The 72,089-nt window shown below is 36.0% G+C and overlaps 1 long non-coding RNA gene across 1 annotated transcript; it reads left to right on the forward strand.

Annotated features, from left to right (window-relative positions):
- The first annotated feature begins 6,776 nt into the window (after nt 1-6,776).
- LOC123526317 (uncharacterized) lies at nt 6,777-49,017 on the forward strand. The gene is made up of 4 exons (XR_006681560.2): nt 6,777-6,844; nt 20,187-20,845; nt 35,653-35,821; nt 43,051-49,017. It is a non-coding gene; the product is annotated as an uncharacterized LOC123526317 (long non-coding RNA).
- Nucleotides 49,018-72,089: the final 23,072 nt, after the last annotated feature.

Below are 72,089 nucleotides of genomic sequence, written 5' to 3' on the forward strand. Positions count from 1 at the left end.
AGCCAGTGTAGTTCTTTCAGAAGTTCGGCACTCGGTTGTTCATAGGAAGCATTCTTGACTACTCTAGCGGCATGATTTTGGACTCGCTGTAGTTTATTGATTTGGTAGGCTGGAATTTCTGTAAATACACTGTTGCAGAAGTCAGTGTGAGAATGAGCCAATCCATGCACTAATGATTCAGTTGACTTTTGTGTGAGATGTTTCCGTATAGCCCAAAGGTTTCGTAACTGCACATGAGATATCTGACATTTTTTCTGAATGGGATGGTCAAAGTTGAGTGTATTGGTCATAGTTACACATAGGTCTCTGACATTATCGACGCATTTTACGTCACACCCACCAACGTTTACACTTGTGAAGTTCCATTTCGCTAACTGTTGTCTGATTCCATACATAATTATTTCAGTTTTAGACTGATTCATTTTCAGTTTAAAGGTTGTCATCCATTTTATGATTTCATTGAGACAACTGTCGGGTTGTTGAAGAACAGTTGTCTCATTTTGAGAATTTCCCGCTTGATTTTTAACGCAATCTTGTGGTCGTCCGCGTATCCATAGAGATCAGCTGGATATTTCTACACCACTCGGTTGAGAGTCGATATATACAGGGTAAAGATCACAGATCCGGCACAAGAACCCTGCGGGACACCAAACGTCAGTCACTCCGTGTCAGATGCTGCCTGTTCGACTAAAACTTTCATTGTTCTTTTCGTGAGATAAGATTCTATTCATTTCAAGGGAGTGCTATGTATACCAAATTCATCTTGAAGGATTTGAATCAGTATCGGGATATCGATGGTTTCGAACGCTGCACTCAAGTCGATCATGACCACGGTTGTTATTTGATTTTCATCTATGGTTTCCAAAAGATCATTATACATTTTGACCATTGCTGTTTCAACGCCAAAATGTTTTTTCTGTAGGCACTTTGGTAAGCTAGGAGGAGACCTAACCTAAACATACAGCTCATTTACTCCGAGACTTACTCTAAGCTCTCTTTACACAGTGGAAACAATCTATTTATAGAGTGAAATTGTTGAGTGATCACCGTCCAGTCCATGTTACACCAGTGCAATAGAAAAGTAAGCTATCTATGTTGCCTTCTATACATGATAATACAGTCATGCACCTAACAGTCCTGATACTGTTTTCTTTGATTTTCTCATATTTCTAGATATTTCCCCATACTTTGACGCTTATATACGGGTAGAAGAGAACGTTCTCTTTCAAGCAATAGCTTTCTCAACAAATTTTACCCTGTGAAATTCTTTGGGTTTTAACATTTTAAAAAATCGTTGGCAAATTTCACCACAAAGATGTCACACATTCCCCCAGAGCAGTAAATGATTTGATCTTTACACATTTTCCTTTTCAAAGGTCTGACCTTTGCAGTAATTGCTGCTAATTATGTATAAAGTTTTCGCGCCTAGAGGTAAAAATGCATGTTTTGCATGAGATACTATGTATATAGCTACCGAAGCCTACAACAAAGTTTTAGCGGAGTTGTCTCCATTTTTCCAGATATTTTACCTACTATAGGATCTTTTTTTTTCAGATTACGTGCACCATAAACAGAATAAGGCTCCCCAGTGGTGGTTTTACCACTAACCATTACAAGACGGTTCCCAACTGTGTTCCTTTATTTGTTCATGTGTTTCCTTGTGTGTTTGCTTTGTGTGAGTGTGTGTGTGTTGGCCATTTGCGCGTCTCCGTGTTGGGTTTACGTTTGGGGAGGCTGCGTTTTCGAAACGTGGCTTTCTCTGCTGGAAATTCATCCTTGGTTTTCTTGGATTATTTCGCTTGTTCTCTAATCTCAACCCTATAAGGGACTAAGGATAATATATTCAACAGCGGACTCATTTGTCGAGAGGGCTAAGACGCTTTCCTACGGAAGTGAAGTTCCATGGTTCGAATCCTGTCCTTGGAAAAGGCACTGTATCGCGATTCTGTCAGTTGACCCAGCTGTCAAGGGTAAGGTTTATGAACAGGCTCATTCAAACCGAACCGGCAACATTTTCGTTTTTGTCGTCTTGAGCGACATGTGGTGTTTCCAATTTTTCTATTTTAGTTGGTTTAAATGATTTAAAATGAGGTCGCTGAAAGATTCTACAGAGGTTATGTTCATCGTTTCATAAAGCGACGGTAATATCGTTTAATAAAGCGACGGTAAATAAAGTTTACATTTACCTTTTACCTTTAAAAGTCTTTTTTTAAAGAAGCTAATCCTACTAAGTGTGATATGCAAAACTGTTTCAACGAACAGATAATTACGACCAGGTGTCCAGGAAAAAATATTAATATTAATAAAGTATTTCACATTGACTTGATTAACATATTTTTCTTAGAGTAATACAGTTCTCACTCTTTGAATGAAAAGTTAGAAGTACAGATAATGAAAATCAACTTTATGAACTAAAATATAACGACAGTTTATACAAACTCTGGCAATAATATTGTCAACAAATTAACACTTTAGAACAGAAGTGCAAGGCATAGAGATATTAACGGTAAGCGTAAAAGGTAAAGGTAACTTTTATTTACCGTCGTTTTGTAAAACAATTAACATATGTTCTGTAGAGCTTTTGAGCGACCCTATTGTAAGAACAGTAAAACCAATTGTACCAGCAATTTGCTGATATCCATTTACTGCTGGGTCGATTGGGGCAATCGTGATAATCTTGCCCAAGGACACACCGCCACGGGAGTAACCAGGATTCGAACCATGGGCAGGGGCCTTCACCTCCGTAGGAAAGCGTCTTAGCCCTCTCGACCAATGCGTCCACTATTCATATTTCACGTTGAAAGCTAATAGCACATATTTATATGTCAGAGTGATTCCAAGAAAGGTAAGTAGACTTTTATTTACATCAATGTATCATTATAAACTAGAAAGCATAAAGTGATAGAATATAACAGAGTCGTCTTATTCGGTTCAAATCTGATACTAAGTATTATTACTGAAACGAAGCTTTGGACTTGTTGAAAAAATGTGTAGGGAAACCCGCAAGAGTCAATAAGACTTTTAAAAAGCAGATTGAATAAAATGATAATGTTCACAATATGATATATTAGTCAAAACAAGCGATACAATGTTTTTTGTGACATTTTGAATATTTGGCAGGTGTATGACTGAATGCATAACTTCTAAATTGTTACTTTAAAACAAAATATGTAAGTGGACATTTGACCTCTATGCCATTCAACAATTGAGTGTGAAAAGAAATTTTTAAAAAATATGGATCAATTCAGCCTTTATAGAATTTCTATCATTTTGTTTCTGACATCAAAATATCTCGGTGTCGATAATGGGCCAATTCGTTTCACTTTTGCGGCGTACGCCGTTTCGCCGCGTGCATACGGCTAGACGTTCGTTTGGCTTGCCGGTACTACCCGGGTCTATCCGGCGTACGCCGATGTGCGCCGGTCTTGCGAGATAGGCAAAGCGGCGAATCATATATTTTCGCGATATAAAATCGGGTAAACATTTGGAAATTTGGGTTAACTACCAGTAAATGTAGAAACATACTGCAAGCACTATTTGCTGAGTTATTCAGAACAGGCTACAAGAAGAAATCATAATAAATTGGAAATTTATTTATTTGTATTCGCAGCTCAAGTGCCGGCGTACGCCGAAACGTTCGTTTATTATTAAACCGGCGAGATGTTTTTTTCTAGCCGCCCACGTGACCGGCGTGCCTCGGGTTGAGTGAAACGAATTGGCCCATACAGTCTGACCTTTCATGTAAGAGCCACGTCGACAGAGTATCTAAAAAGGCAACGAACATGATTGGCTTCATTCGACGTAATCTACAGAAGACCAGTCGGGAAACAAAGACACAAGCCTATATCAGTCTCGTCTTTCCTTCCCCTCTATCAATATTTAGCATAAATTGATATGTACTTGTTGGATGTTTGAAACAACCCGTCTGAAATATTTTTGCATTGCAGCTTCTTTTTGTCGTGGGCCTACTATGAAATGTGTGTCTCTGGGGCTGTGTTTTGGTGCTCTGTGCTTCAGAGAAATCTACCCTTACCTATTATCTTTTGTCCGTTTCACTCTCGAATACTGCTCAACTGTCAGGAACCCACACCAGAAGGTTTTGACAAGGAAGATAGAAATGGTACAACGGAGGGCTGCTCTCTTTACACCAAACCGGTAACATAACACCAGTAGTGTGTCTAATATATTGGAAGAGCTCAAGTGGGAAACCCTGGCATCACGTCGCTGCAAATATCAAGTCACTATGTTCAACAAGATAGTTCACCACCTTGTAGCCATAGACCATAAAGATTATCTTATACCGGCGAAGATTCTACCCAGATCCTCACACAGGAACAGATATCTACCATATGTAACATTAACTGACAGCTACAAGTACAGCTTTTTTCCCAGGAGTATCCCTACATAGAACTCTCTGTCAGCAACAGTTGAGGCCCCCTCTTTGGCATCGTTTAAGAGAGAGCTATCAAACCTGACCTTCTAAGGGGGCTCTGTCCAAATTACAAAGTAGCTCCAAATGAGGGACTTGAGCTATGTCGGTGGGGCTCCGTGCCCTGATACCGCCACGGAAGTCGAAATGGTCATTTCCTGATGGTGTGAATGTAGCTTGTCAACAATTTTCTAAACTTGTTTCTATCTTTTTACTTAGAACCATACATCCTTAGACCGATCTGCTTCTTACTTTATCTGTCAAAAACAATTTAATGCAGGCGAACCCTGACGAGTTTCACGGGATTTATGTTGGTAAGCGGACAGCAGATTTATCAACGTCTTTCAAAATAAATGAAACAGAGATAATATGTGAAGAAAATGTAAAGTTATTAGGAGTTGAAATTGATTCCCTCTTAAATTCTGACTTGCATGTCTCAAACATGTATAGGAAAGCTGCAAGTCAAATAAATATCCTAACAAGATTAAGTAAATCTTTAGGGCCAAAGTTCTAAAGTTTGATTTATAAAACTTTTGTTCGTTCAAATTTTAACTACTGTCCACTAGTATGGCATTTTTGTAGCACACAGAACACTGATAATTACAATATAGAGCACTGAAAATTGTTTATTGAGACTACAACCTATCATATGAAACCCTGTTTAGCAAAGCAAACATGCCAACACTCTATATAAACAGATTACAGCAATTAGCGATCGAGGTTTTAAAAGGTTTACAAAAAAAATCACCAATATATGTACAGGAACTTGTATCTATAAACTCGTCTTATTATTCTTACAGGAATGTAAATACGATAGAAGTACCAAGGGTTATAATTGAAACATACGGTAAGAAAAGCTTTCGGTTTGAAGCCGCCCAGGTCTGGAATAGTGTACCGAACGAACTGAGGACAACAACTGAATTCGGTGAGTTAAGACGACTGATTCAGACCAGGAGTGGCTTCGAATGCAAATGTTCAATGTGTTTCTAGTTATTTGCACTTTCATTCTACTTGTTTATGTAGTGTTTTTCAAATGTTTCAGTTTCTTTTCCGTTTTGTGATGCCGCTGCATGTTTTTGCAGCGTTTTGTTTTTCGTTCTCTTTACATACTCCTAGTCTTTGCTGATTAGAAGTTAATAGCTCTGCAGTTTATCCTTTTATTTTCTTATGCATATTTCCTTTCTCCTAGAAAGATCGATGTTATTAGTTCTTTTCGTTAATTTACTATGTGTATATGCTTGCATCTGATTAGCTGCTGCTGAAACAGACATGTACCTTACTGTTAGTCAGTAGTCAGTTAGTAAATAGGGTGTCATAACTATAATTTATCTGTATATGAAAACTTTCATTTTATGTATATGCTTAGCTTTCCAATTATTTTATTTTGACTTAACCATTGATTATGAATAATAATACAATATGTTTTTATCCCATTTTAATTTATTAACATGTCAGTAAATTTAGCATTAACATTTTAATAAATCTGCTTATAGTATACAGTAGCTTTGAATTTTTATGTTTTTTTACTTTTTTTTTTAATCTGCTCTTTTCAGTATGTGCTTTAAAGTGCCTACTGTTTAAACATTAATTTTATTTTGTATCTTAGCCTTAACCATGTACTTTTCTTACCCTTTTAGATTGTTTGTTTGTATTGTTTTAGGAAAATCATGTTATGTCGGAAACTAGCATATATTAGTTAATGTTTACATGTTTGTGAAAACCGACGCTAAATAAAGATTATCTTATCCAAAGAGCTATAAAAATAAATGTATTTTATACTTCTTTGTCTTATCTTATCTTATCTTATTTTATCTTATCTCATCTCATCTCATCTTATCAGCTCTTCTATATACTTTATCTTATAAAAGTAAAGGTAAAGGTAAGTTTTATTTACCATCGCTTGGTGAAACAATTAACATAAGCTCTATAGAGCTTTCCTGCGACCCTATATTAAGAGCAGTTAAACCCAATTATACCTCACCCCCAGCAATTTGCTGGTACCCATTTACAGCTGGGTTCACTGAGGCAATCGTGATAAAGTGTCTTGTCCAAGGACACACCGCAATGGGAGTAGCCAGGATTCGAACCAGAGGCCTTCATCTCCGTAGGAAAGCGTCTTAGCCCTCTCGACCACAATTGCGTCTTATCCTTGCGCATCGTCATAGAATCGTCAAGTCTGACAGTACTAATGTAAATGTGTAGATGTTATCTTATAAAAACAGTCACGTTTTAATTGTCATCATTTAATTGCATGGAAAAATCAATAGCAGTGCCTGTCCTTCAAGGCTAACTATAGTGGTAATTAACCTAACTTTTTACTGAAGTTGCTTCCCTTTGTTAAAAATCCGCCTTTTGCTGGGACGCTGGCGTGGTACCTGATGCTGGGAAAGAATTTACCCATTTTAAGTCTTTATGGTATAAAACTACAGTATTTGAAAATGTCTTATGATTGTAATATGTATATGCCCTGAATTGTTGATAAAATTTGCAAGTGTCATTCTTCATTTGTACTGTACAAGTTAGAAACTTTGATCATAAGGCCAAAAAAAAATAGTTGTGTTTCTGGTGGCATAGCCAAAAGATAGCTATTTCAATGACATTTTATAAAAAAATACATTTCCTATTTTTCAAAATGTTGTCAAAATTCTTAAGGCAATACCTTTCTAAAAATGTTAAGAAATTAATTGAATTTACAGCCCTTTTTTTATAGTTTTGGGGAAGGGTGGAGGGTCCTTTCAGAAGGGGAAATTTGCGTTGTAAAATACCAAATTGGGGAATTTTTTATATATATATATATATATATATATATAAAAAACAACACAGATTGAGTAAGATCAAGGCTCTTTCACACTTTAAGCCATGACTTGAGCCAATTGCAAAATCTTGGGACCATTTCATACCCTAAAGTGCCAGAATTAGAAGCCATTATTTTTTTTAAATCTCTATTTCATTTTATACTTTTACCAAGCAATTTGCCCTTGAACCATTTCATCCTAATATCACATTGAATCAAAAATAGTTTTTAATCTTCTCATTAAAATGTTAAATCATTTTTCAAGAACACTTTCATGTCAAAGCTAAAGTAATTGCTCAATGTATGAAATTATTCCTTTAATAGTTTGCAATTTTTGAATTATCTCCCTTTAATGGGCATTTTTCACTACTTAGATGTTTATAAAGCATTGATATTTAGTTCTTTATTTTTGGCCTTTGTATTTCAAACTTAATATAAGGTCATTTATCAAAAATAGAGTTGTCCTTTTTTATTTTATGACTTTTAAAAAGCTTTTTAAATGCTTTTAATTGCGTTATATATAAATCTCAATTTACAATCCATTTCATACATAGTACTGTATAGCGAAAATACCACCTAAAGGTATGATTAGCACTTTGTTTCTTCACTGAAATTTAACTAACGCGAGCGGAATTGGGCGGGCCGAAATGTTTACGCCTAGACTGAAATGAACGCGATTGAAATCTTCGCGTCGACTGAAATGAACGCGACTGAAATCATTTCACGATCGCGCAAATTGTTTGTAAGCCGTTCGACTTAACAATATTTCAGATTTTTTCGTTCATTGCTTCCGCGAATCGGCTTGTTATTAAATAAATATATCCGCGAATCGGATTGTTGTAGGTAAATATATCCGCGAATCAGAAATTCTGGAAAGTGAAATTCCCGATGACCGACACAAACGGTAATATCTGAGATGTTCGGATTGCGGCGTTTCTTGAAGCGGTGTTTTGAACGCATATACATTCAAACCTATTAATCCATCGGCGGTGGAAATTTTCGCTGATAAAAACGACTTGCATTTGGGGAATTTTTAGTGCAGTTGGGGATAAAAGTACATTATTTTGCCTGGGGAATGGGGCCGAATTTCGGCCCCAAAATCGGCGTAAAAAAAGGGCTGATTTATTGCAAAAAAGATTCTGCTCCATAAAATTGTTTCTCCTACTTTTTCTCTCTTGATGCAAGAAAAAATGTAAACAAAAGAGAGACCACTACTTCCAACAAAGGGATAAGTTCCAGAATGCATAATTAGTAATGTTTTAGTTACTTACCCTTTAGTGATGATAGACCATAAAAAATACAGGAAGTGAATAATTGCTTCTCCCTTATAATTTCATAACTTCCGGTGCGCATGCGCAGTGAACACTACGATTCGAAGTTTTGGAGGCAGATTGCTTGTGAGTTGATAATGATTTAATTTCTGCAGTAATAAAATAGTTGTGAGGTAAACCATCATCTGTAGGAATTTCTTTTTGTGTGCTGCTGTATTTATGAAAATTGAAAATCATTTCCAACTTTCTATGTTACAAAATAAAAGCAAAGATTCACCGCCGATTTTGTTCCTCAAGAACTTGTCTTTTCCATAAAAAAAATCACGAGTGTATTTACGAATTTTCAAGTGAGTTGCACTTTCTACTTTCAATCGATAGCCGCCATATTTGTTTACATTAAAGGTCAAGGTCATTGAAATACCTACAAAAGAAGTAAAGTCGGTACCGTAGGTCGGTATTTTTTTTTTTAGCATTATTATAAAGTAAATTTATGCAGCTAATATCGCAGTCCGAGGTGACATACCACCTAATGTATTAAACAAGCCTGTATTCAACATAGCCACTTGATTTTTGATAAGCTAAAATCAGTTACGTGTAGCATATTTTATCAATACTAGGATCATTGTCACTAGAATCTTATGAACGCAAGATTGCAGTGTATGCACATTCCATAACATCCATAACCTTGACAGTGTTCCCATTCACGTAAATATGTATGTTTTTCATGCACAGATTTCACATTCCACGTAAAGAAAAAGTCTCCCAAGGGTGAAATCACGCAAAGAAAAATAAAACAGACATCATTGTGTTTAATCAATATTCAGTAATATCGCCGTCGTGTACCTTCACTTTAATTAAAATATTTATTCAATTCCGATGCAGATTGACAGTTTACTTTCATTTTCGATTCATTTTGGTAACCCGGATGCCTGACGTAGTGGACTGGTACTAAAACTCGATAATGAGATATCGGTAATGTACGGAAATCATTCACTTTCGCGGTACACAGTCAACCACGCAATTTTACATCACATGTTTTGTCTGCAATGAAATGGCCAGGCAGCGAACAATTTCCCGACATGTTTGTAACTGCCGGTGGGAATATGCAACATTTATCAACACAGCCCAAACAGCATGAAACTGACAACAACCCCCAGACCCTGTTCCCATTTCCCAAAGGTGTAAAGCGTCCAGAAAACCACTGCTATATAAACATGCAACATGCTATGTCAGTTGAGATGGCATACCCTTGAAGATAGGAGATCTGATTCACGCCTCCTTATGTTCTTAAAGATAGTGAATGGTTTGGTTGCTGTGCCACTCCCTCCCTATGTCAGCCCACCATCCCGTCTGACAAGACATATGCATCCCCACTCCTATACTCAGATCCTCATTCCCAGTAATTACTATAAGTACTTTTTCTTTCCAGCCACCATAGTGCTTTGGAATTCCCTTCCAGTACAACTTGTGCAAGCCCCCACCCTGAATCAGTTTAAAGGGCCGACTTGGCTATAAATTAGCTTCCAGAGTCTTGTGGTTTCAGGGCCCTCAATCGACTGTTTTTACCGCCAAATTTCGGCTGCTTCCCCCACTGAAAAGGTATTATTTTTTCCCCCTTACAGGTTTAAAAATCCCCCCCTGAATGTCCTGGCCATGCTGAAAAAAATTTGATCAAAATCGGACAAGAAATAGCCAATTTATAGATAATTATCTGTATGTATATCACCAAATATTGCTTTTAAATTGTTTTTACCATAAGCTTAATATAAATATTAATGAAAATTTCTTAAGATATAGGTTGTCTGATAATTCCCCCGTTTGGCAAAATCAAAGCGAAATTCCCGCGCCTGAGGGCTGCGGACCCCTTCCCCCAAAGTTGAGTGAGGGCCCTGGGTTTTCCCTGACATTAATGCCCATTTTATCATAATGTTTATCGCATTTCAATGATCAGCCATTACCAGGTACACACTAAGGCAATAATGCTGGACATGGTTGCTCACTGACCATCTGGGTTCCTCTCAGAGAATATGTTCATGCTCCAGTGTGGAATTGCACTTGTGATACAGAAAAAATATTCAATCAAATGTCATGTGCAATGATATATATACCAGTAATTCGATAATTTACAGTTCAATCACAGTGAATCATTTGTAGTACAATCACTGGGTCTGGGAACTAAAACCCCCATTACTTAGTACTTGAGTTTCTGTTTTTCTGAAATATATCTTTCATCGTTTTCATCATTGGGGTTAGTTTTTTATAAAACACATACTAAGATCTATTGTATTTCAGAGTAATTAAATGTGATACATTTTGTGTATTAGTAATATTTTTACATAAATATGAGAAATTTATGGATTTAGAGTCAACTCGTCCCCTAGTCAACTCGTCTCCCAGTCAACTCGTCCACTATTTGGTCATTTCGTCCCCCTCGGTGATTTCAAATTGGTCATTTCGTCACCCTTTTGAGGTGACACCATACATTACTATCTATGTGCATGACTGAGATGAATGTGACGAAATTAATTTATTTAAATAAATATAAGACAACTAAGGAGAGCGTTGGTCTACGGATCACGGGGTCGACAGTCCGAAACCCGGGCAGGGCGTATATTCTCCGTGACGATTTGATAAAAGGCATTGTGTCTGAAATCATTCGTCCTCCACCTCTGATAATTCATCTGGAGAAGTTGGCAGTTACTTGCGGAGAACAGGTTTGTACCGGTACAGAATCCAGGAACACTTGCTAGGTTAACTGCCCGCCGTTACATGATTGAAATACTGTTGAAAAACGGCGTTAGACCCAAAACAAACTAACAAAATAACACAATTATGAATGTGATAATAGTCCGGGCTTTTCCCCCTATAAATCTACCCTCCCCCCTCACTCCCGGTTAAAAGGAGGTAATCCCAAAGCATAAAAAACAACTGTCTTTATTCCAGATTCCCAAAATTTAATGAGTGTTACCTTTTTTTCTTCTTTTAGTTTTGATGAAGTGTATGTATATTTTGGTTACCAAAGGAACAGTTATACTGTTTAACAATGACTGAAATGCTTTATTATGCAATCTATTAATATTTTACTCTCAGAGATATTTATACAGCATACATGCTTGGTGTGAAATTTCAACATGTAACAACACACACCTGATTCCGAAAACTGACCGAATTAATTGCTCTCTTGCAATTCATGCTGGGCGTAATGGCCATTAAATTTCCATGTTATAGCTGTAAGCAGATAACTGGTAAAAGTTGCCTGGAGAACCAAGTCGGCCCTTTAAGCAGGGTGTGACCAAACTTGTACACAATGCTTAACATGATAGACCTGTTTTTCAACTGCTTTTATCTGTACATACTTCTTGTTTTTAACACTATCAACTGTATTCGTGCTTGCAATACACAGGATTTTCCCGGACGCAGGTCTTCTGCGTCCCTGACGCGCTTTTACTGCTTTGAACTCGCATTTTTCAGTGCCTCTGCGTCCACTGGACCCGTAAAATCGGTCACGAAACTCCTTTGCACTGAAGCCTCCTTTGTGAGATACCCATGTATAATGCGCAGATTTTTTACCCCCGGGACCACCCCCGAATCGTGGGTGTGCATTTATACACAGGTATAGACGATTTTCCAACTTCAAAACAAATTTTGTTACCGATGTTCGCCATTTTTTTTAAGGGAAACTACTCTCCGCGTTAACTGTCACCGCTGAAATCTAAGATTGCCGTTACATTCTGTAAAAGATCGAATGGTTTATTTTTCTTTCAAACAAAATTAATTTCATATAAATTTAGAAGTATTTTGATAAAAGAAATATAATTAAATCACAAAAATTATGATACTAATTAAAGATCGAGTATTATCTTTAACCGAGATCAAACTGTGAACAACATAATTGGCAGGAGGTGACATGTTAATTGCCGGTAATTACTGGCTATTTGATCGTAACAGAGAATATCACACCTTTTGTTACCGGTCTTAATTGAGAAGCTCATGACATTTTGAAAGATACCATTCCGAAATATTGAATCATCTGCTATCTAACTTAAAAAGAAACAAGTTCGTTCGGTTTTAGGGTAAATTTTTATAGTAATAATGTCCATTTTCAAGATCAGTAATTTGATGACCCTTTAAAAATTATTAGGGACCCTTAAATTAGCAGCCATGGGAGTCCACGGACTCCCAGATAAAAAACCCGAGGAAAAACCCTGAATACACATCATGTATTACTTTTATCCTCCTATCCAATCTACTTTTAACTTCTTGTACAGGCGCACAGCTGCACATAATACTCGCAGAGAGGAGTGCTGCAGTATAAATAGATAGATATATAGACTAGAATGGGCAACAGAATTTTAGCGGCTGCACTATGTCACAAAGAATACTTAGAAAATTGTTTATTTCTTTTATTTGATCACTTTAATTTTGTCACCCCCACTTTTAATGTTTCACCCCCAGATTTGTTTGGCTGGAGGTGAAAACCCCCCCGGGCAAAAAATGTAGTGGGAACACTGCTTGAGAATATATCACCTTTGGCTGAGCTAGCAATTGCTATTATGTACTTGACCGTATGATAGTTATATAGTAAATTCTGGTAAAATTTCACTTGTACGTACAAGCTTTGGGACAACCTGGGGAATACGACAAATTGAATTTGCCACCCCTGCTAACCCACCCATTAGATGCATCCACATACTCAGTGTTTCAACCCAGCTTATATAGGAGACCTGAATATGTCTGACATTTCAACAGGTTTGAAATCCGCATACACTACACTATTAAGTGGTTATCAATATTGAGAAACATTTTCTCTTTGTGACAGCCACAGACAACCACCGAACATAGGTATTTGCAACCTTTTTCTAAATAATCCCTTAAAAGGATGTAATTCATGTGAAGTAAAGCATTTAAAAAAATCCACGTGAGGTATTTGAAGATGAGTTTCAACTGTTATATAATTTACATATATCTTTATTAAGAGCGATATCAAGGAAACAACCTCTAAGTCTTAAGGCATTCCCTTGTATATTTATCCTTGTTCAACTTTCCACTTCGTATTCCTTCCCCACCCCTGACCCCATTTTGCCCCTTACCATTTCCTTCCCCTTCATCAATATTTAGCTTATATTAATATGTACTTGTTGGATGTTTGAAGCAACCCATCTGAAATATTTTTCCATTACAGCTTCTTTTTGTTGTAGGCCTACTAATTAAATGCGTGGCTCTGGGGCTGTGTTTTTGGTGCTCTGTGCTTCCGAGAAGTCTACCCTTACCTATTATCTTTTAAGATTTTGTAGCAAAAATACAAAACTTTATAAACAATAATGTGGATGTATGATTTAATAATGCCTGAAAATGACCGTCTGTATCAGGGCTTCCATTAGGATTCAATTTCATGGAGTCAGGACTGCCTAACATTCAGATTTTGGAGTCCCTCTTAAATTTTCTTGGAGTCGTACGTAGTATCACTTTGTACAATGACCTTCAATATCATCATCATCATCATCATCATCATCATTACTATCATCATTATATCTAACTGGTTCAGAACAATGTGTAAAGTAATAGAATAAAAGGACCACTAAGAATGATTAGAAAACATTTTATTTAACAAAAAATATTTTATTGTTTTATTATACGTATAGCAAGTTAGCAACAGCCAGCATTTTATTAAAATCAACAGACTTACTGTTGTTCAGCTACATAACGAAAATCCACTTTAAAAAATCTAAAGTACATTTTACTTGGAGTAGAATTATGTCAAATTACATCATTCACCTGGCAATACTCAACCAGTTAACTTTCATCCCACATCAAAGAAAATAAAGGAAAATTTTGCCGACACCTCCCTTTGAAGCCACGTGCTGGTGTCATCAAAATGTGTCAAAGATATCAGTTCTTAATCGGAGAAAAATTGAATATTTTATTTTTTTCTCTAAAAAATACTGTAAAAATAGGATTTATCATTAACGAAAATCCAAAGTAAGTAGCAAATTTATTACCGATTGAAAAAAATGTTTTAATTTAAACTGGATGTGAAATGTCAATTGCTAGAAGAAAATACCGTATTTTGGTGTGTATGGGTCGCGGTAATGTATAGTCCGCATCTAATTTTTGCTCTGGAAATGGTCGGAAAATTTAACTTCTAGCGTATTAGTCGCAGTTAAATTTCGGATTTTTTCCCCAGCAATATTTAATATTTACTGGCAAAAAAGTTATGGCGGCGGCCATATTGATGCCGCGGACTGAATTATTATCAGAACCTGATTGGTGGAAATCGGACAGTGTTGTTTTCGTTCCCAACCGTTTCGTACCAACAGTAGTATCGGTAACAGATTATATCAAAGAAAAGCGGCTTTTTGACACTAATTGGCAGCAGACGGTTTGCGTTTACATTCTGTTATCATGCAAGTTTAAGTGTGAATTGTTTGCACAGCAATTATAACAACTTTCCGTGTCATGTAATTAACCGCGTTCTTTTGATTCTGAGTAAAAAGATTAACAAAATATCTCTTTTTGGATTTTTTTCTTTTATTTAAAAATCAAAAGTAAAAAATTATCTTTCAAGTTTTTTAATACGCTAAGAATTAGTATAAACAATGTTTGGAATGGAGGACGGATCTGTCCAGATTTTATCCAACCCGGAGTACATGTCAATGGCGTCCAGTAAAACGAAAGTAGAAACAAACGTAATTCAGTCTGCAAAAACATCTTTGAATTAAAGTCATTCGTAATTTGAATAGTCTGTATGGGTTATTTAAGATATATTTTATTGAAAGTAACCGCTATTGGTTGAAAAGCCGCCGATATTGATATTTTTTATCCATTTTGTTCGTTCGTAACAGATGCACGTAATTTTGCGAGAGCTATGGTCAGAAAATTGGCCCGAAAAAAAAAACTGCTGGCAATGTTCTGTCGTATAGGTCGCAGGAACTTTTTCAGGCAGCAGAATGGGTAGAAAAAGTGCGACCTATACACACTGAAATACGGTAGTTACTTGCTGAGGTTTTTTCTGATGAAATTTTCGATATATTTTCCACAATTAGTTACTTTGCCTTCCGACTTCGGAGCTTGTTTCACCAACTTTATCCGAGCCGAATGCATGTAATGTTTTATTGTCAGCAATTAGCGCCTTCTAAACATGTCAACTGATCTGGATAACGGTTTACATTTACAGACGGTCTCTATCAAACACGATGCTTTCACACTTGTCTCACACTTCAAATACTGCAGGCAGTTTTTACGAGGCTGACAAGAGTTGTTAAACCCCTTTGATTAGTTTCGGGGCGGAGCTTATCACGTCATTCACGTGAAGTTACATCATGGTGTATTGATTTTGTCGTCCTTTGAAAATATTGGAAGTCCTTGGTACGCCTCTGGCTTTGTGTATTTGCGTACAGATCATAATTTTTGGCGTATTTTACGCCGGGATGCCGCTTAATGGAAGCCCTGGCTCTGTAATTACAGACCATGACAGGTAAAGGTTTATTGCCAAGAATTTTGAAATCTTGCAGGGGTCCTGAAATAAGCTGTCCGAGTTGTCCGATTCGTGGATTCCTCGGTCCGGACAAGCAGTTTTTAGAAGTTGGCTTGTCCGGGGACAAGTAAAATTTCCGTGGAAAACATTTTATAAAAACGAAACTAATCGGCGTCATCTGTGATTTTCCCATGCCTAAAGGCAATATCTAATCTGTTTGTGATCATTTATGACCCTTAAATTATCAAAACAAAAATGTATGCAGCCATTTATAGACACATGGACTGGTTTACTACATTTAATGATCATTATTGGAAATTTAAACCGTGAAGTTGAAAATGAGTGCCAGTCTGGGGATTCCCGTTATCTACTTTCATTTTTGATTTTCAGAAAATCCATTAGCTAGGTTACGCCATGTAAAAAAGTTTAGTAGCCAAAATCTGTGGCTTAATTTTTCGAGTCGATTGTTTTGACATTTAACAACTCGAACAGCTTATTTCAGGACCCCTGAAAGACCAGTGCAGTATTCAGTGAGGGTAAAAGTTCTAGGCATACTGAGATTATTTTTGTCAATGGCATGTGTTCAAGTGTTCTTAATTATTCTCTACTCACTAAACTTGCTAGTCATAACATATTTTCAAGTGGATGTTCTAGTCACTAAGCTTGCTAGTTATAACATATTTTCAAAAGGATGGTTCTAGTCATAACATAAAAACTTTATATAAGTTAAAATAGAGGTCAACAGAAGTGTATGTTTGTATTATTTGTTTATTCAGTAATGATAATGCTGATCCTTTCCTTTTTAAACTAAAAGGTATGGACAAGTTCTTCTTTGGTACGGACAAGTGGATTTGTGGGCCCAACTTGTCCGTGGACAAGTAGACTCTGAAAATATTTCAGGACCCCTGTCTTGGTACATTTATTTTAGAAAATGCCTATGAAAAACTGCCAATAACAAGCATATATCATCAGTAAAAAATAACGTATACCATAAATATAGCCCTCTTCTGTTAATTGCTACGCTTTCCTATTTGATGATGCGATGACTAATAAAGTGTAGGACTTCATGTAGTCCTGGCTTCCAAAACTATATGCCGCTTTTTTATATATTTTTTTTTCATAGTTGCGGCTTTAGAGTTTTGGACCAGGCCTACTATGAAACCATACCAAAATAAAAAGTTGTCCAATTTTTCGTTGCACACATACCATATAACCCCGTTTAAACGCCCCCGGGAGCGATGCATTTTACGAAAAATTTGATCCAAACAATGTCAGTAACTCGTATAAACGCCCCCCTATTCATCCCAATTCACGCACTGACATAACCCGATACGTAATCGTACTGTTTAAAGTCGCGCGCTGAGTGACATCATCTGAGTTAAATTCGATCAATACTGTAGCGTTTATAGCGTGGCATATTCAGTACTTACACACACTGACACAGTAGATTTATTTGTGCCATGACTGTTGACGTGTTTAAAAGTTTGTGTTAATAAAGTGTTGTTTTTTTTTGAAATTCATTTGTATTGTTATGGAATTGTTATTATCTGGATATTATTGTGTTGGATCTAGGACCAATTTTTGAAGGTAAGATTTTTTTATTTTCCCCCAAAAACGGGGGGTGGGGGGGGGGCGTTAATTAGAGGGGGGCGTTAATACGGAGTTATATGGTAGTCAGCTGAAATTTTGAACGAAGACTACATCAGTTAACACAATTTATCAAATTCTGCAAGCAAATCTTAAAATAAAATCGCCGATTTTTACAAGTCACTGTTAGATCAGCATCATTTCGGCAGCCATTGTTGTGTAGCAACAACAAGATTCTTGCATGACGTAACTGCGCAAGCAGCTAAAAATATACATGTAGAGCACCTTGTAAACAAAAGAAATGATTTATACATACAAGTTCTCTTAAGGATTTATCTATGAAAGTAATAATTCAAACCAATTTCAATAAAAAATAATTGGGTCAACCAAACCGATTTTTTTATACGCCCATTTGAAAAACGGGACGTATTATGGGAACGCCCCTGGATTCGGCGTCCACAGACCTTGTCCTAAACCGGATGTAAACAAATGTTTTAGGTAGAGTTAGCATCGGTCCTATTTTTCGAACTAATAATAATATGGAATCTGTCAAAACAGTGAATAAACATTTATCATTTAAGTAATTAAATTCAATAAAAAGTTAGATACAAAATTTCTGTCCAACAAATAAAATTTTCTTATCAGAAAAAGCAGAACTGTTACTAAATATTGTGATATTAATGACCAACGTCATATCGTTCATCTGCAAGAATGGCCAAACATTACAGAAGTCCACCCGCGAAACCTGACTTTAATTAATGAGCAAAACATTAAACATAGGTCAAAACTATTAAACTGAGCACTATGAGAACTGCAAAGCTTAGATTCCATAAAGAAAACAGTACAAAAATAACAGGCTTGCATTTTTGTATCATAAGTTGTTGCTGGTGATCCGTGGTTCGATGTGTGAATCGTCAGCCCCGACTAGCGGATCTGATCGGATCGCCACTTATCTGACGATCCACAGCTCTAAGCATTTGAGCCTAGGACCCTCAAACTTAGTATGGAAATTGGCCCTGACTAGGTCAAAAGGGACTGTTACAAGAAAATGTTTATCCTGATTATATTTAATGTTTATGCCTATGTGCTCTATGTCAAAACTTGATTATATAATTTTGAGCAATGGTACTCCAGTGAGTGATACAGGGCCAACATGGCCTCTTGTTTAATACATTGAACTTGTTAGGAATATTTTCCGGATGAAGTGAAGCAAGCATATTAGATAATCACTTAAGTTGTAAACTTATGTTATTATACCCTGGTGTCATATTATTCTTCCAGTAATCAGAGAGTTATTAAATCAAAAGTAATCATAATTACAGGTAGAAAATTCACTGTAATTGATTAGATTAAATTACATGTAATCAGATTGAGGTGAGTAATCAAATACATTTACAGGTGATTACAATTGCTGTATTTGATTACCCCAAAGTCTGTCATGATATGACTCATTTATCATTTATGTCTGAACTGTATGTTTCAAACTGGACTATTTTCAAATGACCATTTATTTCTGACCGTCAGTCAAAACTAGGGCTGTCATCGATAGAAACGATATCGATGTATCAACGATTTTTTTTGGTCGATCGATTATTGATTCCCATTTTCAAAAATCGATGTATACAGGGAGAAAAAACTACCCAAATAAACACTCAGACCCTAAAAACAACTTAAGTTCACAAAGTTGTAAATTTGGATGAATGCAAAAAAGGAGTGAAGGCAAAATAAAAATGAAAGATGTTATTAATTTTTATGTATTTCTTTTATTTCATAAATACAAATACAACACAATCAAACAGAAATATGGAAAGTGGGCAATAAAACTTAAAATAGCATTTACAGGAAGGTATATAGTATTATATGAACAAATAGGTCGTTAATCTAACTTAATAATCAATATATCGATGTATCGTCGATATTTGTCTTCTGATATATCGGTATCGTCGATACGCCTAAGACCCAATCAATGACAGCCCTAGTCAAAACTGGATTTTAATCTTGATTCTCTAGTGAAATTTGCTATCAAAATTTCAATCTCGTACGCAGTGGGGATCGAAAAATATTTTGTGAACATAAGGTCATTTCATTTCTCTGTTTATTTAAACTTGGGTGTAAATGTTATCATACCTATTATTCAGTGTATCTTTTTGATACTGATGCATGGGTTGTTTTGCTTCAGTTAAATGTCAGCTTTAACTGATCTAAAACATGATAATACTTTTGACATCAAAATATTTAAAAAGGAGATTTGAGCTATGCCATAAGAAAACCAATGTAATGGCATTGTGACCAGCATGGATACAGACCAGCCTCTGCAGCCACGCAGTCTGGTCAGGATCCATGCTGCTCACTAGTATTTTCTCTAACTGCATTAGGCTTTGAAAGTGATAGCTTGGGTCCTGACCAGTCTGCTTGGATGCGCAGGCTGGTCTGGATCCATGCTGGTCTCACAGCCACTATGTTGGTTTTCTCATGGCGCGGCTCATTTATTTTTTTCCCTTGGATTTATTGTCATGGATTCACTCAAGCACTACAGCATTGAATAGGAGAAGCGTACCCTGTAAATAGTAAGGATATTTTAAAATTTGTGTTGGTTGTACTGGTACAAAATGCATCTTTTGTATACTTCAGCTGCTCAATAGAAGAAGTTCAGTGAAAGAAGTAACAAGAAAGTACAGAAGAAATGCAAGGAAAACTAGTTTAAGACATTTAGTTATAAAGGAAAATTGGACAGTGCGGAGACTAATGAAGCAAAAGGAGTCAAAAGTTGTTAAAAGGTGGAGCATTCTCTCTCAAGCCAAGGAGTTCTAAGCATTCTGAAAAAAAAAGAAGATGAAAGTGATGACATTGTGAATAACTGAATGACTGGATGGTAAATTAATCTTGCAAGTTCAGATCGGATAAAACCTTAGTATTGTTCAGATTCTGAAGACATCACTTACATTAATACAAATGAAATTTTTGATGTTATAACACTGCTCATATCATTGATAGGGAGTGAAACTTTTGATAATGATTGTCCAAAATGTTAAAATGATGTAAAGGGGCATTTAGATGGACTTTGTGCACTGGAATACGAAGACAGAGGAGATAGTAAAGTCTGCAAAAGTTCTAACCATTATGGGTTATATGCAGTGATAGTACATGGAGGAGTGTCAAGAAAGCAATCTAGGCTCTTAACATTCTTTTACATAAAACCAGTGAGAAGGCACCTGAGAATTGCAAGTTTGAGGAGAATTGTAAAATGGCATTTCACATCAAGGATAATGAAGGCAGGCATGAATACAAAGGTAAATATTGATTGAGCTGTCTGCCATATAGGTCAACAGTTTGAGGCCCCTTATGCCCCCTTTTACTGGCAAAGTTCTAAATAAGAGTCAAGCACTGATTTTAAGATTGTATTTTAGAAAACTACCTGGAAAAGCAAAAAGGGTATGACAGTATCAGAAGCAACTGGATTTATTATTAAGGTAATCTGATGCCTCAATATATATTAAAATGCCATCCAGCTAGCTTACGGAAGGTCGGTGGTTTTACCTGGGTGCCCGCTTGTGATGAAATAATGCACGGAGGGGCACCTGGGGTCTTCCTTAACCATTAAAGCTGGAAAGTTGCCATATGACCTATCGTGTCGGTGTGATGTTAAATCCAAAAAAAAAAATATATATATATATATTAAAATGGAGGGTACATATAAATGTATTGTTGTATTACATTTAAAAAGGGAGAAAAAAGTAAAATGCTCTTTGTATGTAATTTTTTTATGCCCCCAATGAGTGTTGGGGGCATTTAGATTTGGTCTTGTCAGTGCGTGTGTGTGCATCTGTCCAAAGTTCATGACGCGCCTAGCTCAAAAAGTATTTGATATAAATTAATGAAACCTTGCATGAGTCTTGATCATGATATGAACTTGTGCATTTTCTATTTTTTTTATGGCTCTGCCCTCTAATTTTTAGCTCATCTGATTTTTTGAAAAAAAATGATGAGTTATTGTCATCACTTGAGCGGTTGTCGGCGTCGGCGTCGGCGTCGGCGTTGCCTGGTTAAGTTTTATGTTTAGGTCAGCTTTTCTCCTAAACTATCAAAGCTATTGCTTTGAAACTTGGAATACTTGTTCACCATCATAAGCAGACCCTGTCATCAAGAAACATAACTCCATCTTGCTTTTTGCAAGATTTATTGCCCCTTTTGGACTTAGAAAATATCAGATTTCTTGGTTAAGTTTTATGTTTAGGTCAACTTTTTCTCTTAAACTATCAAAGCTATTGCTTTGAAACTTGCAACACTTGTTCACCATCATAAGCTGACCCTGTACAGCAAGCAACATAACTCCATCCTGCTTTTTGCAATAATTATTGCCCCTTTTGGACTTAGAAAATCATTTTCTTGGTTGAGTATTATGTTTAAGTCAACTTTTCTCATAAACTGTCAAAGCTATTGCTTTAAAACTTGCAACAGTTTTTCACCATCATAAGTGGACACTGTACATCAAGAAACATAACTCTATCCTGCTTTTTGCAAGAATGATGGCCCTTTTTAGACTTAGAAAATCATGGGTAGGACAATATTTCTATTACACAAAAAAAATCAGATGAGCGTCAGCACCCGCAAGGCGGTGCTCTTGTTAGAGTTATGGCCCCTGAAATAGTCAAAAATGCAAATTTTCACTTTGTGACTCGCCAAGCTCAAGAAGTATTTGATATAGATTCATGAAATCTTGCATGAGTCTTAATCATGATATGAACTTGCGCACTTCCTATTTTTAGCTCACCTGAGCAATGCTCAGGTGAGTTTTTGTGATCGCTCGATGTCCGGCGTCTGTCTGTCGTCTGTCGTCTGTCTGTCGTCTGTCAACATTTAGCTTGTGTATGCGATAGAGGCTGTATTTTTCAACTGATCTTCATGAAATTTGGTCAGAATGATTATCTTGATAAAATCTAGGCCAAGTTCGAAACTGGGTCATCTGGGGTCAAAAACTAGGTCATAAGGTCAAATCAAAGAAAAACCTTGTGTATGCGATATAGGCTGTATTTTTCAATTAATCTTCATGAATTTTGGTCAGAATGATTACCTTGATGAAATCTAGGCCGAGTTCGAAAATGGGTCATCTGGGGTCAAAAACTAGGTCACTAGGTCAAATCAAAGAAAAACCTTGTGTATGCAATAGAGGCTGTATTTTTCAATTAATCTTCATGAATTTTGGTCAGAATGATCACCTTGTTGAAATCTAGGCCGAGTTCAAATATGGGTCATCTGGGGTCAAAAACTAGGTCACTAGGTCAAATCAAAGAAAAACCTTGTGTATGCGATAGAGGCTGTATTTTTCAATTGATCTTCATGAATTTTGGTCAGAATGATTACCTTGATGAAATCTAGGCCGAGTTTGAAAATGGGTCATCGGGGGTCAAAAAGTAGGTCACTAGGTCAAATCAAAGTAAAACCTTGTGTATGCGATAGAGGCTGTATTTTTCAATTGATCTTCATGAATTTTGGTCAGAATGATTACCTTGATAAAACCTAGGCCAAGTTCGAAAATGGGTCATTTGGGGTCAAAAACTAGGTCACTAGGTCAAATCAAAGAAAAACCTTGTGTATGTGATAGAGGCTGCATTTTTCAATTAATCTTCATGAATTTTGGTCAGAATGATTGCCTTGATGAAATCAAGGTCAGATTTGAATATGGGTCATCTGGGGTCAAAAACTAGGTCACTAGGTAAAATCAAAGGAAAAGCTTGTATATGCGATAGAGGCTGTATTTTTCAATTGATCTTCCTGAAATTAGGTCAAAATGATTACCTTAATGAAATCTAGGCCAAATTTGAAAATGGGTCATCTTGGGTCAAAAAGTAGGTCACTAGGTCAAATCAAAGAAAAACCTTGTGTATGCGATAGAGGCTGTATTTTTCAATTGATCTTCATGAAATTTGGTCAGAATGATAGCCTTGATGAAATCTAGGTCAAGTTCGAATATGGGTCATCTGGAGTCAAAAACTAGGTCTTTAGGTCAAATCAAAGAAAATATGTACTTATACTCAATATTTTTGCTCCAATTTTAATGATAATTGGTCAGAATATTTTTTTCCATGAAATCACTAGGTCAAACATGTTTACTCTGTTTAATATGCTGTATTATAGCGTGTTTCTCAGGTGAGCGACCTAGGGCCATCTTGGCCCTCTTGTTATACGCCCGTTTGAAAAACGGCACGTATTATGGGAACGCTCCTGGCGGGCGGATGGGCGGGCAGGCGGTGTCCACAGACTTTGTCCGGAGGATATCTTCTACATGCATGAAGGGATTATGATGAAACTTGGCACAGTTGTTCACCATCATGAGACAGAGTGTCTTGCACAAGAACCAGGTCCCTAGGTCTAAGGTCAAGGTCACACTTAGAGGTCAAAGGTCAAATTCAAGAATTACTTGATCCGGAGCAATCTTCATGCATAGAGGGATTTTGATGGAAGTTGGCACAATTGTTCATTATCATGAGAAGGAGTGTCATGCGCAAGAACCAGGTCCCTAGGTCTAAGGTCAAGGTCATGCTTAGAGGTCAAAGGATACAAGAATGAAAACTTTGTCCGGAGCATTTCTTCTTCATGCTTTGAGGGATTTTGATACAACTTGGCACAAATGTTCACTACCATGATGCGGAGTGTCATGTGCAAGAACCAGGTCTCTAGGTCAAAGGTCAAGGTCACACTTAGAGGTCAAAGGATACAAGAATGAAAACCTTGTCCGGAGCATTTCTTCTTCATGCATAGAGGGATTTTGATATAACTTGGCACAAATGTTCACCACCACGAGACGTACTGCCGTGCGCAAGAACCAGGTCCCTAGGTCTAAGGTCAAGGTCACACTTAGAGTCCAAAGGTCAGATACAAGAATGACTTTGTCCGAAGCATTTGTTCTTCAAGCATGGAGGGATTTTGATGTAACTTGACACAATTATACACCATCATGAGACGAAGTGTCATGTGCAGTTCCCTTTCTTTAGAATTACTTCCCTTTGTTGTTACTATAAATAGCTAATATTGTGACTTTTTCATTACTAATCGTAGGGAAAAATTGAGACCACTTTTCTTTAGTACAGCATGCATGCTACATCCAATTTTGAGGTGTATTTTGACCAGTCTCTACCTGGTAAAGATTTTTGTGAGGACTTACAATTTTTTTAGCTCACCTGTGAGTTTTGCTGATCACTCATTGTCCGGCTTCTGTCTGTCTGTCGTCTGTCTGTCAACATTTAGCTTGTGTATGCGATAGAGGCTGTATTTTTCAACTGATCTTCATGAAATTTGGTCTGAATGATAATTTTGATGAAATCTAGGCCGAGTTCGAAAATGGGTCATCTGGGGTCAAAAACTAGGTCACTAGGTCAAATCAAAGAAAAACTTTGTGTATGCGATAGAGGCTGTATTTTTCAATTAATATTCATGAAGTTATGTCAGAATGATAACCTTGATGAAATCTAGGCTGAGTTTGAAAATGGGTCATCTGGGGTCAAAAACTAGGTCACTAGGTCAAATCAAAGAAAAACCTTGTGTATGCGATAGAGGCTGTATTTTTCAGTTAATCTTCATGAATTTTGGTCAGAATGATAGCCTTGATGAAATCTAGGCCCAGTACGAAAATGGGTCATCTGGGGTCAAAAACTAGGTCACTAGGTCAAATCAAAGAAAAACCTTGTGTATGCGATAGAGGCTGTATTTTTCAATTAATCTTCATGAATTTTGGTCAGAATGATAACCTTGATGAAATCTAAGTCAAGTTTGAATATGGGTCATCTGGGGTCAAAAAGTAGGTTGTTAGGTAAAATCAGAGAAAAAAATTATGTATGCGATAGAGGCTATATTTTTCAATAGATCTTTATGAAATTAAGTCAGAATGATTGCCTTGATGAAATCTAGATCATGTTTGAATATGGGTCATCTTGGGTCAAAAATTAGGTCAGATGAATGAAAAACCTTGTGTATGCAATAGAGGCTGTATTTTTCAATTGATCTTTATGAAATTTGGTCAGAATGTTTGCCTTGATAAAATCTAGGTTGATATGATTATTGGTCATCTTGGGTCAAAAAGTAAGTAACTAGGTCAAATCAAAGAAAAACCTTGTGTATGCAATAGAGGCTGTATTTTTCGATTGATCTTCATGAAGTTTGGTCAGAATGATTGCCTTGATGCAATCTAGGTCAAGTTCGAATATTGGTCATCTGGGGTCAAAAAGTAGGTCACTAGGTCAAATCAAAGGAAAACCTTGTGTATGCGACAGAGGCTGTTTTTTTTCCAATTGATCTTCCTGAAAGTAAGTCAGAAAGATTGCCTTGTTGAAATCTAGTTAGAATTTGAATATGGGTCATCTGTAGTCAAAAAGTAGGTCACTAGGTTAAACCAAAGAAAAACCTCGTGTATGTGATAAAGGCTGTATTTTTAGCTCGACTATTCGAAGAATAGTCTAGCTATTCTACTCACCCTGGCGTCGGCGTCGGCGTCGGCGTCGGCGTCACACCTTGGTTAAGTTTTTGCATGCAAGTACATACAGCTATCATTTAAAGGCATATAGCTTTGAAACTTATTTATTCTTTTTCTAGGACAATTACCAACCTCACTGGGTCAAGTTCCATAACTCTAACATGTATTTTGAGCAGATTATGCCCCCTTTTGGACTTAGAAAATTTTGGTTAAAGTTTTACATGCAAGTTACTATCTCCAAAACTAATGCAGATATTGAATTGAAACTTCACATGTGTCTTTGGGGTTATAAAACTATTTGATAGCACCAAGTCCCATAACTCTGACCTTCATTTTGGCCAAATTATGCCCCCTTTTGGACTTAGAAAATTCTGGTTAAAGTTTTGCGTGCAAGTACATACAGCTATTACTAAAAGGCATATAGATTTGAAACTTATTTTTTCTTTTTCTAGATCAATTACCTACCTCACTGGGTCAAGTCCCATAACTCTGACATGTATTTTGAGCAAATTATGCCCCCTTTTGGACTTAGAAAATCCTGGTTAAAGTTTTACATGCAAGTTACTATCTCCAAAACTAATGCAGATATTGAATTGAAACTTTACATGTGTCTTCGGGGTTATAAAACTAGTTGATAGCACCAAGTCCCATAACTCTGACCTTCATTTTGGCCAAATTATGCCCCCTTTTGGACTTAGAAAATTCTGGTTAAAGTTTTGCGTGCAAGTACATACAGCTATTACTAAAAGGCATATAGATTTGAAACTTATTTTTTCTTTTTCTAGATCAATTACCTACCTCACTGGGACAAGTCCCATAACTCTGACATGTATTTTGGGCAAATTATGCCCCTTTTGGACTTATAAAATCCTGGTTAAAGTTTTACATGCAAGTTACTATCTCCAAAACTAATATAGATATTAAATTGAAACTTCACATGTGTCTTCGGGGTTATAAAACTAGTTGATAGAATCAAGTCCCATAACTCTGACATGTATTTTGGGCAAATTATGCCCCTTTTGGACTTAGAAAATTCTGGTTAAAGTTTTGCGTGCAAGTACATACAGCTATTACCAAAAGGCATATAGCTTTGAATCTTATTTATTCCTTTTCTAGGTCAATTACCAGCCTCACTAGGTCAAGTTCCATAACTCTTAACATGTATTTTGAACAAACTATGCCCCCTTTTGGACTTAGAAAATTCTGGTTAAAGTTTACATGCAAGTTACTATCTCCAAAACTAATGCAGATATTGAATTTAAACCTAACATGTTTCTTCGGGGTTATAAAACTAGTTGATAGCATCAAGTCCCATAACTTTGATATGTATTTTGGTCAAATTATGTCCCCTTTCGAACTTAAACTCTTTTGACATTTAACATTTTGGGTAATAATTTCCTGCTTCTGTGACAATATTTCGAATAGTCGAGCTTGGCTGTCTTACGGACAGCTCTTGTTCAACTGATCTTCATGAAATATTGTCAGAATGATAGCCTTGATGAAATCTAGGTCAAGTTTGAATATGGGTCATCTGGGTTCAAAAACTAGGTCACTAGGTCAAATCAAAGAAAAACCTTGCGTATGCGATAGAGGCTTCATGGTTCGCACAGGTCCTTGAAAGTCCTTGAATTTTATTTTATAAATTAGTCACTTACCTGACATATGTACATATGGATTTTTCTTCTCTCAAGGGACGTAACTCGCTCTAATAGTAATTCCGGTACGGTCCGTTTTAAACGGATTTTAGCCTACCGGAAGTAGTCAAACATGTGCAAAATAAAAGTGAAAGCAGTGATGTTTGACATTCAGTTTTCTTCTCGGCGCCACACAAGGCGGACGTATTGTTTATACTTGCTCTATTGGATCTTATGGTGTCTTAGTATGGCTCAGGCTACGTTGAAAGACGCTTCTATGTCCGAATTAGAGGACGGAGAATTGTCTGGGAAAGATATCCCAGCTCCGAAAGTGACGCCTAAAAGACGGTCGCGTATAGGCGAGCTAGAACAGATAGTAAACACTAACTACACGGAATTAAATGCAAAATTTGATTCTATGATGGAATTATTGCAACAAAAGCTGACACAAAGTCAAGCTTGCACTCAAATGGGTTTGACAAATGACCCTTCACAGACGCAGGGGAATGGTAAAAGCCCTAGAAATGACGATACAATTTCTTTACATCCGCAAGACAGTGAAAAATTTTCGGATAATAATTTTTCGGATAATGAGTGTGATATTCAACCACAATCCGAGGAAACAAAACGTTGTTTATTGGAAATGTTTGGTGAAGATGCGTTAGTTAAAATGCCTCTGAACACTGCGAAAAATATGTGCATATACGGGAGTATACAGTCCCGTATATGTCTAATATACGAATATCATATAAAAGGTATCTTTCCTGAAAGTATGATCAAAACCTACGCCTTAAACATACTTTTGAACCTTGACAATCCCTAACTTTGAATACTGACATAAACTGTTGAAACGTTTATGCTAAGTATGAATGAACGGATCCATGTGAGAGAAACATGAATGTCCAGTTAAAGAATACGGGATTCCCGTATATGGAATGTTCCATATACGGGAAAAATGTTTCCGTATACGCCCGTATATTAGGAATATACGGAATGCGTACACTCCCGTATACGGAACCATTTTCCGCAGTGGAAAAAGGAGGGAATTAAAATTGAAGACTCTCAGAAGGAAATTCTGCAACAAAGCTATAGAGCTGAAAATCCAAACCTTGTGACAGCTTTTTCAGAGGAATACAAAGAGTTATTTCCTGTAGATGAAGATACAGAAAATTTTTTGAAAGTTCCGACTTTAGACGATATTGTCGAAAACTGTTTAGAAAGAAAGCATGGTCCAAAGGCTTCTTTCACAAAAAGGGGCAGATATCTTTTGACGCAGCCAAACAAGATGGTTGAAAAAACGGCTTTTCGAGGTCAACAGTCTGCATATATGGGAATTGTCATGAACATTTATATTCAGCAAGCTTTGGGCATGTTGTTAAATATGTTGGATGATGATAATTCTGAGGCTGTTACACAGAAAGTGAGAGACATTTTTGCCTTATGTACCAAGAGTTTGGATCAGTGGGGTCGTGCAGGTGCATTTTTTCACATTATCAGACGACAAGTGACAATAAATGATACATCTTTGTTTGAGTTAGACTCGGCTAGATCAATTTCAAGCATGCCTTTGACAAGTGATGGTGTACTAGGTAAGGAGCTTGAAAACATGCTCAGATCAAAGAAAGACAAAAAGAAAACTTTAGATGACTTGTTGCCAGAAAACAAATCTAAGGGAACAATGTTTTTGAAACGTAAAAGTTCAAGTGCAAGTGAGGCAGCTCCTGCTAAGAAGCCTTACGGTAGACAGTCAACATCAGAAAGTTCTTTTCGGATCCCCAAATTGCCAAACAGGGATACATACTCCAGATCTAGTTTCACAGCGCCAAGCAGAGATACATATTCCAGATCAGGTTTCACGACAAGAAAAGCTGGTGACAAACAATCCTTCAAAACAGCCGGTAAACCTGCAGGGGGTAGAGGGAAATCTACCAGGGCTGGTACACAATGACAAAATTCAGGTGAGTGTGTTGACTTTACGTCCGGAGATACCTGTTGGAGGTCGTTTATCACATTTCATAAACAAATGGAAAGAAATAACGAAAGATTCTTGGGTTCTGTCTGTAATAGAACACGGTTACAAACTGGAATTCGAACAAATTCCCCCTTTTCTAGGTGTCAAACAGACACGTACAAATACAAAAAATATGGTCATTTTGGAAAAAGAGGTAAATTCACTTTTAGAAAAAAAATGCTATAGAAAAAGTACTGAAACAGGATTGGAACAAAGGTTTCTACAGTACGCTATTTTTAGTAACAAAAAAGACAGGGGATTTACGTCCTGTCATAAATCTGAAACCCTTGAACAGGTATCTCCGGAAGAGGCATTTCAAGATGGATACACTAGCAAAAGTACTGAGTATTGTAAAAAAGGGGGATTGGGCGTTCTCTATAGACCTAAAGGATGCATATTTCCATATTCCAATTCACAAAAAACATCGCAAATTCCTTCGTTTTGCTCTAAACAACAAAGTTTACCAATTTCGAGCACTGTGTTTCGGCTCTACAGTCTCACCAAGGGTTTTTACAAAAATAGTGTCTGTTGTGGCAGCATATCTGAGATCAAAAGCAATTCGTCTTGCAGTTTACCTAGACGACTGGTTACAACTGAACCAGAGTCTTTTACAAATTCTGAAAGACAAGGAATTTACGCTCAATCTCCTGTTAGAACTAGGCTTTGTGATCAATACTCAGAAATCACAGTTAGGGCCTGTACAGAAAATAACCTACATAGGGGCCCTTTTCAATCTTGTACAAGGATTAGTATTTCCAACTCCAGAAAGGTTTCAGAAACTAAAGAGGAAAATTCTAGAACTGTGTCAGGGAAAATTATCAGCAAGACAATTTCTGATAGTTCTAGGGATCATAGCTTCAGTCATCGAGCTAGTACCAAATGCACGTCTCTTTCTAAGACCGATACAGTTACACTTGCTCAGTCACTGGAGACCAGTTTCTATGAATTTAGAGGTCCAAATTCCTTGTACTCCACAGCTAAAATATCATCTGAAATGGTGGTTACAACAGAAAAATTTCCTCAAAGGCAGGCCCTTAGACAATTTTCAGATGGACGTGGAACTGGTGACGGACTCGTCAAAAAATGGTTGGGGGGCTCATATGAAGAATCAGTTTGTACAGGGGACTTGGAATCAGAGTTATGCTATACTGCATATAAACTTCCTGGAGTTGGAATCAGTTTATCGGGCTATGAAACATTTTCTCCCAGCATTGAAGGGCAAACAAGTTTTGATTCGCTCGGACAACATGACAGTTGTTCACTACCTGAACAAGCAGGGAGGTACTCGTTCAGTGAGCCTGTGCAATCGCACAAGGGATATTTGGTTACTAGCTATTCAGAATCAAATAATCCTGAAAGCTGCACATCTGCAGGGAAAATTGAATATAATAGCAGATTCCCTGAGCAGAAAAACATTGCACTCAACAGAATGGTCAATGAATCCAGTGATATGTCAAAGACTTTTTCAGGTTTGGGGTCAGCCAGTAATAGACTTGTTTGCAACAGCAGAGAACCGTCAGTGTCTAGTGTTCTGTGCTTGGCAACCTCATCCAAAAGCATTTGCACAAGATGCCCTATCAATTCACTGGGAGAGAATGTTTGCTTATGCCTATCCACCATTTTGCATGATTCCAAGAGTTCTGAATCACATGAGCAGTTTTCCGTGCGAACTGATCTTAATTGCACCAATGTGGCCAAGACAACATTGGTACCCTTTACTTCTGCAAATGTTGATAGATTACCCGATATATCTGTCGGATCAATCGAACCTCCTATGTCAGAACGGAGTAATTCACCAGAACCCCCAGTTTCTAAAACTGGCTGCTTGGAGGTTATCAACCAACAGTACAAAGCAAAGGGTTTTTCAAAACTCACTAGAAAATTGCTCACGGCTTCTTGGAGAGCAGGCACACAAAAAGACTATTCTTCCAAGTTCAGAAAATTCAGTAGCTGGTGTAATTCACAAGAAATTGATCCTTTTCAGGCATCTTTAACAGATTGTGCAAATTTCTTAGCCATTTTGTATGATCAAGGACTTAAATACAGAACAATACTGGATACAGGTCTATGCTTTCGGCTGTTTTACCACCAGTCGAAAAATTCCCGGTAGGACAACATCCTAGTATTATTAGGTTGTTAAAAGGGGTTTTTAACTCAAGACCACCACTACATAAGTTGATACCTGAATGGGATTTGCCTCTAGTTTTAAAAATGTTACAACAGCCTCCTTTTGAGCCCATTGATAAAGCTAGTCTCAAATATCTTACTTGGAAGACTGTTTTTCTGATTGCCATTACAACTTTCAGGAGATGCAGTGATTTGCAAGCTTTGCGTATTGGTAACAGTTCTGTGAACATTCAAAAGAAAGGTATTACCTTTCTCAGACATGGTTTAGCTAAGCAAGATAGACAAAACCATCAGAGTAAAACTGTTTTTGTTCCTTTTTTCAGAGAAAACAAGCTTCTAGATCCAAAAAGGTCACTGACTTGGTATCTGAAAAGAACTGAAGAATTCAGGACAGAATCTGAAGAATTGAAACTTTTTCTCACAACTATCAAACCACATCGTCCTGCTTCAGCACAGACAATTTCAACATGGATCGTAAAAACAATCAAGAGAGCTTACAGAGTAAATCAATTAATGGACCCAAAAGTTAAAGGGCATTCTACTAGGTCAATTGCTCCATCTTGGGCTCTGTTTTAAAGGAGCTTCTATGAATGATGTACTCAACAGTGCGGATTGGAGTCGCTCAACAACTTTCACTAAATTTTACCTAAGAGATGTCAGTGTTGATGTTTTGAAATTCTTAGGTCATAAGTGATCTAAGTAATCTATAATAAATTGGTCAGTATGAGTTTTCACTTCCCGGCGAGTTTCAGTGAAGACAGTGTCCATTTTCTTGGTATCAGAAGCTACTGTAAATAGTGTACACAGTAATATGTTGGGGTTAAGTTACTGTCCGATTATATGTGTTCAAGATGGATCATCTAATTGTACTGTATATTAACTGTAAATAGTCTTGATTCAAGAAGATAGACTTAGTTCCTGGGAGGAGTTATGTGTATATACATGTATAAATTTCTGATTGTGTGGAAGACCCACCACCTGTAAAGATATTGCTATGGGAATCAGGAATAATCCATATGTACATATGTCAGGTAAGTGACTAATTTATAAAATAAAATTTGATAATTTGTATTCAAATTGTAATTTTATGAATAAATTATACTTACCTGACATATGTAACAACCCTCCCTCCTCCCCACTTTAAAAATTAGGTCACCTTGTATGGCACCTCTGAAAACTGAATGTCAAACATCACTGCTTTCACTTTTATTTTGCACATGTTTGACTACTTCCGGTAGGCTAAAATCCGTTTAAAACGGACCGTACCGGAATTACTATTAGAGCGAGTTACGTCCCTTGAGAGAAGAAAAATCCATATGTACATATGTCAGGTAAGTATAATTTATTCATAAAATTACAATTTGAATACAAATTATCAAATTTGATCCCAAGTCCTTGATTTTTTTCTTCCAAAAAATCCCCTGAAAAAGTACTTGAATTTTGAAAAAAAGTTGAAAAAGTCCTTAAATTTTGCTAAAAACTGGGGTGCAGTCGTATTGTAGGGGAAAAATACAAAAAATAAATAATAAATAAATCAAAACGAGCGAAAAAACGGTGTAAAATAAAGATACATGCACACCCACGGAGGGAACGCTAGTTGAACACCATTTCGGTACGGAAGTTAGGTACGGAATAGCGATTTTCACAACGTTAAAATATTATGCGCAAGGTCATTGTAGCGTGACTTATCAACAACAATGAGTGGCCCCAAAAATAAATGTAGTTTCGCCAGTAAATGGCTTACACAGGATGATTATTCATCATGGTTAAAGGAGTTTAAGTCTGACAAGCATAAGTGTGTACTTTGTGTGATAAGGCAAATGCTATGAGACGAGTGGCGAAAGAAAAACAAGAAGAAGTGAAGTCCCTTGAGGACAAATTGAAGACTAGTCTTGAGAGCTTGAAAGACTTTAAGAAACATGTACTAGTATGTATACAGGCAAATATAGCTCATGAAACGTAATCCCATTGAAGATCTCATAAAGGTTAAGATATGCTATTGTAGCTTATGGAAAATAAAACTGTTCTGTAACTTTTCTTCTATCATAATGCCTTATGAAGAGCCTAAATGGTTTTGTAATTTAAGATTTAAAGCAATTAAAATAGTCCTTGAAAATCGATAAAAAGTCCTTGAAAAGTCCTTGAATTTTTTTTTTGCCAAGTTCTGTATGAACCATGGGCTTTATTTTTCAGTTGATCTTCATGAAATATGGTCAGAATGATTGCCTTGATGAAATCTGGGTCAAGTTCGAGTATGGGTCATCTGGGGTCAAAAACTAGGTAAAATCAAAGAAAATACTTGTTTTTGCTGCAATTTTAATGATAATTGGTCAGAATATTAATTTTCCATGAAATCACTAGGTCAAACATGTTTACGCTGTTAAGGTGTATTGTGTTGTGTATCTCAGGTGAGTGGTGAGCGACCTAGGGCCATCTTGGCCCTCTTGTTTTTTTTTTTTAAAATTAACTTCAGTTAGTTGTTACTATAAATAACTTATATTGTAACTTTTTTATAAATGACCGTAGGGAAAAACCAAGACCACTTTTCTGTGGTACAACATAGATGTTACTTTCCAATTTTAGGTGTACTTTAAGGTATCTCTACCTGGGAAGGAGTATTTTTGTGGACTTAGAAAAACAAAACACTTACAGTTATTACTAAACAACCACGAAATTAAAATTCCATTTGCAAATACAGGTGCTAGAATAAAGAAATTTGCTGTGATGGGCGTATATTGTGACATTCTTGCACTCTTGTTCATTTTGGTCTGCCCCCTATTTTCAGAGTTATGGCCCCTGAAATAGGCAAAAATGCACATTTTTACCTTATGACGTGCCTAGCTCAAAAAGTATGTCATATAAATTGATTAAACCTTGTATGAGTCTTTATCATGATACGAACTTGTGCACCTCCTACCTTTTGTCTGGCTCTGCCCCCTATTTTAAGAGTTATGGCCCCTAAGATAGTCAAAAATGCACATTTTCACCTTTTGAATCACCTAGCTCAAAAAGTATTTGATATAAATCGTTGAAAACTTGCATCAGCTTTTATCAGACCTGAACCCGCTCTGCATGGGTTTTTCAAAAAAAAAATCTTACCTGCCTTTTTTTTTTTTTTTTTTTGGCAATGTTACCTGAACCACATATTTTGTGAATTTTGCTAATGTTTGCAGATTCTGTTGGGGAAATGCTGTAAGCTGTTTTCAAGGGCAGATAACTCTTTTTTCAGTACCCTTGACATATGATTTTAGTGCATATTTTTGTTTCTTAGATGATTGTCTTTCAATATCCAAAGTTTGAATAAATTATGTTACTGGGAAAAATTTTGCCCCATGTTCTTGCATAAGTCCTTAAGTTTTAATGAGATATGTTTACTTTCATAGAGGATATTTGTTTCAGTATATGATTGAAATATCTTCGGCAAAGTGAACAGCAGGTGCTTCAACTGGAAAAGCATATGAGCCGCGCCATGAGAAAACCAACATAGTGGCTTTGCGACCAGCATGGGTCCGCGCAGTCTGGTTAGGATCCAAACTGTTCGCTGACAGTTTCACTAATTGCAATAGACTTTGAAAGCGAACAGTATGGATCCTGACTAGACTCTGTAGATGCCCAGGCTGGTCTGGATCCATGCTGGTTGCAAAGCCACTATGTTGGTTTTCTCATGGCATGGCTCATATTTGTTTTAACAAATACAATGTTTAATTTGAAATATTTAGTTGATCTTCAATAGGTAACTGGTCATTTTGTTACAGCCTCATTTTACAGTCATATATCTTATGTCAAGTCATTGGCAAAAAATAATCTGAAATATGTTTTTCGAATGCTTTTATTACATCTGGTTGTTTTTATTTTCAGGACTGGACAGAAGATATCTTACATCTTCAAAATAACAGAGAAAACATGCGAGTACAACCATACCATGAATTTGATGGATTGTTTTTAAAGGATACAGCACTTACATGGAAAAAGTCACTGAAGGTATTTTGAGATGTGACCTTGAAGCAGTTTGACATCTTTGTGCATGGTGTGTATTTTCAAGTCAATAATGTGTAACATGGTATTAAATTGTTCATTACTGTGTTATTGCACAACACTAAATATTTGGTTATTCTTAAATATTTTCATATTGTTATTATACTTATTTTGCTGATTGAAAATGTATGTAATTAGATTTATGATTTTCACCTAAATTCAAAATTTATACTTTAAAATTACATTCAGCTTTATCCTATGGCTTCTGAATATTTTACTATGTGTCTGAAAATAAGACCTGAAGCCATAATGATCTATTGTTACTTTATTCACACTATCTATTCAAATAGAACCTTTGATAAAATACTTTCTTGGTCAATTAACATTTTTGTTTGATTGTTAGTCATCTTAATTGGATAGCTGCAAGCCAAAAAGTCAACGCTTACTGATTAAAGTATTTGCTGCCAGATTTTATCTAATTAGTGTCAAAATAGTAAAATCTCTCCTGTCAATTACATTTGCCATTTATGCAAATGAGTTGAAATCGGTTTTTATTCGTTGAAGACATTTTTTGATGCCCAACCTCTTTAAAATTTGAAATCTAACTTTGTTTTATACAAAGAGGAGTCTTCAAGTTGCTTGAGAAGGAATAAGATCTGAAATGACTTACCTAAGAAACAATTACCGTATAACCCCGTTTAAACGCCCCCGGGGGCGATGCATTTTACGAAAAATTTGATCCAAACAATGTCAGTAACTCGTATAAACGCCCCCCTATTCATCCCAATTCATGCACTGACATATTAACCCGATACGTCATCGTACTGGGAATCTGTGTAAAGTCGCACGCTGAGTGACGTGATCCGAGTTAAATTCGATCAATACTGTAGCGTTTATGAACCCAGATGTTTATGTGGATTTACCTGCACGTAGCATATTCAGTACTTACACACAGTAGATTTATTTGTGCCATGCCTGTTGACATGTTTAAAAGTTTGTGTTAATAAAATGTGGGGGTTTTTTTTGAAATTCATTTGTATTGTTATGGAATTGTTATTATCTGGATATTATTGTGTTGGATCTAGGACCAATTTTTGAAGGTAAGATTTTTTTATTTTCCCAGAAAAACGTGGGGGGGGGGGGGGGGGGCATTAATTAGGGGGGGGGCGTTAATACGGGGTTATACGGTAATACTTTACAACAGCAGCTTTATTTATGATTTGATATTTACCAAACTGGCACACAACTTGTATCAGCATAAGATCTTGGTTCCTTTCTGGAACTGGCAAGATTCCATTATGGTTTCTTGAGTTATGGCCCCTGAAGGGGTCAAAATTAGCTGTTTTGACCTTAAGCCCGCCCGCTTAGCTCAGTAGGTAAGAGCGTTGGTCTACGGATCGCGGGGTCGCGAGTTCGATCCTCGGGCGGGGCATATGTTCTCCGTGACTATTTGATAAACGACATTGTGTCTGAAATCATTAGTCCTCCACCTCTGATAATTCATGTGGGGAAGTTGGCAGTTACTTGCGGAGAACAGGTTTGTACTGGTACAGAACCCAGGAACACTGGTTAGGTTAACTGCCCACCGTTACATGACTGAAATACTGTTGAAAAACGGCGTTAAACCCAAAACAAACAAACATTGTCTGCACAATAGCAGCTTTATTTATGACTTGATTTTAACCAAACTTGCACAAAACTTGTATCACCATAAGATCTTGGTTCCTTTCTTGAACCGGCCAGATCCCATAATGGGTTCCAGAGTTATGGCCCCTGATAGGGCTGGAATTAGCTATTTTGACCTTGTCTGCACAATAGCAGCTTCATTTATGATTTGAATTTAATCAAACTTGCACAAAACTTGTGTCACCAGAAGATCTTGATTCCATTCTTGAACCGGCCAGATCCCAAAATGGGTTCCAGAGTTATGGCCCCTGAAAGGGCCAGACTTGGCTTTTGACCTTGTCTGCACAATATTAGCTTCATTATGCCCCGCTTTGAAAAAGGAGGGGTATATTGTTTTGCAGATGTCGGTCGGAATGTAGACCTATCCGTTTCCGGATGATAACTCAAGAACGCTTGGGCCTAGGATCATGAAAGTTGATAGGGAGGTTGGTCATCACCAGCAGATGATCCCTATTGATTTTGAGGTCTGTATGTCAAAGGTCAAGGTCACAGTGACCCTGAATAGTAAAACGGTTTCCGGATGATAACTCAAGAACACTTGGGCCTAGGATCATGAAAGTTAATAGGGAGGTTGGTAATGACCAGCAGATGACCCCTATTGATTTTGAGGTCAGTATGTTAAAGGTCAAGGTCACAGTGACCCTGAATAGTAAAACATTTTCCGGATGATAACTCAAGAACGCTTAGGCCTAGGGTCATGAAAGTTGATAGGGAGGTTGGTCATGACCAGCAGGTGACCCCTATTGATTTTGAGGTCAGTATGTCAAAGGTCAAGGTCACAGTGACCAGGAACAGTAAAATGGTTTCCAGGCAATAACTCAAGAACGCTTGGGCCTAGTGTCAGGAAAATTGATAGTTAGGTTGGCCATGACCAGCAGATGACCACTATTGATTTTGAGGTCATTAGGTCAAAGGTCAAGGTCACATTGGCCAGGAACAGTTAAACGGTTTCTGATCTTCTTGTCCAAAACCATAGGGCCTAGGGCTTTGATATTTGATATGTAGCAAAATCTAGTGGTCCTCTAGCAAGATTGTTCAGATTATTTCCCTGGGGTCAAATATGGCCCCACCCCTAGGGTCACATGGTTTATATAGACTTATATAGGAAAAAACTTTGAAAAACCTCTTGTCCAAAACCACAGGGCCTAGCGCTTTGATATTTTGTATATGACATTATCTTGTGATCCTCTACTAAGATTATTCAAATTATTCCCCTAGGGTCAAATATGGCTCCGCCCTGGGGGTCACATGGTTTACATTTACTTATATAGGGAAAATCTTCTTGTCAAAACCACAAAGTCTATGGCTTTGGTATTTTGTAATGTAGCATCATTTAGTGGTTCTCTACCAAGTTTGTTCAAGTTATCTCTTTCGGGTCAAATATGGCCCTGCCTCAGAGGTCAAATGGTTCATATAGACTTATATAGGGAAAAACTTAGAATCTTCATGTTCATAACTTACATCATTCAGATTTGGACCACATGTATAGTTTTGAGTGGCAAGATGAACCTTGACATGAGTTGACCTTGATCTTGACCTAGTGACCTACTTTCACATTTCTGTACCTACACCCTTCAAATTTGGACCACATGCATAGGTTTGTGTACTGAAAAGAACTTTGACCTTGTTATTGACCTAGTGACCTACTTTCACATTAATAATTTCTGTTCCTTGTGCAATTACTGAATGCATCAAGGGGGCATTTCGTGTTCGACGAGCTCTTGTTTATGATTTGATTTTAACCAATCTTGCACACAACTTGTATCACCATGAGATCTCGATTCTTTTTTAGCTCACATGTCACAAAGTGTGATCGGGCAGCGTCCGTCGTCCGTGCGTGCGTGCGTGCGTCCGTCCGTCCGTGCGTAAACTTTTGCTTGTGACCTCTCTAGAGGTCACATTTTTCATGGGATCTTTATGAAAGTTGGTCAGAATGTTCACCTTGATGATATCTAGGTCAAGTTTGAAACTGGGTCACGTCGGTCAAAAACTAGGTCAGTAGGTCTAAAAATAGAAAAACCTTGTGACCTCTCTAGAGGCCATATTTTTCACAAGATCTTCATGAAAATTGGTCAGAATGTTCACCTTGATGATATCTCGGTCAAGTTCGAAACTGGATCACGTGCCATCAAAAACTAGGTCAGTAGGTCAAATAATAGAAAAACCTTGTGACCTCTCTAGAGGCCATATTTTTTCATGGGATCTGTATGAAAGTTGGTCTGAATGTTCATCTTGATGATATCTAGGTCAAATTCGAAACTGGGTCAGCTGCGGTCAAAAACTAGGTCATTAGGTCTAAAAATAGAAAAACCTCGTGACCTCTCTAGAGGTCATACTTTTGAATGGATCTTCATGAAAGTTGGTCAGAATATTCACCTTGATGATATCTAGGTCAAGTTCGAAACTGGGTCACGTGTCCTCAGTAACTAGGTCAGTAGGTCAAATAATAAAAAAAAAACCTTGTGACCACTCTAGAGGTTTTTTTTTTCATGGGAACTGTATGAAGATTGGTCTGAATGTTCATCTTGATGATATCTAGGCCAAGTTCGAAACTGGGTCAACTGTGGTTAAAAACTAGGTCAGTAGGTCTAAAAATAGAAAAACCTTGTGACCTCTCTAGAGGCCATATTTTTCACAAGATCTTCATGAAAATTGGTCAGAATGTTCACCTTAATGATATCTAGGTCAAGTTCGAAACTGGGTCATGTGCCGTCAAAAACTAGGTCAGTAGGTCAAATAATAGAAAAACCTTGTGACCTCTCTAGAGGCCATATTTTTCAAGGGATCTGTATGAAAGTTGGTCTGAATGTTCATCTTGATGATATCTAGATCAATTTCGAAACTGGGTCAGCTGCGGTCAAAAACTAGGTCATTAGGTCTAAAAATAGAAAAACCTTGTGACCTCTCTAGAGGCCATACTTTTGAATGGATCTTCATGAAAATTGGTCAGAATGTTCACCTTGATGATATCTAGGTCAAGTTTGAAACTGGGTCACATGCCATCAATAACTAGGTCAGTAGGTCAAATAATGAAAAAACCTTGTGACCTCTCTAGAGGCCATATTTTTCATGGGATCTGTGTGAAAGTTGGTCTGAATGTTCATCTTGATGATATCTAGGTCAGGTTCAAAACTGGGTCACATGAGCTCAAAAACTAGGTCACTGTGTCAAATAATAGAAAAAAAAACGACGTCATACTCAGTTCAAAACTGGGTCATGTTGGGACAGGTGAGCGATTCAGGACCATCATGGTCCTCTTGTATACACCAGCAGGGACATTTTATGTTATCGCCTCGGTGTCCGTCCGTCTGTCTGTGTGTTGGTTAGCAATTTCCCTTCTGTCCTGTAACTCTTGAACCCCTTGATGGATTTCAGTCATTGAAAGGATGTGTAGAGCGCATGTTTCGGATGGCTAAATTCAATGTCAAAGTCACACTTAGGGATCAAAGGTCATATGACTTCATTTTATGTGAATATTGCTCTGCATTTGCGTTGCATTGCAGTGCTCTTGTTTTTATTTGGCAGATCCTTCTTTTGTTTGCTTACAATATTTTTAGCTCACCGTCACATAGTGACAAGGTGAGCTTTTGTGATCACCCTTTGTCCGTCGTCAGTCTTTCCGTGCATCCGTCCGTCAACAATTTCTTGTCTGCACGATAGTGGTTTCATTTATGATTTTATTTTAACCAAACTTGCACACAACTTGTATCAACGTAAGATCTTGGGTCCTTTCTTGAACTGGCCAGATCATCCCATTATGGGTTCCAGTGTTATGGCTCCTGAAAAGGCCAAAATCAGCTATTTTGACATTGTCTGCATTTTGTCATTGTCCCCCCCCCCCCCCACCCCCCCCCTCTGGGGGAGACATATTGTTTTTGCCCTGTGCGTCCGTACGTCACACTTCATTTCCGAGCAATAACTTTAGAACCATTTGACCTAGAACCTTCAAACTTCATAGGGTTGTAGGGCTGCTGGAGTAGATGACCCCTATTGTTTTTGGGGTCACTCCGTCAAAGGTCAAGGTCACAGGGGCCTGAACATTGAAACCATTTCCGATCAATAACTAGAGAACCACTTGATCCAGAATGTTGAAACTTCATAGAATGATTGGTCATGAAAAGTAGATGACCCCTATTGATTTTGGGGTCACTCCGTTAAAGGTCAAGGTCACAGGGGCCTGAACATTGAAAACCATTTCCGATCAATAACTAGTGAACCACTTGACCCAGAATGTTGAAACTTCATAGGATGATTGATCATGAAGAGTAGATGACCCCTATTGATTTTGGGGTCACTCCGTCAAAGGTCAAGGTCACAGGGGCCTGAACATTGAAAACCATTTCCGATCAATAACTAGAGAACCACTTGACCCATAATGTTGAAACTTCATAGGATGATTGTACATGCAAAGTAGATGACTTAGATATTTTTTCTGAGGACCTTTTTGTCCTCAAGTGCAATGATAACAGGTGAGCGATATAGGGCCATCATGGACCTCTTGTTAGAATTATACTGAAACTTATATGTGGACAATGTCAATATTTGTTATTGCTGAAATAGTAAAAATACGGAAAATAACATGAATGACTGTGAATGCATCCTAATCATTGAGCATGTGACTAACCAACTTAAGAGAGAGGGCGTCGAGCATCACCACTTGACAAGCTAGATTCCCCAAAAGGCTTGAACATTACTGACAAACTGGGCGGGTTCGGCGACCCACTGTCACAGATCTGATGGAACAAATTATGCGTATCACTTACTAAACATCATACATTTTAATATTTAGGAACAGTTTAAAGTAGAACCTAATTTCATATTATCCTGGCATGGACCTCCCTCTGGTAATCAAATTTATCAAACACATGGTCTCCGAGAGAGCATAGAATCTTTTTTCTCTTAAAAAAGTAGCAGAATCTTAAAATGAAATCTTGTCTGAAACTGCATACTTTTAAAATATGTCACACAAATGTTTATTGTGTATTCTTCAAATTATTCTGCCAGAGCTAAAAATAAAGAATTCTGCAAACAACATCTTCTAAACTGTTGTTTTGATTCTTAAGATTCACTTCAAAGAAATGTTCCATTAGTGACCTACCAAGATTATTGAATGTGAAACTTTTCTAAGCAATATATGGCCGCTATGGCCCTCGTATATTATGTATAGACATTAAGTCTTGCTACATGTACCAGGCCTTTTTTTCATCAATTTGGGAATGCCACCGACACCGGCGGAATTGGGAAAATGCTCTCGGAAATTGTCTTGATTGGGACAATTTACAAATTACCAAAATTTATATAAATGTGTTTTTGTGTGAAATATTAATGAAATGCATTTCAGTAATTGTTCAACAGTATTATAATTTACCTAAATGTACATACAAATCAGCAAAACAATCTTAAAACTGCAAAAACCCTAAAATGTATAATCATTTGGGAATTTTAAATTCAACTTTGGGAAAAAAACATACTTTTTTGCATTGGGATTACCTCCTTTTACAGGAGGTAGATTTATAGCGAAAAAAAGCCCTGTGTACACAAACACATAGTAAGATTTACATACTGGCATTTCAAACTCTTTATTTTCTGTTACAGGCTGCAAAAATGGCTGTTTCTTCCAACTGTTGTCAGTAGTAAACCTGATCGAGGAAGTTGTCACAATGTCCAGTTATATTTAGTATTTCTCACCGAAAACTGAAACCAGTCCATTGTTACACCAAAAACTATTACAGCCTGTTCTCCAACAATGTTTTAATCAGTGGAGTCTTATTTCAGTTGTTGAACGAAAATGCAACTGAGGAGCATTATAAAAATCTGACAGTAGACAATGAAAGCTAAGGAGCAATTGCCACTTTTCAGAAAGAAGGTAAAATGAATGTTGTTTCTCAAAAAGTTTGAATAAGAAATAGCAAATCAAAAGTGAAAAATGGAACAGCAAAATGTGGAGAAGGTTTAGAAACAGCACGCATACAGAAAGATTCTTTCACTCAAAACTTATTAGATGAGGAAATACAGGAAATGGAAATTATATCAAACACGTATGCATTGGAAAGCTCAGATTCTTTAGCATTGTTAAAAATGAAATGGGTGGTTTTGGTTATACACAGTTTTAGAAAAACGGGTGTGAAAACAAATGGAAAAAGAGTACCTTGGACTACAGATCAAGGTTGATGATGTAAATGATGGAAGTGTTGATCATACTAATACTAAATATATGCTTAGAATTCATGATTTGTACAAAGAATTGGTACCAACTATATCTGATTTCAGACATACAGTCTGTAATTATGTTGAACATTCTTTCACATAAAGTAGTTGAGCAAGAACTGATCTTTGCAGATGTAGGATCAGGCATTGAACAGACAGTATGCAAGAACAAAAGCCTATGAAACAAAGAATGTAACCAAGAAGAATAATAGCCGATTCGGTTTGATAAACCTGAATAAGTGCATTTTGTACGCAGGTCCAAATGTTCCAGGTGAAAGGTGTTAATCATGTGTCAGAAAAGAGAAAGAAGATGAATTAACAAAGAAATAGAAACAAAGGATAGATAAAGATCCATCTTGTAAAGGTCAAGATCTTAAAGAAGCAGTGGAACCAGGACCAAAATTTGCTTTCTTTCTCGAAAGTAAATATAAATGAGAAGTTATTGGTAGAAAAATTTAAAATATGTTAGATAAACTCGAGAAATGTCGTTGCAATGAAAGTTTGAAACATATTTGATCTACAGATATTGTAGGATTTTTCTGCATTGATGCATTGAATGTAAAGATTTTAAGTGGAAAAGTTTTAAACTTGAACAGGAGAGACTGCTATACATATATAATGTTGATGTGAGAAGAATTCTTCAGGATGGACAGTACATTGACAACTTTCAGCAGGAAATATTTTCATTTTTGGAACGAACTTGTAAGAAGTAAGTGAAAAATATTGCAGAACAGCAGCTGTAGGTCTCCAATTTTAGAAAAAGAGGTAAGTTTGTAGATATATAGATAGAATGCGGTTATTTTAGTATGGATCAAAGTATCTTTCACAGACTTGAAAACATCAGTCAGCATGGTGTTCACAAGTGAATGATAAGTTGATCTTTGTTATAAATAAGTATATGTTAGTTATATGTGAAATACAATGTAGTTTAATTTCATGGGCACAAAATTTCAGGATTTTTGCTAATTTAAAAGCAGATATTTTGGGTCTTATGACTTTGTGGATTTCAACTTTTGCACATAGAATTAACAGGAAATTTACATGACTGAGATTTTAATTTGTAGATTGTCTCAACTGTGAAATCCACAAAAATAGGCCCCTATGTTTACTGATGATTTTCAAAATCTACGAAAATATTCCCCCATATAATATGGAAGATGCAACTATTGTCTTTTCAATGTTTTGAAAAAAAGTGTTTACCACATTTTGATAAACGATTGAAAAGTATCTAATAATAATAGTTTAAGACACTATAACTTGAAGTCTCTTAAATAATACATAAATTCACACCATGCACACTGGACTTGTTCTGAAATTGAATACTTGTATTGTGGATGTGTTAAGGCGTAAAAAAGATGTTTGTAACTTGTAAAATAAATGCGAATAAAGGGGTTATAATGCCTTTAGAGCTTACTTTAAGTAAGTTGATTTCTAACAATTCTGACCATTTTTTCAGCATTAAAAGTGCAGTTCTGTAACATTTTGTTAAAAAATTGGAAAAGAAATTCTTCAAGGCAAACATGATAAAAGCATTAAGGGTCTGGCCAAAAGTTTAGGGTAGCTTGAAATACCTGGTACAAACAATTTTTTAGGCCTTAATTAACAGTTTAATATTTGTCAGTTGTGTGAAATTGAAATATGTTTGAAACATTGCTATATTGTGTAGACTTAAGCTTGTTTTACAGAACCTGGTGTACTTGAAAGTTTTACATCTTGTTTACCGGGTATTATGTAGTAGATTCTATAAAAGTTTTTAACACTGTTAAATACATAATAGTATACTATACTGTTACTGTTGTAGACATATGCTCAGTACTTCTAGAAACTAAACAGTTTCACCCTTGATGTTTTCTTACTATCATTGTACATGTTTATTTGAATTTTGTGCAGTAGTATTGTAAAATCATGTAGAAATCTAAAAACAGTCAAGTAAATGTAGTTTTCTTGTCAATTATCATTGACATTGACCAAGTGTTGCTGTTGTGTTTCTTGATGTACTTTGTATATGATAATATTCCAAAAATAGGCTGTATATTATACCTAATATGTCGTTTTGGGATTAGGACTAGGCAGGTTGTTTTCACTTAAAATATTTGCATTGAGATGTGGGCTAGGAATGACCATGCTCAAGTACATTTGCACAAAAACCTTAATATAGTTTTGCTGTATTGGTACTTTATATTCTTGACTTGGTTCGAAATTTTAATTGTTAGAATATTTTCAGCAAATTTAAGTTTAAATCAGTTTTGGAATACTGTTGTCAGAAAAGTTAAAAAAAAACTGTAGGTTGTACATTTATTGTGGTTCAGTTGCTATGGAAATAAGAAAAGTTTTAGCTCAACAAGAGAAATATAACAGTTTGCATATATATGCTGGACCTAATTTTCTTATATAGATATGATAGATATGGCAGAGCTTCAGAAAAGAGTTGATAATGTACAGCAGTAGGCACAACCAGGTTTTATGAAAAGAGTTAGTTGATGAACTTGAGCTTTCAAGTTTATCAAGTTCTTAATTAATGGTTACAGGTATAATAGCCATTGTGACTATTTTAAGTTATACTTGTTCTAAATTACAGAAAAGGTTTTTAAATTAGTGCTTCCATTTGATCTTGCACACCAAATACAGATTTATTTCTGATGTCCACACTGGACAAGTTGACTCTTCAGTAATCCAGATTTTTGAGATATCCAAACATAAGAAGTGTATGGAAAATGGACGGGGACTACACTGTTACTTCAGTCCTTTCCTGCATGTTGTAGACTGATATTGTAACACACATATACCAGAGAAGTTAATTTAAAAAAGATAATGTATATAGAATTCATTTAAAAGGTTTGCTTTGTGAGATGAAAATGATTCTTTCAAGAGCAAAATACTAAGCTCCACTTGCTCCATCACATTTAAAACAATTTAACCTTAGATATTGTATCAACTCATTTACCTCTTCACAATTTCTTATGGCCTAAAGCAAAATAAGCGTGACATTTTGTAAAAAAATAAAGTTCTTGCAAATGTAAATAACTGAGTTGTTTCTAGTGGGCGAAACTTCAAATTTTATCAAACAAATACTGTTTTATAGAAAACTTTGCATTTGTCTTAAAAAATGCCTATGACTGACAGAAAATCTTTGAGAAATTAAAAAGTGTGTTGAAAATTACACAAAACTCTAGGACTGAAATAGAAATGTGTATCAGTACCTTTCTGAATTTTGAGTTAGATTGGATGTAGAGGATGAAATATACATATATTTTCTGCACGAATAACATCCAAATATCAAAATAATTGGTAAAATAAGGATAAAATGAAAGCATAAAAAGAGTATTGACCATGTTCAATTTTCTAACAAGTTGAAACAATAACTTTTCTTAACAAAAACACATTTATCATATATTACAATGCCATTAAAGCAAATAATCAAAATTTGATAAACATACCTTGAGTGGTTTTTGAGATATGATGTGAAAAATTAAGTCATTATTTTTGGTTCAAACTGTGACTGTTGGGACAATACATTAGATATTACAGAACAGAACAGAACAGAACAGAACAGAGAATTTATTAGTCGAATGCATAATACAGAATGCATACAATGCAGTTATTTGTGAAATTGAGCAAAATTCTTGTTTTTTAATGCATTTTCACAATGTCTGTGCTATATGTCAGGAAATGAGAATAATCTAGTATCTCACTCATTGAAAAAAAAAATGCAGTATTCTGTTCGATTTCGTTTTTAATATGTGTGCATTTTATAGTATTTAATCAAATGTACTTAGTGCCAACATTTACCATTTTTATGAAAGCTGAAAATAAAAGTAGTAAGAAATAATTATATACGAATCTTTCTTCTGTTTTGTCTAAAAATTATAAAGGAATTAATTAAATATATAAATGTGACTGTTGGGACATGTTCCTGTGCGAATTAGACCTTCCTTATTTTGTGCATATTTCTGCATATTTTATTGCAATATAATATTAAAACAATAACAATTGTTTTGGCATCATATTGACCACATAGTATTTCATACTATAAGAACTAAATGCCTTAAAGCACTAACCAATGACAAATGATATTTCATAAAAAAAATAAACAAAAATACATTTCATAATAATAATAATGTAAGAATACCAAATTTAACAGTTTGAAACTTAACTTTTATCAGAACAGTTTAAAACAAACATCTGTACATGGGAAAGCTACATTAAGTACTTAAATTAGTTTTTTGCATAATTACAAAACCGTGACTGTTGGGACACATTACTACATGTGTATTAATACTAATGCATATTGCATAAATAACGGACTTAGCCTTGCCACAGATTAAAGCAGTATGTTGAAAGTGTTTGCCTGGCATGATATACATAGTTTTATATCTAACCCTGGAGACTTTGATTTACAAGTATGGAAACAAATGACTAGAAAGCGACATTTAACCAACTAACAGAAACTTATTAATGAACACACTAGGGTAACTAAAGAAAAACCTATAATATGGCTTTTTGAGCTAAACAAGGTTTTTATTTGATCTGACATAAAGGCCTAGTTTTTTTTTTTAGTTTTTTCTACCTCAGGTTACCCAGTGTTTAAGAAGATTAAATTGAAAATGTGGCCTCTAGAGTGTTAACAAGGTTTTTCTATGATTTAAGTTAGTGATCTAGTTTTTGACCTCTGGTAACGCTTTTAATTTTGACCTAGGTTACATGGAGACAAACATTCCGACAAAGTTTTAGGACGAAACCTAAAATGTGGCCTCTAGAGTGTTAACAAGGTTTTTATATGATTTTATCTAGAGTGTTGCCACATTTTTTCTATGACTTGACCTAGCAAACTAGTCTTTGACCTCAGGTTATCCAAATTCAGAATTTACCTAGGGTGTCAACAGTCAGATTGTTGAGAAGCACAATGACAGACTTTGGGTGATCCCAATAGCTCACATTGTGCTAAGGTGAGCTAAAGATCAGACAAACAGAAGTTACTAAATGGCAACTCACTACAAAGAAGATTGTAAAAGACAGACATAGGATTGTGTGCAAATCTATTTGCATCCGGGCAGTTTCAGAGCTTAGACTTGAGAGACAAATTAGCCTCTTGTTCAGGCTTAATTCTTTTATTTGTCTTGATTGTAGTTTTGAAATTACTCACTCTTTAGTACCATGCTCGGTAAAACAAATCCTAATTTTGCTTTTATATACTGGTAGACATATAACAATTACTCATTGAATAACCTGTCCACTTGTTTAAGTTTTATCTATATACACATGTACATGTATGTATTATGATGACAGATCACATAATTTGTTTTATCCATTCATGAAATAAAGCTGATTTGTGAATAAAAACTTTTACAAACAGTACTGGATACTTTTGACGGGCTTGAAATACGTATGCATGGTCTAGAGCAAAATAAGCCTTTTTTTAACGAAGCCAGTGTTTGAAAGCAAGGTTTCTTTTTTCAATTACATTTCTTGTATTATTTTCATTTCAAGAGGTTTGATCCTTTCTGTATTGAAAATTTCAGAGGAATCTTGCAACTTGTTTTGAAGATACATGTATGACACTCGAATGTTGAAGACAATTGTGAAAAATTGCCATTTTAGAGCAACATGCAATTTTTTAATTCATTAGAAATGTGTGCCCAAAACAAATTTTAGTATTTATAGATCTTTGTCAGATCTACATCTTTGTCGCCCCGCAGCTGTGTTGTTTTTAAACTGCTTTTCAATTTCACACCCAGTTTCTGAATTCTTCACTTTCCATGCCAAAACTGAATTCTACTGATAGTTCATCCATTTTATTCTAGAAATTTAACTTTGTTACAACATACAGCTCTAGGTATAAAGTGTCCCAACAGTCACAGTTTCTATTGCCAGGACAAAGAGTTATCCTCAACACTGTAAACTGTAGTCAGTATTTTAAATTTGCAGGTTTCAACAAGTTAATGCTACTTCTTGCTGGAAAACATGAAATTTCTGGAAATCTGTCATCCATGTACTTTTTGGGAGAATTTTTAGACTTCTTAAGGTAGTAACAAAAACATTTCTGAGAATTACTTTAAACAGGTTAAAGGTATTTATATTAGTCTTGTTAAAAAATGTCCATAGATAAGAAATGAACATAAAAATATGCATGATTGTATTTAGAGAAGTATTGGAACAGGATTATATGCAGTTAATACAGCTGTGACTGTTGGGACAGAATAAGGAATATTTTAAGACAGATTTATCTTAGATATCTGATATTGTTGTAAAACAGTGAGCAAAAGAAGAGGTGCACAGTCAAACCGTGACTTTTGGGACAAATTTGGTGCATCTAAGGATACGAGCCACTAGCATGCATGCAGTATTATGAAGAAGGTTAGGATATGGTATTAAAGTGGTGTCTATTGACTAATGAAAAAGTCAGGTTACATACATTTAAAGCTTCCTGTATTGTTTATTGCACACAGCAAATAATAATAAATGTATAAAAATGCTATTTTGGCTATATTTTTTGAAAAACCATCAAACGAGGAAATGCTGTTTTTCTTTAAAGCGAACTGTTTCCTGATAAAAGTAGATGGCTGTGCTATAGTACAAACACCAAAAAAGATCCATATAATCTAAAATTTGTTTTGGGCACGCATGTCTAATAAATTAAAAAATGCATGTCACGCTAAAATGGCAATTTTTCACGATCTTCTTCAACTTTAGAGTGTCAATTCTTCGAAACCAGTTGCCCGATTCTTCTGAAATTTTCAACACAGAAAGGGTCAAACGTTTTAAAATGAAAATAATACAAGAAATGTAATTGAAAAAAGAAACCTTGCTTTTTAATGCTTTCAAACTGGCTTCATTAAAAAAAACTTATTTTGCTCTAGGCCTTATATCATTGGTCTTAGCATAATGTTTCACTGTGTTAGAGGTTGAATCAGATCTACTTCTGCTTTCCAAATTTGCTGCACACTTTATTTTGCTGATTTAGAACAATTTTTTCTTTCTAACCTAATAGCTTGAATATTATGTCTTCAAAATCATTTGTCTTGTTTTCCTTTAAAGATTTCACAGCAATGTTTGTTTAAAATGTATGTACATGTATAGAGTGATTGCAACAGGATTCCAGTCAGTTCAAGCTAAGCTGAGCCGCCAGGCTGGCTACTGTTGTTGTGCTCTTAGTTGTCATTTTCTTCATATATTTGTAGAGGGGCTTGTTTTCAAATAGATCACACAAACCCTCGTGGATTCTAATTTCTCTTTATATGCTGGAAAGACCTAAAACAGTATGTAGCAAACATGATAACACGGGGAAGGAAGTGTTACACGAAGGATGGAGTTCTTCTGATAACCTGTCATGATAATTGCTACGGAGTTCCTGGAAAAAGTTACAGAGTTCTTCTGATGTCTGAATGACGAACCAATGAATCGTTGGATAAAATACTATTATTTATCTTTAAATAGAGAGAATGAGATGTAAAACTGAAGTTTGATGATCAAGGTTGCCTGGTGTCTTGTGCTATACGTTAGAAAAACTGTTTAGTCTAATAATCAGCGCCACTTCTTTGAAATCCTTTGAATCCTTTTAGGGAATACAATGACCAAACCTTATTTGATCCTGTAATACTCATTATCAGACAAGATGTGGTGTCAACATCTTTTCCACCGAATGTACAATAATATTGGGACTGTAAAAAGTAACAAAACAAGTTCTGTTAAACAATTGTAAAGATATAGGTCCAATCAGTTCTACAGCAATCATATCGCACAAAAGTAGGTGTTTCAGTATTACACACAAAAGAACAAGCAGTGCATATTTCACCATACTCATGGAATGGTCGTTTATTACACGACTGGTATCGAACGATTCCTTTCAATCATTAAATCATTTAATAACTAGATCTATCACTGAAGGTGATGAATACCTCCATATAATATGGCGGCTAAATTGCATATTTTCTTAATTTATTGACTTTTAAAAGAATTAAGGTGAAGGTCAAGGTGACATGTTCCTTGGGCTCATGATGGTAGATATGCATGTAAAATTATTTGAACATCCAGAGTGAAGTTTAAGAGATATAACTGTAGACAGCCTGACATGGCTCTAATATATAGCCCTTGGGAATAAGCAGTCTTTCAATAACCTACCAAGCCCGCCCGCTTAGCTCAGTAGGTAAGAGCGTTGGTCTACGGATCGCAGGGTCGTGAGTTCGATCCTCGGGCGGGGCGTATGTTCTCCGTGACTATTTGATAAACGACATTGTGTCTGAAATCATTAGTCCTCCACCTCTGATTCATGTGGGGAAGTTGGCAGTTACTTGCGGAGAACAGGTTTGTACTGGTACAGAATCCAGGAACACTGGTTAGGTTAACTGCCCGCCGTTACATGACTGAAATACTGTTGAAAAACGGCGTTAAACCCACAAACAAAAAAAAATAACCTACCAGTTTTTCCTGGTTCATCCTTAAGCTTTTTATTAGGGTCAAGTAGTTCCTCTTCTGTCTCTGCTGGCATCTGCCAGATTTCGTCTACTTTCACAGCAGTTGCAGCCAAATTTTCTGGGACATGTCAATGATGTCATTGAGCAAAGTTCCATGTAGCACTCAAGAGCTCATTTGGGTTCTGTTGTAGAATGCTGTTTGGTTAGTATCAACTTGAGCACTGGAAATTTGAGCATAAAACAATGATGCTGATTAAAAGTAATGTAGTGATTTATATTGATGCACTTACAGACATGCCAGCTTATTGAAATGTCCAATGTCAGATTGTTAGAAATCTCTTACTGATGTGGCGGAAGGACTGTTTACAGTTGGAGGGCGGTACTTAAAAAACGAAAGAATGTTCTTCACTACCCTAAGACATACAAGGTGCATATAGTCCAAACAGAATTCCTTGAAACAATCAGTGTCATAGTTACATTGCTGAGCATGTATTTGAAGATGGTTGTATTTCATAGCTGTAATCCCTTTTGATGTTGCCTCAAATATTTCAGCAGAATAGAAAATAACCCTGTTGTTTTCAAGTATCCTTTGATACAACATCTCTTACAAGCATAATTTCCTGTGTGTCCTTTAATACATTGAATTTTAAGGAATACTCTTTGTCAGTGCGTCGCAAACAAAAGCTTTTATTTAAACCTTTCTTATTTTTGTCATCAACTGTTAAACCATTTTCTTTTAGTTCCCGATATTCATTAATAAAATCATACAGAAAGCCTAGAAGGGAATTGGGTTTTGCTCTTCCATAGAAATGGCATACTTAAAGAAGTGGATCTAAACCACTGAATTTCCGAAGTGTAATATTTCGGCATGTGTTTCTTTCTTCTTTGTGCATAACAGTCAGGGGTGTAACTGTTTTAAGTTATGTAACCTATTTCAGTTACTTTTTCAAGAATTTTATAACCTGTATTAGTTATAAAATATAGTTAACTCAGGTAAGTTATTCAAAAAATGTCTTTTTGCTGTTCTCACAAAGCGACCTTTAAAGTGAAATTAGTAGCAAACTGAGGTTAATCAAATTCTCTTTTAGTCTGAGCATGACCTGATAAGCATAATGGGATAATAATGAGATATTAAGAGTTTTATGGCTTTAAAGCTTTTGCATAAAACTTTATCAGCCTTGCGTAAATTTTTTTTACTGCATAGCTGGAAAGATAAAAGGTCAAGGATTCAGGAAATAATTGCATGAGTCTCATTCAAAATGAGGAATTGGCACAGGAGGGCTTTGTAATATTTTATGAAAACTGAAACAAGTTATGAAAGTTTAACCAATAACTCAAATGGGTTATAAACTGCAATAACTTGAAACAGTTACACCCCTGACTGCATAATTAGTGACTTTGTGCTCTAGCTTGTACATGTTTTTAGCTCACCTGTCACATAGTGACAGGGTGAGCTTTGTGATCGCCCGTCGTCCGTCCGTCCGTCCGTCCACAAATTCTTGTGAACAAGATAGAGACAACATTTTGCAAGCAATTATGATCAAACTTGTACAAAACTTGTATTGGCATGATATCTCAGTTCCTTTAAAAAACTGGCCAAAACCCATCATGGGTTCTAGAGTTATTGCCCCTTAAAGGGCCAGAATTTGCTATTTTTGTGCATCAACAATGTCTTGTCTGCACGATAGTGGTTTCATTTATAATTTTATTTTAACCAAACTTGCACACAACTTGTATCACCATAAGATCTTGGTTCCTTTCTTCGACCAGCCAGATCCCATTATGGGTTCCAGAGTTATGGCCCCTGAAGGGCCAGAATAAGCTATTTTGACCTTGTCTGCACAATAGCAGCTTCATTTATGATTTGATTTTTACCAAACTTGCACACCACTTGTATCACCGTGAGATCTTAGTTCCTTTCTTGAACTGGCCAGATTCCTTCATGGGTTCCGGAGTTATGGCCCCTGAAAGGGCCAGAATTAGCTATTTTGACTTTGTCTGCACAATAGCAGCTTCATTTATGATTTGAATTTAACCAAACTTGCACACAACTTGTGTCACCATAAGATCTTGGTTCCTTTCTTGAACTGGCCAGATTCCATTATGTGTTCCAGAGTAATGGCCCCTGAAATGGCCACAATTAGCTATTTTGACCTTGTCTGCACAATAGCAGTGTCATTTATGATTTGAATTTAATTAAACTTGCAGAAAACTTGTGTCACCATAAGATCTCAGTTCCTTTCTTGAACCGATCAGATCCCATTATGTGTTCCAGAGTTATGGCCCATAAAAGGGCCAAAATTAGCTTTTTTGACCTTGTCTGCAGCATAGCAGCTTCATTTATGATTTGATTTTAATCAAACTTGCACAAAACTTGTGTCACCATAAGATCACGCAACAGGTTGCAGAGTTATGGGCCCTAAATGGGCCAAAATTAGCTTTTTTGACCTTGTCTGCACAATAGCAGCTTCGTTTATGATTTGATTTTAACCAAACTTGCACACAACTTGTATCGAACCAAGATGTTGGATCCTTTCTTGAAATGGTTAGATTCCTTTATGGGTTCCGGAGTTATGGCCCCTGATAGGGCCAGAATTAGCTATTTTGACTTTGTCTGCACAATAGCAGCTTCATTTTTGATTTGAATTTAATCAAACTTGCACAGAACTTGTGTCACAATAAGGTCTTTGTTCCTTTCTTGAATCAGCCAGATCCCGAAATGGGTTCCAGAGTTACGGCCCCTGAAAGGACCAAAATTAGCTATTTTGACCTTTTCGGCTTAATAGCAGCTTTGTTGTTCCTGTCCTTTGGGCTTTATCAGTCAAAATTTTGCTCGATGTAATCCTTTGGGCATAAAACTACTGGCCTGATTCGAAAATAATTTTATTTGAAGTAACTTTAAGAAAAATTTAACTATATTTTCTCATAATTCTTTTGATTGATCTGGATTATGATTCTTTGATCTTTTTGTCCTTAAGTGCAATAGTAACAGGTGAGCGATGTGCAAAGTTCTACCTTATAACATTTTGAAAGGACCATTAGACTTTCCCATAATACTGAAACAATATTTATAGTAGTTATATCTTGCAGGTCAGTCAGTGAACACTGTCTTTATACTTTTTGGTATCAAGTGGAAGGTGACTACATATAATATTGCACATCTAACTGTAACCATGAATTAATTTACCTCTGGTAATTTTCCTGGGGACTGTGTTACACCTGCCCTTGTTTTCCTTGATTTCTTCTTATTCTCAGCCTGCAGAAAGGGGGTAACTAAATATCATTCAATCCTCTGCATATCTAAACACTACTTTACAGGATTTTTTAAAGATGCCTTTTTATTCTGATCTTTAATGTCCCACAAATTTGCTGCAATATTTATAAAGTAAAAATGCAGGAATTTCGAAGAAATTGAGCATACACTGTCAGAAAACAAAAAGAAATTACAGATAAACTAATTTCAAATTTCTTTAGACAGCATAACTAGATATATATATATAAAGGTTATAATATGAGGTAACTGTAAGTTTTTTTTTTAAATCTTTTATCAGACAAGTTTTCAGATTTTTGCTAGTATTTGTCAGATAAACTGTGACTGGGCTACAGTGCTAACTCTGTGTCTTTCCATACATTTCAAATGATGTATACTTTTATATCTGTTCACAATTATGTAAGGATGGAGTCATGTAATATGAAACATATTTGACAGTCACCTCAGAAGATTTACTTGTAGTACTGATATTTTGTAATTCTTTTTGTGGCGACCTTCTTTGAGATTGCTGGCTATCTGCTTCTATTACAACAGGTTCTGCTTGAAGGCTTCTCCGAAGCTGAATAAAAAAGCTAAAAACATTAACTAGCCAGTCATGTTATAACAAGAGTTATGCCAAAATATTCAAACTGATACCATCATTGCTTACTTTTATTTCCTCAGTTAAACTAATAAAAAATTAAAGTTAAGCAATGTTTTATTTTGAGACTGCTTATTGTCGGTTACAGTTCCAGATTTAAAGCAGCAAACAAGAAAAGTTAGAAAACTAATGATATGAAAACTACTATTTAGTTCAGTAAACTGCCTGCCTACATATAAATGAAGTACTTTGAAAACGGGCATTAATCTAAACTTAATCATTTTTGGGCCCGCCTATATATGACTGAAGTTCTGTTGAACATGGGCATTAATCTAAACTCGATTAACTATTTATTTGAATAAAACAGAATATTCTGCTAACACCAAGGTCAGACAGCAACTGGAGGAAGAGTTCAGTTGACTGAATCTACTTTCCAGATTTTATTAAGTACTTCTGCCATGTCTTTCCGATCTTTCGGATCTGCAAATAAGAACATCGATATGATGTAAACATTTGATTTTTCTAATTATCCATGAACACCACATAAAATTTAACACCATATAACCTTTTTACAATATAAATGATACAGCCCTTTTTATATCATCTGTGGTATGGGGAGTGCAGATCAGTTATTTTGCATATAATAAGTACAAAAATTACAATTGTATAATATGCAAATTTTCATCCAGCATTTTTGTGACAGAGAAATATGCCACAGTGATTTTGAGTAAAACAGATGGTATTTAGACACAAAGTACAAAAGAATACTAAGATTACATACTGAGGGTATGCAATTTATCAAAATAATTGATGCGAAGACAGTAAACGTAATTTGTGAACAGTTACTATATATATTTAAAATTTAAATCACCATCATTTGTTAATAATATTTACAAGGATTAAAGACTGGAGTTGCCAGTGTGCATATTTTTGTGCATTCACTTTCATGTTACAAAAAGCTGTTTAATTGTTTTAAAATGCTGGTAATTTAGCAGGATACAAAGAATCGATCCCTTCATCAATAAATATTTATAGATATGATAGATAATTTGACTGTATATACAAATATTACAAGATGTTCAACCTTTAAATCTAAGTAAAACTGATCATAAATTATTTTATAAAGCAGATAGGTGTTGTATTTGTCAGAAGCTATTCACCTTCGGGGATCAGCTTGCACGACATCATGATCATTTTACTGGTCAGTTTATAGGGACAGCACATATGAATTGTAATTTACAATGCCAACAGGCAAAATTCATCCCCGTTGTATTCCATGGTCTCCGGAACTTTGATGCACATTGTTTATGTCAAAGCATAGGTGTATTTAAGGATAGTCGCCTTAAATGCATACCCCAAAATATGGAAAGATATGTTAGCTTCTCAATAGACAGTTTACGTTTTATAGATAGTTTTCAGTTTCTTCCATCTTCCCTGGAAACTTTGGTAGAAAGTTTGTCAAAAGATGGCTTAGAAGTGTTTTTATATTTACAAAGTGAGTTTCCAAAATTAGAGCTTGTTAGTTTACTAATGAGGAAAGGAATTTACCCCTATGACTATATGGATGATGAAAGCAGGTTTCTTGAAAAGGAACTACCTTCAAAAGAACATTTTTATTCTAATATTAAGAGGGAGCATATCTCAAATGTAGAATATAAACACGTCCAAAATGTTTCCATATATTCACATGTCAAAATTTAGGTGACTATCATGATCTTTACCTTTAAACTGATGTTTTACTTTTATGTGATGTATTTGAACAGTTTAGAAAAGTTCTCAAACAATATGAACTAGATCCCTGCCACTTTTACACCAGTCCAGGTCTGAGTTGGCAAGCATTATTAAAAAAATAACTGGTGTCACCCTTGAACTAATGACAGACATTGATCAAATCCTTTTTATTGAAAAGGGGATCCGTAGGAGTATAAGTCAGATATCAAACAGATATAAAAAGGCTAATAAATGAGTTCGTAGAGGACTATGATATCACTAAAACAAAAAGTTGGCTATCATATATTGACGCGAACAATTTATATTTGTCTGCGATGAGTCAACCGCTACCGTACGTTTACTTCAGATTCATGGATACTTAGAAAAAGACATGTTGTGGGATGAAATGTTTTTCCAAAGCTTAAAGGAGCAAAAGTGAGAACTCCACAGATTTTAAAGGGTGGAACACCCTAACCCATTTGAGAGAAAGCTTACGATTGGATAGTTGAAAGGCGAGGTGTTACAACCTATCGTTTTTACAAATGTCAAGCTAGCCATCGGTCAGTGCAATAAAATATGGTTAACTAAACATAATACATATCCTCAGGCTGAAATGGTACAGCGACCAATTGAAAGAGGAAATTATTATAATGATTATAACTTTAATTAGATCATATAAAAAGCTTAATCTTGCCCAAGAATGGCAACAATTTATCGTTCATGAATGGTGATAATTTAGGATTTTACATAATCCTGCATCTCAACACAGAAAAAATAATTAAAGCTGTTAGCATTATTTTAGCAATTGTGCATTTCCATTATAATTTAGAGAATTGTGTTTAATTATTTCTGAAACATTAATACAAAAATAATTACACTATCATTCCATGATAGATCATGCATTTGGGATTGCTCTTGTTGCTGTAATTGCTGATATTGAAACTGCTTCTCCAATTGCTGATATTGCTGGTGTTGTTGAAACTGCTCCTGTTGCTGCTAATATTGCTCCTGTTGTTGATACTGTTGTGCTTGCTGATGATTTACCTGCTAAGCAATATTGACTTTATATACCCTTTATGTCCTGAGAACCCACCCGGTTAGCTCAGTAGGTAGAGCGTTTGGTCTGCGGATCGTAGGGTTGTGAGTTCAATCCTCGGGTGGGGCATGTTCTCTGTGAAGATTTGGTGATGAATATTAAATTTCAAGTCATTCGTCTTCCACCTCTGATTCATGTGGGAAAGTTGACAGTTACTTGCAGAGAACAGGTTAGTACTGGTAAAGAATCTGGGAATGCTGGTTAGGTTAACTGCCTACCGTTATATGTCAGAAATACTGTTGAAACGGTGTTAAACCCAGCAGAAACAAAACAAAATTTATATTATGAGCTTATTCAATACCATTAATTCATATAATAATAATAATAATATGTATAAACAATGTATTAACAACTTACTTGCTGGAAGCTTATATCATAGACTTGGGCTTCCTGGACAAGCTTATTCAGTGAATGTGCCTCCTCCATAGTCAAACTTACACTTTAAGATTTCGTGAACTCGAATTTCCCTTCGAGATAGCATTTTGACATATCGCTAATATGGATGTAAGTCTTTCCATTGAAGGAGTTAACAGATACTTCTTTCATTTTCCCAAACCTAGCCTTAGCTTTTTTAATATATCCCATATGGTCATTTTTTTCCTCAAAGCCAGATGCCATTTTCAAAATTTAAAACTTAATATAACTTATATGTTAAAAAGCTACTATGTGAAGTGTGGGGGCTCAAATGAATAAATGTAGGAGAAGCTGTGTTGGACTGATTTTGTTTATTTATTTTTTTTTGTAGATTATGCACTATTCCTGCTGGGATCAGTTTTCATCGCCGTCATCTCTTTCATTTTAAATAAATTAACAGACATCTTAACAGACTTCATCATTGAAAAACTTGTTCAATTTCATGATTATGTTATACGAATGGTTATAATTCTATCGCGTAGACAGGGGATAAATTTCAGAAGATGCCCCACCAGGAACAGGCATCCACCTATGAGATTTCAATATGGTTAAAGTGGGATATAATCCTTTTCATGTGTGAAAATCGATAAAACACTTTAATATAGTCTTATGATTTGATATAATTATAACACTGACATGTAAAGATATATGTATAAAGTTACTTTGTATTTTGATTTATTGAAATGGATGTACTTATGCTCTAGCATTAATGATGTGAAGGAAAGAATTTAATTGCTACTATTGCATTGTCAAGTTTTCAATTATCTGATAGAGTATTTTTCTCCATAAAAATACCTCCTCCGTGGAAAATGGGGCATGAAAGTATGATTAAAATCCGTTTAGGTGAGTAATTTATTTACACCCTTCAATTTGCTACTAATGAGTGATTTCATTCTAGATAGATATATCTCACTACACATCAGGGGTGGGGGGGGGGGGTTAATGGAGTCTGTAAAGGATATACAACCTTCCAACTATGCTTTATTATATATGAGAACTGTCCTTCCGATCTTACTGATCCCATATAGAGTCATCTATGTTTGCAATAATAATGTTACTTGTTCAGTAGTTTGTAAACCATTTTAATGTTGGAAGTTTATAGTATTTGAAACAAGGTAATTGATATTACATATACTACTAATATTTACCAAATTTACCTCACTATTTTAGTGCTTGGAATAACTACTGCTATGCTAAGAAATATTTTTATTATATATAAAACAAGGGCCTTGTTTCTAGTGCCAAATGCTCTGTTTATTTTTAATTCTTGTTATATTGTAGCCTTGTTTCTAGTGCCAAATGCTCTGTTTATTTTTAATTCTTGTTCTTATATTGTAGTTATAGTAGTGTCAACTGTTATACATATTTTAATTCTTGATGTAATATTGTTCTTTTTTTGTTGTGTGTTATACATGATTACAATATATAGTTTTGATAATTGTTTTTAATACTCATATGCAATTTATTCAAGGTTCTAAATCATTTAGTAAATGCAATAGAAAATTTCCTCGGTCATGGAAAACAGCCTATTGGGAAAATGAGCTTTATTAAATGAAGAATAAACACGCTCCCACCGACAAAAATTTTTTTTTTTAAACTAATTGAATTTAAAATTTGGTAGTGAATAAACTAATTGCGAAAAAAAATTATCTGGAGCCCTGAGTAAATCCACCATTTCATCTGACCTAGTACCCTTGTCTCAAAAATGTGGTCCTACTCCAAAGTATGATCTGGTGATTAAACATTGAATTCTTTTTAATGAACAAGTGTAGCAATATCTTAAAGAAAAAAAGGTTCTATCACAAAAATTTGGTTTCAAATGTCATCAGTCTAACTGAGTATACTAATTACTGTCTAGGTATATAGTCTTCTGAGTCATTATACTGTTTGCTCATAAGGAAAGGTACAAACAGTGTTATGCCAGTGTCTCTTGAATACCTTCTTGCTACTGTCGTATACCTATTTTGGTATCTTTGTAATATACCCAACATAAATCTATGACTTTCATAAGTCCACCAATATATGCTTAATACTTCATCATCCCGCACCCATGGTAGTCTGTTCCTTTCTTTGTCAAAAAAATGAATCAAACATCCAGTCATATGGATCATATGATCTCAAATCCATTTTGTAAAAATAAGTTAAACTCTATCTAAACACCAGACAAAAAATGAATGATTCACTGTGCACTTGTAACACTTGAAACAAAGCCTCCAAATCCAGCCCGAAGCCAGCTGGTGGGCGTGGTGGCGGGTTTTCCACCCTTACCACTAAGATATTCACAGTTAGGTGACATGTGACTTCAAATGCTCCCTCCATGCATCGTCATACCTATCCCATGAAGTAATTCTAACACTGCAACGGAATAAATTACAGTATCTGCCTCTCTGGTACTGTGAAATCATTTAAATTTGCTGGCATGAAATTTCGCGCAAACATGAAAAAGGACTGTTTCACACGGGTTTTAATTTGCGCATTTTCAATTTTAGAAATCAAAATAGAATAAAATAATAAATAGTAGCGCGGTCTTAAATTCACGCATTGGTCCTAGCGCGAAATACGTGAAAAGTCGTCCTACGCGAATAAAAATGATTTCACAGTATAGTAAAATCCAGCTCTGGCTAATTGGTAATTGTCTGTTAATTTCACCTAATTATATACCCGTAAATTTTACCAAAGGTATTTTGGTAACAATGTTCAGTGTCTCAGACTTTTTTTACACTGTCCACCCTCAAAAGCATGTACATGGCCTCTCAATCCATTTACCGGCTTGTCTGTCAGATTCTGAAGTAAACTTACTAGGCATCCTACTTCTAATCACAAAGAATGTGGTGCTTGTATGTGGTCAAGCTGTGAAAAAAATCCATTGTCTGTTGATGTGTATTCATAGACAGTACCAATGAATTTTAGTAAATATTTTCTGTTGTAATCATCTACATGACTGTTCAAAGAAAATAACTTCACTGTATTTAGGCCAGGTGGCAATGGTCTTTTCAGACTTGAAATAAATGTTGTAGTTTCTGGATTAACATTACTGAGTACCTTTGAGATAGTCTTAATTAATACCGCTTCTCTGGTCTGAACATTTTTTGTCGGTACTATTTTGTGTGGAAAAACCTTAAAAGAATTTATCAGACTGGAAGCAGTAGTTGCCATAATCATTATAACGTGCATTTATGTACACCGGGGAATGTTGCCAAGGATGAGTTCATTTGTTTAAAGAAAATAAGAAACATGGACTGAACTGAAAATGTCATTTATTATCTAAAATGACGGAACTATGAATCAAAGTAATGACTAGAAGATAAACAAGAAAAATACAACTAAGAAAAACAAATTTAAACAAAAGTTGGGCAAAAAAGACGCCTATAAACAAGAAAAATACAACTAAGAAAACACATTTAAACAAAGTTGGGACAAAAAAGACGCCTATAAAGAAAAAAAATACAACTAAGAAAAACACATTTAAACAAAGTTGGTTTAAAAAAGACTGCAAACGAATTCATCTAAAGTCTTAATGTCACTTGTCATCTTGTTTTCTTGTAAATTACTACTTCCTTCAAAAATTTCTGCTTTTGAACACTCCGTTGCTTCGTTTATTGTTATATTTAAAACTTCTTCCTCTTTTTATACCCCCGAAGGGAGGCATATAGTTTTTGAACCGTCGGTCTGTCGGTCTGTCAGTCTGTCGGTCTGTCCGCATTTTTCGTGTCCGGTCCATATCTTTGTCATCGATGGATGGATTTTCAAATAACTTGGCATGAATGTGTACCACAGTAAGATGACGTGTCGCGCGCAAGACCAGGTCCGTAGCTCAAAGGTCAAGGTCACACTTAGACATTAAAGGTTATTGCATTGATGGGCGTGTCCGGTCCATATCTTTGTCATCGATGGATGGATTTTCAAATAACTTGGCATGAATGTACCACAGTAAGATGACGTGTCGCGCGCAAGACCCAGGTCCGTAGCTCAAGGTCAAGGTCACACTTAGACATTAAGGGATAGTGCATTGATGGCGTGTCCGGTCAATATCTTTGTCATCGATGGATGGATTTTCAAATAACTTGGCATGAATGTGTACCACAGTAAGACGATGTGTCGCGCGCAAGACCCAGGTCCTTAGCTCAAAGGTCAAGGTCACACTTAGACATTAAGGGATAGTGCATTGATGGGCGTGTCCGGTCCATATCTTTGTCATCGATGGATGGATTTTCAAATAACTTGGCATGAATGTGTACCACAGTAAGACGACGTGTCGCGCGCAAGACCCAGGTCCGTATCTCAAAGGTCAAGGTCACACTTAGACATTAAAGGTCTTTTTTCATGATAGTGCATTGATGGGCTTGTCCGGTCCATATCTTTGTCATTCATGCATGGATTTTAAAATAACTACGCATAAATGTGTGACACAGTAAGACGACGTGTCGCGCGCAAGACCCAGCTCTGTAGGTCAAAGGTCCTAAACTCGAACATCGGCCATAACTATTCATTTAAAGTGCCATCAGGGGCATGTGTCTTCCTATGGAGACAGCTCTTGTTATTACCATATTCCCATGTACCATTTGTCCTGAATCGTCTTTTAGCTTCCCTGATCTCATCTGAAGATACATTTGCTTTACTGCAATTTTCTACCCAAAAGCCTGCCTCAAAGCACCAACTTCCTCGACTGACCATCTCTTTTCGCTTTATCCCTGAAATACTTCTAACCTGTCTTAAGCAGCCAGCCAGGGAAAACAGACAATATGGCCGCTGAAGCCAGGTGACCGCTGACCGGAGGTGCAGCCAGTATATGCATTTTTAGCCCACCATCATCAGATGGTGGGCTATTCAAATCACTCTGCGTCCGTGGTCCGTCGTCCTTCCGTCCGTCCGTCCGTTATTCCGTTAACAATTTTTCGTTATCGCATCTCCTCAGAAACTACCAAGGGGATTTTGACCAAACTATGTCAGAATGATGTATTGATACCCTAGTTGTGTCCCCCTGAAAATCAGACTGGTTCAACAATTTTTGAGTGAGTTATGGCCCTTTGTTTACATTGATTTATATAGAGAAAAACTTTAAAAATCTTCATGTTCAAAATAACAGGGCCTAGGGCTTTGATATTTGGTATGAAGCATCATCTTCTGGTCCTCTACCAAGATTGTTCAGATTATTTCCCTGAGGTCAAGTATGGCCCTGCCCCAGGGGTCACATTATTTATATAGACTTTTATAGGGAAAAGCATTGAAAAACCTCTTGTCCAAAACCACAGGGCCTAGGGCTTTGTTATTTTGTATGTGACATCATCTAGTGGTCTTCTGCTAAGATTGTTCAAATTATCCCCCTAGGGTTAAATATGGCCCCGCATATATACATAAAAGGGAAAACTTTGAAAATCTTCTTGTCAAAACCACAAAGCCTAAGGCTTTGATATTTGTAATGCAGCATCATCTAGTGGTTTTCTAAAACTTCGACCTTGACATTGGCCTAGTGACCTACTTTCACATTTTTGAAGGTACAGGATCAAATTTGGATCACATGCATAGTTTCGTGTTTCGAAATGAAATTTGACCTTGATTTTGACCTAGTGAACTACTTTCACATTTCTCAAGCTACAGCCTTCAAATTTGGACCACATCCATAGTTTTGTGTACCGAAACCAACTTTGACCTTGACATTGACCAAGTAACCTACTTTGACATTTTTGAAGGTACAGCCTTCAAATTTGGACCACATGCATAGTTATGTGTTCCGAAATAAAATTTGACCTAGTGACCTACTTTCACATTTCTCAAGCTACAGCCTTCAAATTTGGACCACTTGCATAGTATCGTTTACCGAAATGAACTTTGACCTTAAGTTTGACCTAGTGACCTACTTTCACATTTCTGTAGCTACAGGCTTCAGATTTTGACCACATGCATAGGATTGTGTACTGAAACAAACTTGACCTTGACATTGACCTAGGGGCCTACTTTCACGTTTTTGAAGGTACAGGCTTCAGATTTGCACCACGTGCATAGATTTGTGTTTTGAAATGAAATTTGACCTTGATTTTGACCTAGTGACCTTCTTTCACATTTCTCAAGCTACAACCTTCAAATTTGGACCACTTGCATAGTTTTGTGTACCGAAATAAACTTTGACCTTAAGATTGACCTAGTGACCTACTTTCACATTTCTCAAACTACAGCCTTCAAACTTGATGCACATGCATAGTTCTGTGTACTAAGAACTTTGTCTTTGAAATTGATCTAGTGACCTACTTTAACATTTCTCAAGCTACAGCTTTCAACTTTGGACCACATGCAGTGTTTTGTACGGAAATGAAATTTGACCTTGAGCTAGTCAATAAGTCCTGAAATTTGGAACACTTAAAAATGGCACATTGGTGTGCACCAAGATCACTCTGTGATCTCTTGTTCAGACTTCTGACCAGTTTAGCCTTTAGGCCCATTTCTTTTTCGGTTTTCTAGTATTATTTTACCAGGATACAAAGCCGTGCATTTGCCTTCGCAATATGAATGGTCTTCTTAGCAGTCTAAAACACCGGCGTGTTTTTTTTTTTTTACAGCAAACATTGTTACAGACAATTTTCCACCTTCAAAACAAGTTTGTTTACAATTTTCGCCATTTGGTAAGGGAAGCTACTCTTCGCGCTTATTTTCTACGCTTAAATCTAAGATTGCCGTTACGTTCCGTAAAAGATAGAGTGGTTTATATTTTTTTCAAACACAATTAATTTCGTATAAATTTAATAGTATTTTGATGACAAAAGTATAAAAAAAAATCACAAATATTATGCTACTAATTAGTTATCAAGTATTTTCTTTAACCGAGATCAAACTGTGAACAAAAAATTGACTCGAGGTGACACGCTAATTGCCGATAATTACTGGCCATTTGATCATAACAAAAAACGGATTATACCTTTGGTTATCAGTTTTAAATGTGGATACCCGGTAATCAGATTTTGGCCATGTAACGGATTTGTTCGAAACTTTAGCATCTGATCATTTACACTCATTTATGTTCACTTAGCACTTAATACAAATTAGATTTTCACTGGAGGTATTTTTTAAATTTCATTTTCCTATCCTGGTTGCCCAACCAAGATAGAGTTATTTTATCATAAGTATAAATTTGATAAACATACTTTGCCTAAGGAAATGTATAAATATTAGACATATTGTAATATATTTGTAAAATATTTGCATTAAAAATTATGTATTTAGATGGAATTCATTAGAAACGCAAGTTTGAAAAATTATTATTACCTCCCTTTGCCTATCTTGGTTGCGCAACCAAGATAGATTGGAAATAAATGAATTCAGAAGCTACACACAGCTTTTAAACTTGCATTTTGGTTCAGATGGTTGAATAGTTGATATGTCTATCAAATGCAAATTAAAACTAGACAATCGAAATAAAAAGAATACCCAGCTTTTTATATACTTTCATATTAAAGGAGTAATTACAAAATTTTTATAAAAAATAATAAATACACATTTCAAATAGGAATCTAACTCTATGTAATTCGTCTTTTTGTTCTTAAATAATTCTCTACCAGAATATACAAAAAGTAAAAAATGTCATTAAATGTTGTTTAAATGTGATTGACCACCTTTAATTGAGACGCTCATGTCATTTTGTTGTTCTTGAGGTGAAGTCACGCGAAACTTAGCAATCATGTGCTTCTCAAAAATCGGGTATCTTCGGCGATTATCGCCTAAAATAATTGGTTTTGAAAGAAAAATGGCCACTGAAAGGGGTCAAATACGGGGTTGTGAGGCAATTTCGGTGACCGCTAGCCGCGGACGGCAGGTGGCCACTGAATAAAGTGATAAAATAGAGGCAAATCCATTGGGGGCGTCATAAAATGACTGCTAATCGGAGGTGACCGTTAGTACAGGTTAGACTGTATTTCATACATATTATGAGAACTTATGTGATCAAATCTCAGAAGAAATAAATGACCCTGTGAAGCTTCAACCCTTATGCTTATACAAATAAAATGTAGCCTGAATTGCTGAAGGCAAATTTTGTTTGCCTGGATATCTAAGGAGCAATAGTGATTATAAAAGTATGCACCAAGCCGGAATAAATACAGATATGTACAAATTCTTGAAACAAAGGACAATTTGGGATACAGAAAATTTAGCTATTTTGTATTTTTTTTAATTTTGAGGATTAAAATTTGTAACACTGATTATTTTCAAATGGGAATGGGTCCTTATACAGAATCAAAACACAGAAAGAAATAAATCTCCAAGATAGATATTTTAAATGCATTCATTATTAAGAGGCCGAGGGAGATTACTCTATATTTTTTAACTACTAACAGGAAAACAGATAAGATGAAGATGTTTTCCTCAAGACTATTTTTTCCCGTTCAAAAATGCGACAGGCTACTTCCCTGATTCATATAACAAGAGGGCCATGGGCCATGATGGCCCTATATCGCTTACCTCAGTTTAGTTGTAACAAAATTCTTTGCTACAGCTTAAACTAGAGATCACCAAGATAAACATTCTGTTCAAGTTTCTATCAAACAGACAGACGACGGACAAAACACGATAAAAAAGCTTTGTAGTGATAAGTAAGCTAAAAAGGCCTGACGGTACATCATAAGCAGATATAACACAAAAGACTATACCTTTTGTAGAGCAATTTCTCGGAAACGTCAAGGGATTAAATTATCTCAGAGTTGCCATCTGTATCCTCCCCATGGATGCTGTTTTTAAAATCATCCACAGTAAGCTTATCCGCCTCTGAAATCCTTTTTTTGGTGAACATGGCAATCCGAGCTATCAGCAGCCATGCAAACCTCACATACTCTTTGTAAGTCATTTTGTGATGATCAGAGCATTTACTTATTGCATCTTTAGTGTAATTCCGAAGCCTTACGTGGTCAGCTGTCAAAGGGATGTCCTGTTTCTTGTTTAAAGCTCTGAACTTCATGGTTCGGTTGGCTACACTGGCCACTCTGGAAGACCAGTGGGCATTGAAATGGTCTTTGAGATCAATAGCTTCTTGCCTCTTTCTTGGTCCAATGGATCTCTTCATCAACAGCCAAACTTCCTTTTAAAATACTGATCTGCTTTATGTAATTCCCTAAATTCAAAGCCAACTTTGGTGAATCTACTTGCCTGGAAAGTTCTTTCACTGCTTTGACAACTTTTTGGAACTGCCTTGGGTGTATGAAAAAGGAGAGAGAGTGATCAGTCAGTTGACCCTCATTAAGTCTTTGAAGCAGCCTTCCAACGCTTCTCAGTTTTGTGCGAATGTTATCATGGTCTTTTGTTCTTTGCTCTTCCGGAAGCCCAAGCCTTTCCAGTAAGGATAAACCAAATTCCCTGATTAACTGGTCTTGACTACATATATGTTTTTAACACCTGGATTTAGAACAGTTTCTTTCATTTAACTGAGTAACTTATCGAGTTCATTGTTCAGATCATCCATTTCTTTTACACTATGTGTTATAAACTTTTGAATTAACAGCTTTCCGTTTCTTACGTAATTTTTCTCCGACTCTATCTTACATGGTCTAAAGAGACAACTCCTAGGCTAAACAGTATTCACAGGGAATGTATTTGCTCCGTAGTCTTTTTAGCTCACCTGAGCACGAAGTGCTCAAAGGTGAGCTTTAGTGATCGCCCTGTGTCCGTCGTCCGTCCGTCCGTCCGTCGTCAACAATTTGACTGTTAACACTCTAGAGGTCACATTTTTGGCCCAATCTTAATGAAACTTGGTCAGAATGTTACCCTCTATAAAATCTTGGACGAGTTCGATATTGGGTCATCTGGGATTAAAAACTAGGTCATCAGGTCAAATCAAAGGAAAAGCTTGTTAACACTCTAGAGGTCACATTTTTGGCCCAATCTTAATGAAACTTGGTCAGAATGTTACCCTCAATAAAATCTTGGACGAGTTCGATATTAGGTCATCTGGGATCAAAAACTAGGTCATCAGGTCAAATCAAAGGAAAAGCTTGTTAACACTCTAGAGGTCACATTTTTGGCCCAATCTTAATGAAACTTGGTCAGAATGTTACCCTCAATAAAATCTTGGACGAGTTCGATATTGGGTCATCTGGGTTCAAAAACTAGGTCATCAGGTCAAATCAAAGGAAAAGCTTGTTAACACTCTAGAGGTCACAATTTTGGCCCAATCTTAATGAAACTTGACCAGAATGTTAATCTTGATGATCTTAAGGTCCAGTTTGAATCTGGGTCATGTAGGATCAAAAACTAGGTCACCAGGTCAAATCAAAGGAAAAGCTAGTTTACACTGTAGACTGTACACTGTAATTAGCAAAATGCACCAGAGGTCACAATTTTGGCCCAATCTTAATGAAACTTGACCAGAATGTTAATCTTGATGATCTTAAGGTCCAGTTTGAATCTGGGTCATGTAGGATCAAAAACTAGGTCACCAGGTCAAATCAAAGGAAAAGCTAGTTTACACTGTAGAGTCCACATTCATGACCTTATCATAATGAAACTTGGTCAGAATGTTAATCTTGATGATCTTAAGGTCAGGTGTAAATCTGGGTCAGGTGGGGTCAAACACTAGGTCACTAGGTCAGATCAAAGGAAAAGCTTGTTAACACTGTAGAGGCCATATTTAAGACTGTTTCTTCATGAAACTTAGTCAGAATGTTAAACTTGATGATCTTTAGGGCAAGTTTGAATCTGGGTCATATCGGGTCAAAAACTAGGTCACCAGGTCAAATCAAAGGAAAAGCTAGTTAACACTTTAGAGGCCACATTTATGACCATATCTTAATGAAACTTTGTCAGAATGTTAATCTTGATGATCTTTAGGTCAAGTTTAAATCTGGGTCAGTTGGGGTCAAAAACTAGGTCACTAGGTCATATCAAAGGAAAAGCTTGTTAACACTCTAGAGGTCACATTTATGACTGTATATTCATGAAACTTAGTCAGAATGTTAAACTTGATGATCTTTAGGTCAAGTTCGAATCTGGGTCATGTCGGGTCAAAAACTAGGTCACGGGGTCAAATCAAAGGAATGGCTAGTTAACACTTTTAGAGGCCACATTTATGACCATATCTTAATGAAACTTGGTCAGAATGTTAATCTTAATGATCTTTAGGTCTGTAGGTCAGGTGAGCGATACAGGGCCTTCATGGCCCTCTTGTTTAAAACATCATCGTACTGAATGAAACAAAACAGTAACAACATAAACTAATTAAAGAGTATGCTTAACTCTAACCTGACGTATTTGTACAACTCTGAACCAACCCGGGTATTTTTCTTCGTTTATCCTTTCAAGTCTTAAAAGGTAATTTTCAGTATCATACGACGGTAAATTTCTTCGGATGGCAATCGTTAAACCACTGTTTCTTCCACTTTCTTCTATAATGCTGTTCAATGACACAACAGTCCTGTCTTCATCAAATATCCCTAGATCAATTTGTAAAGACGGCGAAATATGTATTTCGAACATTTTACCATAGAACGCTGAATGAGCCCTTTGTCTTGTTTTTCTACTTATATAGGAACACCGGACGTATTCCCGTCTGGTTTGTATCACAGATACAGTGTAGTTGGGTTCGACCTTAAACCAGTACCACGACTGATAAACAATTAAAGAGAATTCCTATAGTTTTTTTCCTTTCATAGAATTTTTTTAATTCACATATATGATAGGAAAATTTGTGCTGAAAACAATGAACAAATAAAAACAATAGGTCACCAGGCTTGTTTTTGTGAAAAATTGTTTGGAACACACCCACTGTTGCTGAAACTGCCAGCGATTTTTCAACATTTTCATAAATTTCTGCTTTTTTATAAATACCAACCAAAATATACATGCAGGCAGCACAATACGGTTTTTTCTTTTTACAGATTTTATTATATACTTATTTGAAATCATAGTAATATTTGTAATACTCTATCCTTACAATAATGGGTACAAATGAAAAAAAAAATTGTTTCATATTTACTTTTGTGAATTTTTTTCAATGAAAAATACCCGTAGTGAAGAATTTTTTTTTTAATTTTGAAAAAGCTCTTTCATAGATTTTTTTCTTTTTCTTCTTGTGTATAGATAACTGTATTGTGAGCATAAAAATGGCTAAAAATGTATAGGTCACCAGGCTAAATTTTATGTTAAGACCGCTAGAATACAACACCTGTTCGGACGGAAATGGCGCGAACCTGGCCAAATTGATTACATGTATGTCTGCTAAAAGTTCAAAAAAAGTTTTAAAAATTCTTAATTCTTTCTATAATTCAATACTAAATAATCTGAAAGGTGATATTGTCTTATCAGTACTAAGTCAATTATCTTACATTATATGAACAACACTGTCTTTGTACTAAAATGCGATGTGAAAACACAACCAGAAAAATAGCAAGATACCTGTCAGGCATGATACTTGTCAATACAATATAAACCAGTATCAACATTTGATTACTGATATAACTTATCAAAAATGTTATTTCATTCAAGATTCCTCATATTTAAGATTGTGTATAACATGTTTCAACAAATGTTGACTTCAGTTCAGTTTTCCATAGAAAGTGTCGGCTGCGCAGAAAGATGCGCATACAAAACTATAGGAATTCCCTTTAACATAAATTAAATAATATCTCCGTAAGCAATTTTTAGCCCACCATCATCAGATGGTGGGCTATTCAAATCATTCTGCGTCCGTGGTCCGTCGTCCTTCCGTCCGTTAACAATTTCTCGTTATCGCATCTCCTCAGAAACTACCAGGGGGATTTTGACCAAACTTTGTCAGAATGATATATTGTTATCCTAGTTGTGTCCCCCTGAAAATCAGACTGGTTCAACAATTTTTAGTGAGTTATGGCTCTTTGTTTATTTCTATAATTTACATAGATTTATATAGGGAAAAACTTTCAAAATCTTCTTATCCAAAACCACAGAGCCTAGGGCTTTGATATTTGGTATGAAGCATCATCTAGTGGTCCT

Source organism: Mercenaria mercenaria, chromosome 14 (genome assembly GCF_021730395.1).
Source record: "Mercenaria mercenaria strain notata chromosome 14, MADL_Memer_1, whole genome shotgun sequence".
Lineage (NCBI taxonomy): Eukaryota > Metazoa > Mollusca > Bivalvia > Venerida > Veneridae > Mercenaria > Mercenaria mercenaria.